Source organism: Balaenoptera physalus (genome assembly GCF_965194825.1).
Source record: "Balaenoptera physalus genome assembly, chromosome: 5".
NCBI lineage: Eukaryota > Metazoa > Chordata > Mammalia > Artiodactyla > Balaenopteridae > Balaenoptera > Balaenoptera physalus.
The window spans coordinates 108,836,556-108,908,644 of NC_138884.1; positions in this window are offsets into that span (position 1 = coordinate 108,836,556).

A 72,089-nucleotide genomic window follows, 5' to 3' on the forward strand; every position below is an offset into this window, starting at 1 on the left:
GGAGTATAGTTGCTTTACAATGTTGTATTAGTTTCTGCTATATAACAAAGTGAGTCAGCTATATGTATACATATATCCCCATATCTCCTCCCTCTTGCGTCTCCCTCCCACCCTCCCTATCCCACCCCTCTAGGTGGTCACAAAGCACCGAGCTGATCTCCCTGTGCTATGCGGCTGCTTCCCACTAGCTATCTATTTTATACTTGGTAATGTATATATGTCAATGCTTTTGTACCCACAAGGTAGCTGTCTCCCCTGGCTCACTCTTAGCCCTCTCCTTGAACTCCTATTGTGATTTCAGGAGCAATGCTCTTGCAGCACTGAGCAAGGTGCAGTCCACTGTACCACATAATCCCTGAACAAGACTGGCACATAGGATTTTTGCATTTATTGCATTCTTTTGGCACAGTAGCAGACCCAGACCAGTGCAAGGAATGTGAAATCACCCTCCAAACAAGCAAGATGGGATAGGGAACTTAGAATTTTCTGTCCTGTCCATTGAGGACATAAAAGGGAAGGAATCCAATAAAACAACATAAAATAGCCTACTGGGGTGCTGAAAATAGTAAGTGGACATATAAAAGGGCCTATCATAATCCATCCAGATCTCAGATGTCAGTGGCCTCAAGAGGCAAAACCAAGACTTGCCAAGGAGATTCCCTAAAGTTAGTGCTAGTCACTTGTTTGCTTATGCTGATTACCTCAGTTCTAACTTTATCTCTGGGTTTGAATTTTCCAAGATGTTCTTACAGTTACAAAGCAACAGAAATGAGATGCAAACCAGTCTCTTAAATTTTGGTACTGTATTCATAGTTCTGTATTAAGTTCCAATCCCAATTTTACTTTTTTGCATTTTTCTCTTCTACTTCCTTACACTTTATATGCTTTATATATCCTGGTCTTCACTTTATGGCTGTTAGTAAACATCTCTGAGATTTCAATCTGCCAACTGGTCATCTTTACTTGGATGTCGTAATCCGCTTGAACCTCCTTCTTCTCTGTTTCTCATCACAGGGAATGTGTTCTCTGTGTTTGTCAATTACTAAAGACGGACATCGGTCATCACCCTTATCTCATTCTTTGCCCCTTTACCCTCACATCCAATCAATTACCAAACCACGTTGAAACTATTACCTTCCAAACCACTCAGAATTCAATCCACTCCTTTCTTCATTGCCGCCACCATGTTGGTACCATTACCTCTCACACAAGTGGCTTTTAAATCCTAACTGTCTTTTATCTCTCCTGTCTTTCTCCCTTTCAAGGTATTCAGTGTATTCTCTACACTGTAGCCAGGATGTCATTTCTGAAGTTTGTGTGTGATCATGGCTGACTAAAGCCGTTGAATGGTTTCTAATTGCTCTTAGATCAAGTTGAAACATATTCTACAGCTGTCTGCATCTTCTGGCCCCTACTTGTTTCTCCAGCCTTACTTCTTCCCTCCCAACCACACCTCCCCCCTCAATGCCTGCCTTTCACACAGACTCAGAAACATAACTGGGTTCTAACATAGTAAGAGAGAGCCTATAAAAACTACAAATTTTGATTACTTTCTTTACTTGTTTCAATATATGAAAAGTAACTACTCTTTGAGAAAGCGTTCATTCCTGCTACTATCCCAGGTATAACACCACACAGATGATTCTCTCTTTGGAAAACATGACTTCCCAGCCCCTACACACATCCCAACACTTCTTTTCCTGTTAATTCTGTAGTGTATCAGTCAAGACTCTTTAGTTTGTAAGTGATAGGAATCCCTCTAAAAGTGTGGTATAAAAATAAAAGTCATTGCTATCTATTGGAGTTATATCCTACCCCTCTTCTCAAGTAGTTGCCTACCAGCCATCCCTCTACCACACGGATGGGCTCATGGAGCTGGGTTTTCTACATATGATGTCCTCCATTTGCCCTGGGCCATAGTAGATTAATCCAAGGTGAACATCTAACCCAGTGAACCAAGAACTACCTCTTCCTATCAGAAAATTGGAATCAGAGCCAAAATGCCTTTCCATTTGTCTGGACCCAAAGATATAATATCTCCTATGGTGAGAAGGCTACATCTTCCAGCATGCGTAGCAGGAGTAGAGAAAGACAATCTAGAGAAATAGAAAAAAGAAGAAATTAGACATACTGAAAAAAATAAAAACAACAGTAATAAGAAAGAGTAGAGATTCCTATATTCTCCTAGTCCAACTTTCCCATCTTTCTTGAGAACTGGAAGCATTTTTTACTTGAGTTCCACAAGATATCCATATTCCTCCTTCCCTGCTTAAGTTTGCTCAATTAGATTTCTATCACATAAAAGCAAGAGTCCATAATAATATATTGTTTGCCTTCTATGTAACAGGTAATACATATATATGTATATATGTGCATATACAATATATGCATTACATATACGTGCAGGTGCATACAGCATCTCATATAATTATAATCATAACTCTGAAGTGTTAATGTTATGATTCTTATCTTACCAATGAAAAATATGTGACTTCTTAGAGAAGTTTTATAATATATACAAAATCCCACAGATAAAAATTATGGAACCAATTTTGAAATCAAAATACTTTTTATTCTCAAGTGCATGTTTTTCTTATTTTTCTGTTTCCTGATCTCATTCGTTTGGATTTTTTTTTTAACATCTTCATTGGAGTATATTTACTTTACAATGTTGTGTTAGTTTCTGCTGTATAAAAAGTGAATCAGCTATATGTATACATATATCCCCATATGCCCTCCCTCTTGCATCTCCCTCCCATCCTCCCTATCCCGCCTCTCTAGGTGGTCACAAAGTACCGAGCTGAACTCCCCGTGCGATGCAGCTGCTTACCACTAGTGGTCTATGTTACATTTGGTAGTGTATATATGTCAATGCCATTCTCTCACTTCATCCCAGCTTACCCTTCCCCTCATTGTGTCCTCAAGTCCATTCTCTAGGTCTGCACTTTTATTCCTGTCCTGCCCTTAAAATCATTTTTTTTTAGATTCCATATATATGTATTAGCATATAGTATTTGTTTTTCTCTTTCTGACTTACTTCACTCTGTATGACAGACTTTATGTCCATCCACCTCAGTATGAATAACTCAATTTCGATTCCTTTTATGGCTGAGTAATATTCCATTGTATATATGTGCCACATCTTCTTTATCCATTCATCTGTCAATGGACACTTAGGTTGCTTGCATGTCCTAGGTATAGCAAATACTGCTGCAATGAACATTGTGGTACATGACTCTTTTTGAATTATGGTTTCTGCAGGTATATGCCCAGTAGTGGGATTGCTGGGTCATATGGTAGCTCTGTTTTTAGTTTTTTAAGGAATCTCCATACTGTTCTCCATAGTGGCTGTATATTTACATTCCACAAACAGTGCAAGAGAGTTACTTTTTCTCCACACTCTCTCTAGAATTTAATGTTTGTAGATTTTTGGATGATGGCCATTCTGGCCATTGTGAGGTAATACCTCATTGTAGTTTTGATTTGCATTTCGCTAATGATTAGTGATGATGAGCAACCTTTCATGTGTTTGGTGGCAATCTGTATATCTTCTATGAAGAAATGTCTATATAGGTCTTCTGCCTATTTTTGGATTGGGTTGTTTGTTTTTTGATACTGGCTGCATAAGCTGCTTGTATATTTTGGAGATTAATCCTTTGTCAGTTGCTTCATTTGCAAATATTTTCTCCCATTCGGAGGGTTGTCTTTTCATCTTGTTTAGGGTTTCCTTTGCTGTACAAAAGCTTTTAAGTTTCATTAAGTCCCATTTGTTTATTTTTCTTTTTATATCCATTTCTCTAAGAAGAGGGTCAAAAAGTATCTTGCTGTGATTTATGTCAAAGACTGTTCTTCCTATGTTTTCCCCTAAGAGTTTGATAGTGTCTGGCCTTGCATTAGGATCTTTCATTCATTTTGAGTTTATTTTTGTGTATGGTGTTAGGGAGTGTTCTATTTTCATTCTTTTACATGTAGCTGTCCAGTTTTCCCAGCACCACTTATTGAATAGGCTGTCTTTTCTCCACTGTATATTCTTGCCTCCTTTATCAAAGATAAGGTGACCATATGTGCGTGAGTTTATCTCTGGGCTTTCTATCCTGTTCCATTGATCTATATTTCTGTTTTTGTTCCAGTACCATACTGTCTTGATTACTGTAGCTTTATAGTATAGCCTGAAGTCAGGGAGCCTGATTCCTCCAGCTCCGTTTTCCTTTCTCAAGATTACTTTGGCTATTTGGCCTCTTCTGTGTTTCCATAAAAATTGTGAAATTTTTTGTTCTAATTCTGTGAAAAATGCCAGTGGTTGTTTGAAAGGGGTTGCATTGAATCTGTAGACTGCTTTGGAGAGTATAGTCATTTTCAAAATGTTGATTCTTCCAATCCAAGAACATGGTATATCTCTCTAACTCTTTGTATCATCTTTATTCTCTTTCATCATTGTCTTAGAGTTTTCTGCATACAGGTCTTTTGTCTCCTTAGGTAGGTTTATTCCTAGGTTTTTTGTTTTTTTTTGTTTTTTTGGCAGTGGTAAATGCGAGTGTTTCCTTAATTTTTCTTTCACATTTTTCAACATTATGTATAGGAATGCAAGAGATTTCTGTCCAATAATTTTGTATCCTGCTACTTTACCAAATTCATTGATTAGCTCTACTAGTTTTCTGGTAGCATCTTTAGGATTCTCTTTGTATAGTATCATGTCATCTGCCAACAGTGACTGTGTTACTACTTCTTTTCTGATACGGATTCCTTTTAATTCTTTTTCATCTTTGATTGCTGTGGCTAAAACTTCCAAAACTATGTTGAATAATAGTGGTGAGAGTGGACAGCCTTGTCTTGTTCCTGATCTTATTGGAAATGGTTTCAATTTTTCACCATTGAGAATGATGTTTGCTGTGGGTTTGTCGTATATGCCCTTTATTATGTTGAGATAAGTTCCCTCTATGCTTACTTTCTTGAGGGTTTTTGTCATAAATGGTATTGAATTTTGTCAAAAGCTTTTTCTGCATCTACTGAGATTATCATATTTTTTTTTCTTCAGTTTGTTAATATGGTGTATCACATTGTTTGGTTTCTGTATATTGAAGGATCCTTGTATTCCTGGGATAAACCCCACTTGATCATGGTGTATGATCCTTTAATGTACTGTTAGATTCTATTTGCTAGTATTTGGTTAACGATTTTTGAATCTATGTTCATCAGTTACATTGGGCTGTAGTTTTCTTTTTTTGTTACATCTTTTTTTGCTTTCTGTATCAGGGTGATAGGGGCCTCATAAAATGAGTTTGGGAGCGTTCCTTGCTCTGCTATATTTTAGAAGAGTTTGAGAAAGATAGGTGTTAGCTTTTCTCTAAAGGTTTGATAGAATTTGTCTGTGAAATCATCTGGTCCTGGGCTTTTGTTTGTTGGAAGATTTTTAATCACAGTCTCAAATCAGTTCTTGTGATTCGTCTATTTACATTTTCTGTTTCTTCCTGGTTCAGTCTCAGAAAGTTGTGCTTTTCTAAGAATTTGTCCATTTCTTCCAGGTAGTCCATTTTATTGGCACATAGTTGCTTGTAGTAATCTCTCCTGATTCTTTGTATTTCTGCCATGTCAGTGGTTACTTCTCCTTTTTCATTTCTAATTCTGCTGATTTAATTCTTCTCCCTTTTTTTCTTGATGAATCTGGCTAGTGGTTTATCAATTTTGTTTATCTTCTCAAAGAACCAACTCTTAGTTTTATTGATCTTTGCTACTGTTTCCTTCATTTCTTTTTCATTTATTTCTGATCTGATCTTTATGATTTCTTTCCTTCTGCTAACACTGGGTTTTTTTTGTTCTTCTTTCTCTAATTGCTTTATATGTAAGGTTATGTTGTATATTTGTGATTTTTCTTGTTTCTTGTGGTAGAATTTTATTACTATAAACTTCCCTCTTACAAGCTCTTTTGCCACATCCTATAGGTTTTGGGTCATGATGCTTTCATTGTCATTTGTTTCTAGGTATTCTTTGATTTCCTCTTTGATTTCTTCAGTGATCTCTTGATTATTTAGTAGCATACTGTTTAGCCTCCATGTGTGTTTTTTTTTTTTTTTACAGTTTTATTTTTCCTGTAGTTGATATCTAGTCTCATAGCCTTGTGGTCAGAAAAGAGAGTTGATATGGCTTTAATTTTCTTAAATTTACCAAGGCTTGATTTGTGACCCAAGATATGATCTATCCTGAAGACTGTTTCATGAGCACTTGGGAAGAAACTGTATTTTGTTGTTTTTGGATGGAATATCCTATAAATATCACTTAAGCCCATCTTCTTTAATGTATCATTTAAAGCTTGTGTTTCCTTATTTATTTTCATTTTGAAAAATCTGTCCATTGGTGAAAGTGGGGTGTTAAAATCCCCTACTATGATTGTGTTACTGTCAATTTCCTCTTTTATGGCTGTTAGCATTTGCCTTATGCATTGAGGAGCTACTATGTTGGGTGCATAAATATTTACAATTGTTATTTCTTCTTCTTGGATTGATCCCTTGATCATTATGTAGTGTCCTTCTTTGTCTCTTGTCATAGTCTTTGTTTTAAAGTCTATTTTGTCTGTTTTGAGAATTGCTACTCCAGCTTTATTTTGATTTCCATTTGCATGGAATATCTTTTTCCATTCCCTCACTTTCAGTCTGTATGTGTCCCAGGTCTGAAGTAGGTCTCTTGTAGACAGCATATATACATGTCTTGTTTTTGTATCCATTCAGCCAGTCTATGTCTTTTGGTGGGAACATTTAATCCATTTAAATTTAAGGTAATTATCGACATGTGTGTTCCTATTACCATTTTCTTAATTGTTTTGGGTTTATTATTGTAGGTCTTTTCCTTCTCTTTTGTTTCCTGCCTAGAGAAGTTCCTTTAGCATTTGTTGTAAAGCTGGTTTGGTGTTGCTGAATTCTCTTTGCTTTTGCTTCTCTGTGAAGTTTTTAATTTCTCTGTTTAATCTGAATGAGATCCTTGCTGGGCAGAGTAATCTTGGTTGTAGGATTTTCCCTTTCATCCCTTTAAATATGTCTTATCACTCCCTTCTGGGTGATTTTCTGCTGAAAGATCAGCTGTTAACCTTATGGGGATTCCCTTGTATATTATTTGTTGTTTTGCAGAGATTCTGCTGAAAGATCAGCTGTTAACCTTACAGGGATTCCCTTGTATATTATTTGTTGTTTTTCCCTTTCTGCTTTTAATATTTTTTCTTTTTATTTAATTTTTGATAATTTGATTAATATGTCTCTTGGTGTGTTTCTACTTGGATTTTTTCTGTATGGGAGTCTCTGTGCTTCCTGGAATTGACTGACTATTTTCTTTCCCATATTAGGGAAGTTTTCAACTATAATCTCTTCAAATTTTTTTCAGTCCCTTTCTTTTTCTCTTCTTCTGGGACCCATATAATTCGAATGTTGGTGCATTTAATGTTGTCCTAGAGGTCTCTGAGACTGTCCTCAATTCTTTTCATTCTTCTTTCTTTATTCTGTTCTTCAGTAGTTGTTTCCACTATTTTATCTTCCAGGTTACTTATTCGTTCTTCTGCCTCTGTTATTCTGCAATTGATTCCTTCAAGAGAATTTTTAATTTCATTTATTGTGTTGTTCATCATTGTTTGTTTTGCTCTTTCGTTCTTCTAGGTCCTTGTTAAACGTTTCTTGTAATTTCTCTATTCTATTTCCAAATTTTTGCATCATCTTTACTATCATTACTCTGATTTCTTTTACAGGTAGACTGCCTATTTCCTCTTCATTTGTTTGGTCTGCTGATATTTTAAGCTTGCTCCTTCATCTGCTGTGTTTTTCTCTGTCTTTTCATTTTGCTTAACTTACTGTGTTTTGGGTCTCCTTTTCACAGGCTACATGTTTGTAGTTCCCATTGTTTTAGTGTCTGCCCCTAGTGGGTAAGGTTGATTCAGTGGGTTATGTAGGTTTCCTGGTGGAGGGGACTAGTGCCTGTGTTCTCAGGGATGAGGCTGGATCTTCTTTCTGGTGGGCTGGCCTGTGTCTGGTGGTGTGTTTTGAGTATCTGTGACCTTATTATGATTTTAGGCAGCTTCTCTGCTAATGGATGGGGTTGTGTTCCTGTCTTGCTAGTTGTTTGGCATAGGGTGTCCAGCACTGTAGCTTGCTGGTTGTTGAGTGGAGCTGGGTCTTAGCTTTGAGATGGAGATCTCTGGGAGAACTTTTGTCTTTTGATATTATGTGGAGCTGGGAGGTCTCTGTTGGACCAATGTCCTGAACTCAGCTTTCCCACTTCATAGGCACAGGCCTGACAACTGGCCAGAGTACCAAGACCCTGTCAGCCACATGGCTCAGAAGAAAAGGGAGAGAAAATAAAGAAAGAAAAAATATAAAATGAAAAGAAATAAAGTTATTAAAATAAAAAATAAATATTAAAAATAAAAAAATTAAAAAGTCATTTTAAAAAAAGAAAAAAGAAGGAAAGAAAGAAGAAAGCAACCAAATCAAAAAACAAATCCACCAATGATAACAAGCTCTAAAAACTATATTAAAAACAAAAACAAACAAACAAAAAATAAACGGGCAGACTGAACCCTAGGACAAATGGTAAAAGTAAAGCTATACAGACAACATCACGCAAAGAAGCATACACCTACACACTCACAAAAAGAGAAAAAGGAAAAATATATATATATATATATTAAAAAAAGGAACATTGCAACCAAACCAATAAATCTACAAATGATAATATACTCTAAATACTAAACTGAGATAAACGTAAAACCAGAAGCCAATTAGACACAGAAAGCAAACCCCAAGTCTACAGTTCCTCCCAAAGTCCACCGACTCAATTTTGGGATGATTCATTCTCTATTCAGGTATTCCACAGATGCAGGTTACATCAAGTTGATTGTGGAAGTTTAATCCCGTGTTCATGAGGCTGCTGGGAGAAATTTGCCTTTCTCTTCTTTGTTCACACAGCTCCTGGGGTTCAGTTTTGGATTGGCCCTGCCTCTGCATGTAGGTCACCTGAGGACGTCTGATCCAGTCCAGACAGGACAGGGTTAAAGGAGCAGCTGATTAGAAGGCTCTGGTTCACTCAGGCCGGGGGGAGGGAAGGGTACGGAATGCAGGGCGAGCCTGCATCAGCAGAGGCCAGCATGATGTTGCAACAGCATGAGGTGCACTGTGTGTTATCCCAGGGAAGTTGTCCCTGGATCATTGGACCCTGGCAGTGGTGGGCTGCACAGGCTCCTGGGAGAGGAGGTGTGGATAGTGACCTGTGCTTGCACACAGGATTCTTGCTGGCTATAGCAGCAGCCTTAGCATCTCATGCCCATCTCTGGTGTCCATGCTGATAGCCACGGCTCACGCCTGTCTCTGGAGTTTGTTTAGGTGGTGCTCTGAATCCCCTCTCCTCGTACACCCCAAAACAATGGTCTCTTGCCTCTTTAGCAGGTCCAGACTTTTTCCCAGACTCCCTCCCAGCTAGCTGTGGCACACTAGCCCCCTTCAGGCTGTGTTCACGTAGCCAAACCCAGTCCTCTCCCTGGAATCCGACCTCCGAAGCCCGAGCCTCAGCTCCCAGCCCCCGCCCATCCCAGCGTGTGAGTAGACAAGCCTCTCAGGCTGGTGAGTGCTGGTCAGCACGGATCCTCTGTGAGGGAATCTCTCCGCTTTGCCCTCTGCACCCCTGTTGCTGCCCTTTCCTCCGTGGCTCCGAAGCTTTCCCCCACCCCACCATCCCCTGTCTCTGCCAGTGAAGGATATTCCTAGTGTGTGGAAACTTTTCCTCCTTCACAGCTCCCTCCCAGATGTGCAGGTCCCGTCCCTATTCTTTTGTCTCTGTTTTCTCTTTTTTCTTTTGCCCTATCCATGTTCGTGTGGGGTTTCTTGCCTTTTGGGAAGTCTGAGGTCTTCTGCCAGCGTTCAGTGTGTGTTCTGTAGGAGTTGTTCCACATGTAGATGTATTTCTGATGTATTTGTCGAGAGGAAGGTGATCTCCATGTCTTACTCCTTTGCCATCTTGAAGGTCTCCCTCTCATAACATTTTTTTGATTTTTTGATACTACTGTTCACAGACAATTCTCTATGGAGCTCTTACATTTCCCCATGTCTTGTGTCAGCCACTCTTCTGGATTAGCTTTTTAAGGAAGTTTGTATAGCAGCAACCTCAGAAGATAATGGTAGTGTCTTCCTCCAGAGCAGATTTGTTTCCTGGTCAATATGATAAAGATGTCTCCCAATGGGGCAAATATTGGGTATATTTTCTAGCAGTCTCATTTAAAAAACTGGGGTTTTCTAAGCTTGGAGTTCCTCAGCTGTGATACAGGCTCATTCAATGCATAGCATCTATGTGGTCCTCTCGGTATCACCCCATGGACTTTGGGGACAAGGTAAACCAATGTGAATATGAATCTCACATTGCCTACTATGCCATGAATAATAAAAGCCTTTACCTTTGATCCAGAAGTCCTTTGTCTCCCACTAGCATCTATGTGTCTCAAATTCACTTGTTATCGTGCAAATGAAAAAATCTCAGATTCTTCACTGTTCTTGACTAATAAAATCATTATGAGCTGAAAATTATGGAAAACACAACTTCATCAATGTTTATATGAACTTATAAGTTTTAGAGTCAATATTTGATCCCAGAACTCCCTGACTTCCAAACCATCAAAGAAAGTATAAAGGAGTTAAAGGAGAGGCACAGAATTTTAATTATTAAAATAGACCTCTCCTATCTGTCAGTTGTATGCTGCTATACAGTAGGTGCATGATAAGAATGGCTGGCATTGTAAAATATCTCAGAGACTGGCACAGGGATTGGAGAGTAGCAAGTAGTGTAGACAAATGATCTTAGAAGTTAAGAGAATTTTGAGTCAGAGAGCCCTAGGTTCAAATCTGACACTCTGCGTGACACTGAACAATTTATTTAACCTGTTTGAGAAGTAATTTAATTATCTCTATAGCAAGAATAATAGATCCTATCTCACAAGAGTGTTGTAAGCATTAAACGAGGTGATGTATAGAGCATTTAGCATGGAGCTGCACACACAGAAAGTACTCATTAAATGATAGATATTAGTGTTCCTAATAAGTCCTCAATAAAATTTGCATGACTGATTGATTTATCTACATCAGTTTGCCTGCACCTTAACTACCAGATCATTTACTGCTAGTATCTCTCTAATAGTTAACAACACAATCGGGTTTATAAATAAAGAGCACTACTTGAACCATTGAGGCTTTAAGATCTAAAATGGCCCCTTATTTTAAGTGTGGTGGATACTAATATTTCCTTTCTTGTAACAAAAATATCTTCAGGCTGCAATTTTGAGATAGCATTAAGGCTGAGCACTCTCTTTATGCTTTTCTACAATGGTATGAGAAATTACAAGGCTGGGGGTTTTCCTGGTTATCCATTTGTCTCCTTCCCATCTTGTAAGTGGAACAAGTACTGCTGTTGCCAAGCAACTGTGTAGTAGTGGGAATGATGGTGCATGTGAAATGTGGCACTCTGGGAGTGACGAGCTTAGTTCTAGTTCAGCTTAGTTCTTAGTTCAGCTGATCCAAGGGCGCTGAAACGGAACACTGAAGAGTGTACTTTTTCTTGACAGCTGGACAGTCATATCATTAATGTAAATCCTCCAATAATTAAGAGTTGCTTCCACTGAGCAATTCCATCACCAGCTTTCTGTGAACTGTGGAAAATCCTAAGAAGCACAGGGCATAGTAGCTCTTGAAAGTCACCATTTGCCATCTTAGTACCTTGGCCAAAACATACACCATAAATACAGCAACCTCCTTTGGCAAATAATCAGAACTCAGGATAGAGGGGTTGGGAATCTTTATCCCAAGCATGTAACCATACTGTGAAATTAAGAATAGAATGGTTCTTTTATTAAAGTAATAAAGAGAAGACCTTGAAAAAGGGAGTGAGAAGTACAAGGGGAGAATAAGCGAGAACACACAATTTGGTAACTGGTAAACATCTGTTTTGTGTCATTAAAGAGAAGAAAAAAACGAAGGTTGAGAATGCCTCTGTTACATTAGTAACTGAGGCCTCCCTAATTAGCTGTAGTCAAATGTCACTCATATGGGATAATGTGTTCAAACTTTTGCAGTGTGCTAAGCAATACTTTGTAGCAGTTAAACACAGGGTCAGGAACCAGACTGCCTTGGTTTTGATCCCGACTCTCCAGCTTACTGACTGAGTGAATTTTGGAAAGTCACTTAACCTCTCTGTGCCCTACATTTTTGTGTATAAAATGTGTATAATTATAATACCTATCTCATAGAACTGTGAAGATTAAGTGAGTTAATACACATGAACAATTAAAACTGAAGTGAGAATGTAGTAAATATTAAATAAATGCCAGCAATTATTAATAGTATTTTCACACATTTTTATTAAGAAAAGGGACTCATTTTATTTCTCTTTCTATTTTTTTTATCAAAAACTTTATCCAGCCATTAGTTGGTGCATGATAAATTTTTGTTGAATAAGTGAATAAGAGGGCTTTATAAAAATTCAATTACTTCATTTTAATTCAATACATTCTTAAAGCTGGCTAAAGAAAACACAGTTCAAAATCAGAATAGAAATAATATCAGGAGTTTACAGAGTAGCTTCACATACCTTTTCCCTTGCCTAATTCCTCAACTTAAAATACATTTTTAAGGAATGTTAAATTCAATATTGGACGCTAATATTGACACCTCTCCCACATTTTATCCTTCACAGGTGGATATTTCTGTCCCCTGGAGGCAGCAAGAGTGTTCTGGAGCTCAGTTTGAAGTTTTCAAATGTTGTGCCCTTGTCTTGAATTGAGCTTTAATGGAGAAGTCGTCTAGCCTCAATGGGAAGTGAGAAATAGCTCTGATAAGCTATGGCAACCCTGTGCCCTAGGAAAAGACTAGGGCTCCATTTGAGTTCTACCCTGGTCTCTAACTTGAACAAACAGCTTTATCTCTTGATGAACTGGTTTCTTCATCTTTAAAATGTAGGTCATAATTTCAGCTCTTCATATTTCATCAAATGAGATCATGCATATCAAAATGTAATCTTACTTGAGAGGTCCTTGAGAAAATTTTAGTCTTAGAAAATGTCTCATTTTGAAACCCACTTTTTAAAATCAAGCAAGTTATAGGGTTCCAGATTTGTTAGTGACATAAATGCTTTTCCCTCTTTCTTCTGGTATCTCTGAGATTGCTTTTCATTTTTCATATAAGGAGTGAAGTTTTTTCGGCAACAAGCACAGCAGAAATAGCTGTTGTTCCAGCAATCAGAAAAGCAAACATATGATAAAAATAAGATGAATGTTCAGAGAAACAGAGGTACAATCAACTTGATTATTCAAGACTTTAACAACTTTTTAGAAAATAAAAGTCATGACGGAGTCCCCAAAACATATGTAATTATATTAATAAAATCAAAATGATTCAATAAGTATTTCCTATTTTGAGCCAAGTATGCAAGGTTCTGAGATAAGACAAATACATATAAAGTTCTTAAAAACACACCTTCTATATTTCAGCAGATTGCAAAAATATCCCCAATTCTTTACCCATTGCTATCTATATTCATGCTTTTGGCCATGCAAATTTGTAATACCCTCTCACTCTGACTTAAGTTTAGGAATAAGAGATATATCGCATATATCCAGAGAAGACTCTAATTCAAAAAGGTACATGCACCCCAATGTTCATAGCAACACTATTTACAATAGCAAAGACATGGAAGCAACCTAAGTGTGTCCATCAACAGATGAATGGTTTTATATATATATATAATATATATATATATATAATATATATATAATATACATATATATCTGAATCACTGAAACTAACACAACATTGTAAATCAATTATATTTCAATAAAACTTGTTTTAAAAAAGGGATAAGTAGTTAATAGTATCTGGTTTCTTGTAGATAACATATCTATAATGTACCCGTATATTAACTATAATGTGGTATTAATTTTCTGTAACTGCATAACAAATTAACACAGATTTGGTGACTTAAGACAATACCCTCTTATTAGCACACAGTTCTGTAAGTCAGAAGTTCCTCATAACATGGCTGGGTTCTCCGCTCAAGGTATTACCGGGATGAAATCAGAGTCAGGCTGAGTTCTTATCTGAAGTCTCTTGGGGAAAATCGACTCCCAAGTTCATTCTTGTTGTTGGCAGAATTCAGAATCTTCCAGGTGGCCTGAAGTCCCTGTATCTAGGCTGTCTGTCAGGTAGGTGCCACCCTTAACTTCTAGGCTGCTCTCCGGTCCTTGCCATATCACCTTTTCCATCTCTTCAGTGGAGAATGTCACCTATATTCAACTCCTTTCATGCTTCGAATCTCTGCAACTTTCTTTTCTGTGAGCAGCCAGAGAAAACCTTCCGTTTTTAAAGGTTTTTAAAGGATTAAGTCAGACCCACCCAGATAATATATTAAGGTCAACAGTGTTATATAATTTAACCTAATATCAGAAGTAAAATCCATCATATTCACAGTCCTGTGGATTATGCAGGGCATGTTATGGCTGGATCATAAAATCTTGGGGAATATCTTCTAATTATGCCTACCAGAAGTACCAAGTGGATGTTATCAAATTTATTGTACAGAAAGTTCTTTAGAGAAATAAAGTGGAAGAAAAAAGAACCCAGTGAAAGCTTAAAATTAATCTGACAATACATGATATTAACAGGCATCCCAAGGCAAATTTCCTCCTTTTCTCCTTTCTGGAAGGCTAAGGCTTTCAAGAATTGAGTGAAAGGGTCACAAAATAACTTTCTGGAGTGCTGGAAATATTCTAGATCTTGACCTGGATGTTGGTTGCATGAATGTACTTGTCAAAACTCATTGAATTGCATGCTTAATATCTGTATACTTTACTGTATAAAAATTATAATTTAACAGAGAAAAAAGTACCTCTTAGCTTTGAAAAAAAGCCAAGCACACATTGAAAGATGTGTGGTGATAGAATAGCTCTGAATCATAAAAGTCAGGGAAATGAGACACAAAATTGGGTCCCAGGGGAAGCAACCAAAGATACTCTCTCCTTTCATCACTTTGAAGGTGCTGTACACCTTCAATATTCACTTTGGGGAATCTACAACTTTGATTTCCAATTAAATACAGACCATATGTAATTTTATGTCATTTCCAATGACTTATTCAATGTCTCTTGTGATAACTCTTCTATAAGGGTGCCTCTCTCATATTTCAGATACTCCCAAAGGAGTTTAGGAGTTGTACAAAAGAGAGGGGACCTTCAATTTCCTTATCCATTATTCCACACACTTAATACCTGGATAACAGTATTACCTTAGCAATGGCAAGAATGTTAAAAGAAACCAGCAACATTCTGGTAAGAAATCACTCTGACAAAATTGTACTGACTCACTATTATTTAATGTTGCTACTAAAATCACCCTACTCATGGATAAACCCCAAACGTGGAAATGGAGTTATGGTGAGATGTTAGCACCTACATGATCATTTTTGTTCCATAAGAGACTTCTAGAGAGATTAAAACAATAAATCCTTTTAAAGAAGTAAAATATCTGTGTTCCTGTGATCAGGTGGGGAGATTTCCAGGTCTTCTCAGGTATTTAAGAAAAAGGCCGATCTCACAAGAAGAATCTTGAAACCAGTGAAGATTTAGTACACATAAAGGAAACATAGGAAAGACTTCTGACTATTGCCTTGGTCCTTAAGGACATGAAATTTCTGCCCCATTGCTCATTTTAAAAGAATCAACATCATTTAGCTCTGAATGAGAGGCAACCACCCCTAATTTGCCAAGCATGCATGAAGAAGCTCAGGAGAGGAAAGAAGGCTTGGAGAGGGTAAGTTTTACAACAGCTACTGTGGGTAAAGGGAAAGGGGCTCCAATTAAAAGGAGTAGGTGGGAGAACTATGCTTCCAGTTTAAAATGGAAATGATTGATAAAACCTGCCTTTCCCTAGGCCTTGCCTGCTTCCTAATCCCAAAGAGCGTTGATATGATTAACAAAATGGACCCAAGCATTAATATGGATCCAAGCATCCCAGTTCCATTTACACAGACAACAGGGTTCTCACATCTTTCCCTGGAGAAAAATTTCCTCCAGTTTACTTCTTACCTTCTCCCTCTTTGATCACTTCTGATTCTTCTACAGTGGGGTCCCTGGTTATTGTGTTAATATTTTCTTAATATTACTGTAGAACAAAAATTGAGCACACATGGTTAATGCCAGTGTGATCATAGATTTGAAAATGTGTCTGATAGTGCAAATACTGTCAGGTCAGAATCAAATAAGTAAAAAAAAAAAACAAGCAGAAAACCCATCCAGGGGCCTGTCTTAAGTTCAAGATTAACTTTATCCCTTTAGTATGCCATTTATCTTCAAAATAGCTTTGAGGTTTGAAACTGTTAAAAGACTTGATTTTATCTTTCTCTATTTCTTTTTTCTCTATTTTTTTTTCATTTTCCATCATCTTGCCCTTTAAGAACTTAAGAGGAATGGTGAAAAGACAAGAAGCAGTGACTTATAGGACATAAATCTTTTCTTCAGTGCAAGCACCAGAATGCTGAAAAATAAGATGCTGCTAATGAACTGGATGAAATTAAGATTCTTAAATCACCTCTTGAACCAAGAATTTAATTGAGGTTTTTTTAACCACCTTAGCCCAGAAATGCAGAAAAGTACCACTTTTATAGCTAAAAACATGTGGCATCTATGTTTTGACAGAGCTGGGTGGAAATCCTGGCCCCAATACTATCTGTAGGTATTATACTGGATAAATTAGTTAACCTCACTGAGCTTCAGTTCCTCATCTCCAAGTTAATAGTATGTACTTCACAAGGGCTTGTGAGTTGTAAAAGTATATAAGATTTTGGAACAGCTGTATTTTTCCACGATAGAAAGTTGTGATCACATAAGTTGCAAGGATAAGGCAAGACTGTGTTTAAATAAGTTTCCCTAAAACTTCCCTAAATATCTAACTGTTGTGGAAAACTGGGTTCAGTTCTCCCCTGGGCCATCACTTGAAACACACTTTAGAACTGCCTCACCAGAAGGTGGGAAGTCTGTAACATTTACCCACTGGCTCCCATTGCCGTTATTTGAAGGTTGTTCCTGGGGCATTCCTATGGCTATGCACTTCTGGGTTGTGCCTTCTTTCCCACAGAAGAAAACTATCAGGCAGACAAGAGAGAAAAAAAAAAAAAAAAAATGAAGGCTTGAGGTGGGAAGCTGAGAGCAGGCTGGAAACTATCTTTGATGTGTAAACTCAGTTGAGCCAAGGGTATATAGGGCAGACAATCAACAGCATTTAACGTGGTGGTAGGGTGGCAATTAAGCTAGGTTGGAAAGCAGAAAACTGGGGACAAATCTCAACATTGTACTTAACTAAATATGAGTCATTTATTAATTCATTCAGTCATTCATTTAACAGACAGTAATTGAGCACCTACTAATTTCCAGGTAATATTCTAGGCAATGAGGACAGAGTAATGAACAAAACAAATAAAATTTCTGCCTTTACGTTTCCTTGAGTGTTTTGAATGCTCAAGTCCTATACATACTAATTTGCAAAAAAAGGGGTGGTTTAAGTTAGAATAGGGGTTACCTGTCTAGTGTATAGTGTATATATATATATATATATATATATATATATATATATATATATATACACACACACACACATAGCCATACACTGTAGTACATGTATATGCTAGATATATATACATATTTCTTTTCTTTCTGTATGGTTTTCCACCACTGTATATACAGTTGCATTTATCTAATGTGTTTTATTTTAAATTATTAGGAATTGATTAATTAAATATCACTTCATTATGTAACTATATAAAATATTACTTAGCTTCAAGATCAAAGCTATTTAGAAGAAGCCTAACTCCTCATAGAGTGTCCTCCACCCTATTCCTCTCTCTCCCATGTAATCCCAGACATTCTAATATCCCTTGTTTCTTGTAATGACAAGATGCTTTATCAAAAATGTGGATAAACTTTTTTTTCAATTTACAGTTTATCCTTCCATTTCTCCATTGTTTTAAATAAACTGTTATAAAGTGACTTTAAAATACACTTTTCTAAAATGAAAGTTAGTGTCTGTGTGCATCTTTTTCCAGTTCATACTTTTTCTTAAATAATATATCCTGGAGATCATAATAGGAAGGATAATTTAATATAACACAGTTAAATCAATGACTAGAAATATATAATGCCTTTTTTATGATTGTATATAACTGCTATGGGCTGACTTGAGTCCTCCAAAAATTAAAGGATCGCAGCCCTAACTCCCAGTGTAGATTTGGAGATAGGACTTTCGGGGATAATTGGGTTTAAATGAGGTCAGGAGGGTGCGGTCCTCATGATGGGATTAATGCCCTCATAAGAAGAGATTCTGAGCACTCTCTCTCTCCTTGCCATATGAGGACCCAGAAAGAAGGTAGCTATCTCCAAGCTAGAAAGAGAGTTCTCATAGAAACCAGCTATGCTGGCACCTTGGTCTTAGACTTCTAGCTTCTAGAACTGAGTCCACGGTATTTTGATATGATAGCCCAAGCTGACTAAGACAATAATTGAGTAGAATCTTCAATAACCCCCTTACACTTGTAGCAAGAACCCTGAGTAGTAATTTCAAGCATTGCCATAGCTCTAACTCTAGAACCTCCTCCTAGCATGCCTCTTTCCTGGCCAAAAATGTTCCTTAAATATCATCTGCCCACTGAATTAAATGCAAACTATTCCTCTCCAGTTGTCCTAATATGGCCCCAACCTGTCTCTTCAGCCTTATTCATATTGTCCTCTTTACATGTTCCACACTCTACTTGCCTCCTCTCAATCCATACTTCCCAATCTCCATGTGTATTACTTTGCTAAGGCTATCATTAGAAACTAGCACAGACTGGGTGGCTTAAACTACAGAAATGTACTCTCTCAGTTCTGAAGGCTAGAAGTCCATAATCAAGGTGTCAGCAGGGTTGGTTTCTTCTGAGGGCTGTGAGGGAATCATGTGTTACAGTCCTCTATACATGGCTTGTAGATGGCCATCTTCTCCTTGTGTCTCTTCACATTGTCTTTCCTCTGTGCATTGTCTCTTTGCTCAAACTTCCCCTTTTTATAAGGACACAAGTCATATTTGACTTCCACACAAGTGCCCTCACTTTAACTTGATTACCTTTGTAAAGACCCCATCTCCAAATAAGGACACATTCTGAGGTCCTGGGTATTAAAGGATTGAACATTTGTATTAGGGGAAGGAGGGACACAGGTCAACCCATAACATTATGTTTTTATTTGTGTCCTCTTCACTGTTCTAAAAACTTCTCCAGTTTTCTTTCATGACTTTGAAATCACATCATTTGTAATGCAACTTTCTTCATAGACCCTTTTTTCTCTTGCTATTCCCTGCTTCCCAAAAATATATACTATCTTCTTTCAAATATCCTCTATACTTAGTTTTTATTTTTCTCATGGTCCTTACTTCCTACCTCATATCGTATGTTGTACGTCCTTTCCTTTCTCCCCTTAATAGACAGTGGATGATCCTCTAGATTGTCTAACGTGATCCCACATAGTATCAAACGCAGGTTTTAGTATTTAGGAATTGAAATAGGGGGATGTTTGTGTGCACAGCTATTCATTTTGAACAAAAATTGGAGCAACTCATCTGGATTGCAATGGTTTTAACTCATTTGTATCTATGTCTTTAGTACTGGGCACAGTGTCTGGCACAGAAGCATGACTTATAAAAGTGAATGAATGATTCTTCTAAAATGGTATGTGCCAGGGAAGGGAGGGAAACAGGTGATAAGAAAAGTCGACAGAGCTAAGTGCTCACTACATAAGTCCTGCCATCACCTCATTGCCGTGACCCTCAAGACTGATGAATTGGATTGTCAGTCTTGGATTAAATGAGCTCCTCTCAGAAGAGGCATACATAGGGACCACTGTGGCTGGCAGAACATTGCAAGAAATGAGAACTTTGCCTCTATAGCAGGTTCTTTTAAGTTTCACATTGACACATATAAAGTCACAGAATAAAATGACCAGAAGAACATGATTTTATAGCAGGATATATTGGCCTGTCTATGAGACACCCGTTGGAAATAATAGTATGTATGAATAAAAAGAAAGGTAAAGAGAAATAGATTCCATTAGCCACAGTGATTTTGGCAAGTTGGGAGGGAAAAGGCAAGGAAGACACAACTCCTCCATTCTCTGGGCCTACTGTGGGTCCTTGCTTCTGCCCAGTACTGTATATTCACTTTGTGGTTTCAAACTGGGCTTATGGTGGTTTTGTGATGGTGGATGCTGAGAGGCAGGGGGACTAAGCAGTGTTTTAATATAGGTTTTATTATTATTCAGGTATGTTAAGGTCAACAGATTGGGAGATGAATATCATCAAAAAGAGTTTTTCAGTATGGAGGTTCCTTAAAAAACTAAAAATAGAGCTACCATATGATCCAGCAATCTACCCCTGGGCATATACCTAGAGAAAACCATAATTTGAAAAGACATATGCACCCCATTATTCACTGCAGCACTATTTACAATAACCAGGACATTTAAGCAACCTAAATGCCCATTGACAGAGGAATGAATAAAGAAGATGTAGTACATATATACAATGGAATATTAGTCATAAAAAGGAACGAAATAATGCCATTTGCAGTGACATGGATGGACCTAGAGATTGTCATACAGGGTGAAGTAAGTCAGAAAGAGAAAGACAAACATTGTATAATATTGCTTATATGTGGAATCTAGAAAAATGGTACAGAAAAAATTATTTGCAAAGTAGAAATAGAGTCACAGATGTAGAAAACAAACCTATGGTTACCAAGGGCAGGGAGAGGGGGTGGGATGAATTGGGAGATTGAGACTGACATATATACACTACTATATATAAAATAGATAACTAATGAAAACCTACTCTATAACACAAGGAACTCTACTCAGTGCTCTGTGGTGACCTAGATGGGAAGGGAATCTAAAAAAGAGGGGATATATGTATATGTATAAGTGATTCATTTTGTGGTACAGCAGAAACTAACACAATATTGTAAATCAACTATACTCCAATATCAATTAATAAAAAAAGGATAACAGTAACAACAAAAACCAAAAAAAAAAAAAAACCCACAGAGTTTTTATACTCACAAATCCCAAGAAGAGAGGAGCATGCCATGCCAGGGAGGGGGGCCCATGAAGAAGCGCTGAGTTTGGTCAGGAGGCAGCAGAGAAGGAGAAACTGTGGACAAGAGCCTTTACTGTGATCCCTTAGCAAGGAATGGGTGAGTCAAGGCAGACAAGTTTAGAACTGACCAGTTTGAATAATTTCAGCAGGCTCTGGAGCATAGGGGTTGTGTCTCCTCTGGTGCCTGACCAGTTGTCTGGTACCTGGAGTGATTAAAGCAGGTGACTAGTGACCCAAAGTATGAGAGCCCAATAAAGGAGATGGTTGGTGGGTGGACTCTAGATTGGTTGGTTTGCATTTGAAAAGTGCACTTGTGGGGCCAGTTGTTAACTATCTCTAGGAATTGACTAGCCCTGGGAGAGACAGTCCTTCGAGAGTCAACAAAGCCCCAGATGTCAAAGCATCAGAATACATAAAATAAAAGAAATGGTTAATACAAGCGGTCAGGCCACCTCCACCTCTTTCAAATGCAGCATCTAAAATAGGAATTTTATTTACTTGCATTGTTTCCCTAAATCCGCATAGTTACCTTTCAACATACGTCTTTCATATTCCCTTTTTACAAATGAGAAATGCAAGGCTTACAGAGACCAAATGATTTTCCCAAGTTCACACAGCCAAAATGGTAGGTAAGTTACTTCACTTTTTCAAGTCTAAGGATAAATTTGTTTTCCATTTTATACTATTATAGTCACTGTTTGCTTACACTTCCCCTGGGGCTTTTAATATCAAACCTGTGTGAAACATATGGAGCAAAGTTTTGGGAACCATGACTTGACATCTAATGGCTACCTTAAGATCTCTATGTTATCCTTAGCAGTGCTAAAGGGACTGAGGCTTCTGGAACCTGGGTCAGTAGTTCTACGTCTTATTGTTTGTTTTTGGTTTTGGGTTTTTTTTGGTTCTATTTTGTTTGTTTTTTAATTTATTTTTTATTGAAGTATAGTTGAATTACAATGTTGTGTTAATTACTGCTGTACAGCAAAGTGACTCAGTTATACGTATATATACATTCTTTTTCATATTCTTTTCCATTATGGTTTACCACAGGATATTGAATATAATTCTCTGTGCTATACAGTAGGAACTTGTTGTTTATCCATTCTATAAATACCAGTTTACATCTGCTAATCCCAAACTCCACTCCTACCCTCTCCCACCCTCCGCCTTTTGGCAACGACCAGTCTGTTCTCTATGTCCCTGATTTTGTTTCTGTTTCATAGATAGGTTCATTTGTGTCATATTTTAGATTCCACATATAAGTGATATGATATGGTATCTGTCTGTTTGGTTAGGTTTTTAATTCCAGCCTCAAAGACTTTAAGTAAGGACCTTTTAATGATCTTGAACATAACTGTTACCCCTTTCTTTTCTACCATCTGTTGGTCACTGAATCAGCAGTTACATTCAGACAAGCAGCTTTCATAGCTTCACTAACCTTTGCTTTTACTTCCATCAGTAATAATTATGAAGGTGAGTTTCAGCAATCTTGCAAATGAGGTCAGTTTTCTCCCCACCCTAACCTCCTACAAGTATAAAATACAGACAAGGTGAGGCAAAGGAAACAATGAAAGTCTCTGAATGGCCCTTGGATAACCCATAATGAAATTACACATATCTGAGTGTATACATTTTTTCTTTAACCACCATTTCCAGGGGGACACAGAGACTTTCAAACAAACTGCAAAACATGGTAGGATGAATTTGTGTTCAGCAGCCCAAGCCATTGCCTTTCTAAAATTGATCCCTATCGCTATTTATAAGGTCTGACTAAAAAGTGTCATAAACACAGAAAAGAAGCAAGGCAGGATGACAAATGGAAGGACTTCTAGATGCCTCCACATACAACATTTTCACACTGTTATAAAATTTTAATTTCTTTAAGGGAGGACCACCATGTTTCAAATTTGTGCAGGTGTTACACAGCCACAGGACACTTAACTTAACAAGAGATCAAAGGCAAGGGGACTGTAGATATTGTTGGCAAAGGGCAAAGTCTTTAGTGTCAAAGAGTCTTAGGTTCCAGTTCAAACTCTTACACCTTCTAGCCATGTGACCTCAAGCACGCATTATCAGTGAATGTCAGTTGACTCAGCTGTCAAACAGGGATCAGAGTTGGTTCGAGAATTTAATGAATGTATGGATGTAAGAAATTTAGTTCAGTTCTTATCAAACTCTCAATAAAATATAGTTGTTAATAATGATGTCTATAGGGCTTTCTATCGGGGATCAGTAAGAATGATTTTTGTTTATCTATTTTTTATATTCCGTTTCATTTTTAAAAAACCCCAGTGTTGTTCAGGATTATCATGAATTTCAGAGCTGGAAGAATTTTCACTACCCTTTTGTTCAATCTCTTCATACTGCACAAATACAAACTAGGGTGCATGATCCAAAGGTCATTTAGTCACCAAGAAAGTACAGCTAAGACAATGATGTAAATATTGATTTGGTAGACACAAATTCTGAAATACAGCATACAATCTGAAAGCTGATCATTCCTGAAGCCAATACCTTAGAGCAGAGAGATACAGTGACTTAAAAACTCTGAATAGTGTCATAACCATATACTGCACATTTTACTTACAGAAATGCTCTTCTATTAATTAAGACAGTATTATGATTTGAACATGCTTTTACAGTATGTGGGACATATATGGTAACACCATTATTATTGCCATTTCCAGAAAAAAATTGTTTTGTTCATTCACACTGTGGCTCTTCTGGGTCTGCAAAGTTGTGGCTGAAACATACTTTTTCAGGGGAAAGGATCCTTTGTTAGCTCTGCAATTGGCAAAACACGAAAGAGAAATTTCTTCATTGTTGGTTAACCAAGCTCTTCCATACTAACCCTTTCGAATGCTGAAACTTGAACTATGCAAACTATTTCTTACGGGTAAAGCCCACACTGGTCCCTTTCTATACTCTCTAGTCAAACTCTACAATAAATAAAACTCCAGTTTTCTATAGCCTAAGAAAATATTCAATAGCGTTACATAGGAAGGAAAATGAAATCCCTGTTTCAACATGGACCCCAATGAGGATATGACTGTTTCCCAAAATGGACTTAAAACTTCCACACCTTCACAGGATCAAGGAAGAGACCAGAGAGCCAGAGCGGTGAACAATCAAGAGAGATACCATTTTCAGAAGAGTAAATAAAATAAGAAACTCATATTTACTGGGAGCAATTGGGAAAGGAATGGTTGGAGAGAACATTTCAGTAATAGAACAATTGGAATATTCTGCACAAAAATTCTAAAGATTAAGTGTCCTTATACAAAAATGCATAGGAAAAAAAAATTGAACCCTTTTTCCCTCCTCCCAAGGAGAAGTAGAACATGACATCATAAAGAAAACATCTTAGTAAAGGGTTTTCAGCTGTTTCTAATGATCTAGAAATGAAATGTTTCTATTGGTTAACACTTATGATTATATATTGATTACGTATTGATTATTAACTAATCAAATACCAAAAGTTATAACACTTTTTTCCAGAGTACCTACTTTTTAAATAAAAACCTTTATATTTGGGTTTCATAAGTCCCAAGGTAAAGAGCTCAAGATTTCCTTATCGACAGTTATCTAAAGTGAGTAACTCTCTAAGTTAATCTTTAATATTCAAACCAGAATAAAGGTGTATAAATATCCCATCTAGGGCTCCCCTGGTGGCACAGTGGTTGAGAATCTGCCTGCCAGTGCAGGGGACACGGGTTCGAGCCCTGGTCTGGGAAGATCCCACATGCCGCGGAGCAAGTAGGCCCGTGAGCCACAACTACTGAGCGTGCGCGTCTGGAGCCTGTGCTCCGTAACAAGAGAGGCCGCGACAGTGAGAGGCCCATGCACCGCGATGAAGAGTGGCCCCCACTTGCTGCAACTAGAGAAAGCCCTCGCACAGAAATGAAGACCCAACACAGCCAAAAATAAATAAATAAATAAATAAATTTATAAAGAAAAATAAAAATATCCCATCCAGCCACAATTTCTTTTTAAAGGTTTTATTTCTGCTGAATACTATTTCAACAAAAATGAACCCGAATAGTTGCTGACATAAGCACGCCAAGAATATGGGGTTTTTTTTGCATAGAAGTTCTCATTTAAAATCTGGATAGGGGCAAGTCTTGATGAAGAATTTGTGATTTAGTGGGGCTGAGACCAGATGCTGACAATGAACTCACATTGAGCAAGGAGAGACCCGGTCATGTCACTGGCCAATCTGCTCCAATATGGTCTTCAGGTTAACTTTGTTTCTCCATAACACTTTCAGCAAGACAATTTGCATGACTCTGGTGAGTTGCAAGGGAGGTAGCTGAAACAAGACTTTTATCCAAAATAGTCCTAAACCCATGTGGTCTGTGTCTGCGTAGCTGGTGTGATAAATTAAGGATATGCAAATTATGATCTCCTGAATGAACAGGCACAAGCCACCCCAGTAGGGTTGGCAGAGAGTTCCCTCAGGACCCAAGCTCCTATTTCGGGGAAATGAAAACCCTGGGGCCACTTGGATAAAAGGTACAGTTTCAATACACTCATGTACAGGAAGTAAAGTCACAAGAGTTATTACTTCCAGGTACCAGAAATGGGGAGTGGAGGGGTACAGTGAGCCAGAGGAAGGGCAGTCCTCTGCCCCAGGTCAAGAGCAAGCAAGCAGCAGATAGAAAGCAGGGTACAAAGTATCTATTACTTACAGGGTGGTTGGGGCAAAGGTCACTAACTTTTCACAGGCTCAAGTCTAAGTGGTTGTTTTAAAAGGTGCCCTGGGAATCCCAAAACAGGAACTTTGGGCAGGAATACTAAGCTTAGGTCCTTATCTAAATGCCACACTCTGGGTGTGAGCAGGGTTGTCACACATTTAAATGCCGAGGCAGCAACTCAAAATTGCTGTTTTCTCATCACAACCGGTAGAGATCGACAAATCAATGACCAGGAATTATATCATCTGTTGATCTTTATGGTAAAAATAGGAAGTTGTAGAGAAATACCTAAAGAAATACAGAAAACAGAAGTCTTGAGTGGTGGAGATGCTGATAAATAACATACTAGGAAGAAGTAGCAGGTAACAAGTAGCAGAAATGGGGTAACTAAGTTATGTTTATTAGACTATTAGAACCTCAGTTGTATTCTGAATAGTCATGCCCAGTTCTCTGTGGCACTTGTACAGTTGTTGAAACTAAATTCTTGTCTCTCTTAATTCCTTGTGCAGTCTTATCAAAACAAACCACCAAAATAGGAACCACTATAATTTTATGGAGTCCCAATGTTTCCTTCTGTCAAAATCTCCAGCCTCACTTACTCCCATTCCATCCCAGACACACCTGCTCTGGCCCAGACCACACACAGTGTTTCCTTCTACCTTATTCTTATTCCTGATCATCCTTCATATTTCAATTCATTTCCTCCAGGAAGCCTTCTATGATCTGTTGAACTATAATGCATGTTCATCGGTATTAGGCAGGCTTCAACCAGAGGAGCAGAATTGAATATATATAATATGTATACACACATGTATGCATGCACATAGACATATACATGTGCATATATATACATATGTGTATTGTACATGTCATATACATAATCATATATATGGGAGTTGTGCATATATGCATACATGCACACACATACACACACACACACACACACACACAGAATTGGTTTCCATCATTGTAGGGAGAGGCTAAGCAAGTCTAGGCAGGCAGTTAAGAAAGGAAGATAAGCCCACATGATGCATGGAGTATCTGATTATCAAGAAGACCCCAGTCTCTTTTTAAAAGGCTTCTACCTGAGGAAGTCACACCCACCCACAATAATCTCTATTTTGATTAACTAAAAATCATCAACTAATTCAGAACTTTAGATTACATTGATAAAATCCTTACACAGAAGCAATAAGATTAGTATTTGATTGAATAGCTGGGAAAAGCTACAAAATGGCTACAGCCTTCCTTTCTACTCTCTCATTCTCCTGAGAGTGTATTCATTATAGCCCAACCTAACTGGAAATACACAACAAAAGAGGAATTCTGGGGAATGTAGTACAGCCTAGCCAAGCTGATATATCACAAAGCCATCACATTATAGCCCTCAGTACTTTGCCTTCATTGTACTTCTCAGAGGATCCAGTTACTCATGTAATTGTGTCAGCCTTCCCCAGGAAACCATGTACTCTGAAGGCAAGTGCCATGTGTGCTTCATATATCAAAATATTCCCCATCACTGGCACAGTACCTGCATAGATATTATGAAGAATGAATGAATAAACAGATGAATGGATAAATGCTTGTTATGTGAGTGTAGCTTGCTCCTATTTTGCTAAACCAATGAGAACCTAACAAATCTAACAACCACCACAGGGGCCTTGGAGGTCATCCATGTGGTGAGGGAACTAATCTCCAATGTGACGAGTGGGTGCATCAGTGCAAAGCTATATCTATTTTAGTTTGTTCCTTTGTCATCTCGTCTTCCATACCAGCAAGTTTCTTTCCAGCTTGCAAAAGACAAGAGTTTAGAAGGAGAAATGGTTTCAACAACTTTAATTAATTCAAATAATATTTACAGAGCCTCCAGTTCATGCCAGAACTGTGTGAGGCACCTGAGAAACAAAGATGGTATAGGGCAAGATCCCTGGCTCACAGCACAGTAAAGAACTGCAAGCAGGCCAGATTGCACATTACAGGGCTACAGGAACATGCTGGATATCTAGTCAGGGTATCATGGAGGGGAGATGAAGTTATAAACTTTCTGTGCTGAAGAGTCAGAGAAAATGATACAGGTGACATCGTAAAAATGTTTCACTCCTATTTGGTGGACAAGAGTGGCAGAAGGTACTTCAGATAGAGAGAGTAGCATGAATCCATAGCTCATTAAGAGAATTGGGAAAGGATTTCATTATGGCTTCATATAGGATGTATAGGAGCAGTTGAGATAGGATCTGAATAAACAAGAGCTGTAGTCAAGTCATAGAAGCTTCCCAGGAGTTCTCCCATATCACAATGACCATAAGAATCTCTGATCCTAACTGTCCTTTTGTCATGTCCGCTTACAGCTTTCCCAAAACTTCACAGAATCTCCTTTAACTCCAGGCTAGGTCTTCATTTTTCCCTTCAAATAATTCAAAGATATCATGCTCAATCTCCCTCCTAATGTCAGGTGCCCCGCAGATCACTCTTTTGCCGCTACAGGATCAGTTTCCTGAAAGCCCAGGGCAGAGTCAGGAGAATGTGCTCAATTTTTATTAAATAGGTAAGTATTGAATCAATGAATAAACATCAACTATGCGTTAAAGCAATTAAAGTAGCTCTTGATGTTAAAATGTCCCCTGTCGTCCTAAGCTGATGCCTTTAGCTAATCCAAGGGTTTTTAACCTCTACTTCATTAACATTTTGGGTCAAATGATTCTTTATTGTGGATACTACCCTGTATGTTGTAGGGTGTTTATCAGCATATCTGGCTTCTACCCACTAAGTCACTAACATCCCACTAACCAAATTGTGAAAACCAAAACTGTCTCCTTACTTTGCTGAATATTCCCTCTGGAACAAAATTGTCTGTGGTTGAAAACTATAGACCCAATTCCATATTTTGACTAGCACATTTTCTATATACCAATGTATACCAGAGACTTTTCTTACAAGTGCAATAGGTTTTCATGGAGCTTCTAATATTTTCACAGTTATAGATGGTATTAATTAAATGCAATTTGCCAGGTAACTGGTGAAGGCGTTGCTGCTATAAAGCACCATTTTACACACAAGAAATTTAGGCTCATAGAGTTTAAGTAGTTTTCCTAAGGGATAGAACCAGTTTGGAGTGGATTCAGAATTTGTATCCAAGCTGTCTGATTCCAAAGACAGTATTTTAGCCACCCTGAAACACCACCTCCCAGGCAAAGAAAAGGCTAGACTCCTAGAAGGTAGTTTTGTGTGGATGCTGGAGAACCTATTAAAGCCTAGTCTAACCAATTCAGTTTAGGAAACAGAATCCCCAAGATATTCAATGATTTGCCTATTTGACTACTGAGTGTTGAGATAAAAATAGTGGAGATCAACCCAGAGACACATATGCTGAAATGACTTATTTGACAGCCAAGCCAAGCCAGGCTGAGTTGTGTCCATTCTTTCCAGAGGGCTCTGCACATCCCTCATCCTAAGACATCATACAATATATTACCAATGTATCCTGCCTTACATATCCATTCTATTAGACTGGGAGTTCTTCAGAGCAGAAAAATTTTTACTTTTTTTTTTTTTTTTTGCCAAGAGCAAGCATTTTTTTCATGCACATAGAACTCAATCAAAGCTGACTGACTGAATGAATGGATGGATGAATGGATGGATGGATGAACAAATTAATCCTGTATATATAAAGAATTGTAAACCTACAGGATGAGAGTTTTAAGTGGCTCTTGGCAGCCCAGGTACAAATGAAAACCTGCCAAGTTAACCACTTACAGAAAGTGTTTTTCTGTTATCTGGACAGGAAGCCACCGGGAGCAAAGTACACAGACTTAAAGCAGCAAATAAAATAAGACAAAATTGGCCAGGAATCAATAAAAATTGTCCATCTTTTCTTTTCAGTTTTATAATCCAGGCCGTGGCTGCCCCAAACCACCCAACTCAATTCCACTACCCCCCTCAATTAGGACTATTACCTGCCTTGTTAAATATTCAGGGGCAATGCCCCTCCGGAAAGGATGCAAGCACCTTTAGCACCACAAATCGATCCACAGTGTCTCTATATGAGCATCCTGTTGAAAGAGATTGCAAAACACAGCTCTGGGTTTGACAAGTTTCCCAGACTTGGAGCTCAGCAGCTAGAGGCAATCAGGCAGCCTCCTCTGTCCCCACAGCCCACAGCTCTGGACGTGGAGAATTACCACTTTATTCCCCAGATGAATTACCCTCTTGGAAGATTTTCTGATGCATCCTTCTCTTTGCAATTTCTATTTTGCCTTAGATGATGATTTTTATTGGGTCCAGAGTCACACTCAGTCTTGAGATGGCAGCTAAAGTTCAGGAGGGAAATGACTTGCCCAAGATCCTTGGGAGAGATAGTTGAAGACCTGGGATTGAGCTTAGAAAATGTTGATGGACTAAATGCATTGGTTGAGCTGAGAAGCCAATGGGTTGGATCTTGCACCAGACCCAAAGGAAGGTTCCTGATAGACATTGATCCAACAGACTGGAACCAAGTTGGAGAATCCATTAACTAACAGTGGTGGTTATTCAGGGGGGCTGGAATTAGATTCATTCATTTATTTGTGCATCCACCAAATATTACTGTGCTAGATAATATGCAAGTTTCTAGGGATAAATGATGAAGCAGGCAGACAAAAAAAGGAATAAGCTAACAAAAAATAAAGGTAATATATATTATTATATAACACATCATGTGTAACTATGTTATATGTGATATTATATAACACATATTTTCTTAGTCTGCTTGATCTGCCACAACAAAATAATGTAGACTGGGTGGCTTAAACAACAGAAACTCATTTTCTCACAGTTCTGGAGGCTGAAAGTCCAAGACTGGGTGACAGCATGGTTGGGTCTGGTTAGGGATCTCTTCCCGGTTTGCAGGTGGCTGTCTTCTCACTGCATCTTCACATGGTAAAGAGAGAGCAAGCACTCTAGTGTGTCTCCTCATAATGCCACTAATCCCATCATGAAAGTACCATTTCATGGACATACCTAAATCTACTTATCTCTCAGAGACCGCATCTCCAAATGCCATCGTGTTGGGGGTTAAGGCTTCAAAATGTGAATTTGGAGCAACATAATTCAGTCTATAGCACATATAACTGGATATGATATAATGTATGATATATGATAAATGATATGATATGATATAATATAGAAAACACAGAATAAGAACTGAAGGAGAAAGAAAAAGGCAAGAGAAAAGTCCTTGCAGGAAGTAACATCTAAAGCCAAGTGTGTTCTCAAGTTCAAAGGATGGACACAGAGCCAAAGATTAAAAAGCAAAGATGCAAAAGGTCCTGAGTAAATATAAGAATGATAAGAAGGGAGAAAGGCAGGGAAGTCCAGTTGTTGGTCTCATAGCCTACGGAGTCAGGCAAACCTCATGCACTGGCCAGATATGACCATGAACAAAACCATCTGAATTCTCTAAATCTTGATTTCCACAATTGTAGATTGTAGAGAATAATAGTAGCTAATTTATAAAGTAGCTGTACAAGTTGTTTGAGGTTATTTACATAAAGAGCTTAGACCTGAAGCTAGCATACTGTGTTTGATAAATGGGAGCTGTGATGATGGAACTATTGAAAATATTCCATCAGGATGTCCATACCCTAACCCCTGATAACTGCTAAGTAAGTGGTCCCTATTAATATCATCTCTTGTCTGGATTGTTGTGGTAGCAGCCTCTTACTTGCTCTCTCTGCTTCTACTCCTGCTCCTTGGGGTTCTTTGTGTAGCGACAAGAGTGACTCATTCAATAAATAAATCATGTCACCTTCCAATGAATTACATCTCACTCAGAGCAAAAGTCTTCACATTGACTTGGACCCCTTACCTCTCAGACCTTAGTCCCCACTACCCCCACCTTACTTACACCGCTTCTGCCACCCTGTCCTCCATGCTTGTCTTTTGATATGTTAGATACCCTAGTACATAGTGTCTTTTTACTAGCAGTTCCTCTGCCCAAAATGTGTTTGCCCCAGGTATATTCATGACCTATTCATTCAGCTCCACTCGGGTTAAGTATAACATTAGCAGAAAGACCTTCCTTGCAAAACTGACCTAAATAGCAAATTCCACCAAGCATATCCCATTACCCTGGCCCTTAGTTATTTTCATTATTATCTGGCATAGTGTAGATTTATACTGATAATTGTCCATTGTCAACTATCTCAGTAGAATGTAAGTTCCATGAGGGCAGGGATTTGGTTTGTTCACCTGCAACAAGAAATGTGCTGGGCACATGGAAAGAGTTTCATAAATATTTTTTCAGTGAGAGATGAATAAAAGAGTCCTGGTCAAGGTGTCATCTCTGATTGACTATTGATCATATGGGACAGGGTGGCACCTCTGGCTGGAAGGCGCACAGACTGTAGGCCTGAATGAGACTCATGACCCAGAGCCCCTGATTGCCAGACTAGTGTCTTTTCTAGGAGCAGCCTGGAAAATCTGACTGAATAGTTCTCAGTGGCAAAAAGCAAGTAATCTTCATTGTTTAGCAATTCCAAGCAGTACCATAATGACCTGGTAAATCATCCTAATAATTTGAAGGTCTCTAAAATACAGTGATCTGAGACACTGATGACTCAAGCAGCCTCCAAGGGTATGTTGTTAGTGATGGGTTTGGAATGGGTTCTTTGCACGTACTTTAATGTTCTGTGTAGATTAGGGTACAAGGGAATAAGGGATAGTTCTTCTGCCTTTTATGCAGCAGAATCCAATTGATTCACAAGCAAGGTAGGGATGTAAATCCTGCAGAGTGTGTGTGTGTTTGTGTGTGTGTGTGTGTGTGTGTGTGTGTGTGTGTTTGGGTAAGGTAGCTTCTCTGGCATTATTTTAACCAGAAACCACAGTTAGGTGGAGTCATGAAGATATTTTGATATTCATATCAAATATTACTGAGGCCACTTCTCAAAAACAATTTGGCTTTCCACAGTTTTTCTTCCTTCTTTCCTTCTTGACTGCACTCAGGATGAAATTGAAGATGAACACTTGCTTCATCTTGAGTATAGTCACTATCTAACCTGTACCTGTGTAGCAGTACCCTTAGATGTAGACAACTAGGGCTCTCTCCTGGGCCCGATGCTTAGAAGGTGTTACATATTACACACACATTAGAAAGTGCATTTATTAAAAAATAAAACATCACCGTCACCTCTTCTTCTAGACATCCAGCTCTCGGCTCTGACACACCATGATCCCTCACCCTGAACCTCCACTCCTGGAAACATTCAAGTGCCTGGAAAATGCTTCTCCACATCTCTTGTCCTGGGTCCTCAAAACAAAAGATAAGTGCATCTGAATACAATGAAGATGTGCAGGTGTGCTACTGCCAACTCAGAGATGGATGCTGCAGAATTTGAGCAGCAAGAGCAACCTAAGCAAGAGAACAGAAAAATTGATTAACTTGTGAAATCTTTCCTTGCAGAAAGTACAAATGCTATAGATTTGAGCATGACAAAGTAGTAGAAAGCATCCATTTTCTTGCCTTGTGCTCATATTCGATCTCATGGTTCCAGAGGTAGACATGAGTTGGTGAGGTAGTCACATCAGTTCTTCAAGACAGCTAAGAAACATTTTCCTATATTAAGAAATTTATTTTGCTCTGAAAGTTTTACATGTTTGTACTGTAGATGTAACAGGCATGAAGCATGATACTGATTCTTTACAATGGTAACTAGATGGACATTATATACTAGAATAGTAAATAGCATTATTGCTAAAAAGGAAAAAAAAGAGTAAGATTTATTTAAACTGACAGTCAAAATATTTCAGTTTTATTTAAATAATTTAAATTTAGTTTTTGATATTTTGATATACAATATAATTTGAAATTTTATTTTACTTTTAATAACAATAATTTTAATAACATTTGAGTATTTTAGGAGAAAACTTTGAAAAATAAAAATAATGTTCATCTTTTGATTTTTTACATTTATTTTAATAACATTTTGATGAAAATTAATTAAAACTTTATAGACACTGAATTCAATTGTGTTTTACTTTTCAACCCTTTAAACTGTTTTGAATGAGTACAAATTGAGTTTGTAATGCAATCCAAAAGAATGAAAATATAACTCAGAGAAGAAAACAGCTAAAAAGTAAAATTTTTCAAAAAGAGAGTCTGCTTAGAACTAGAAATAATAAAAATGAATAAACTTCTTTTGATAGGAATCACATAAAATTAATGACTATTGAATTCCAAATTCTTGAGGTAAAGAAGATTTAATTATTAATCCAAACAATGAAAATGAGCAAAGAAATTACTGACATCAAATCTACAACTGAACAAGTCAGATGAAATCAATGCAACATTAGGATGTTTACTAAATTAAGACATAATTACTGATCAAAAAGAGAAGTCATAGGCCTCCATTTTTACCTTTGCTTTGGACCCTGGGAGTCAACCTCCCCCCAGAAGACACTGTAAAACAGGGTGCTGCATCCTCAACTTTCACTGCCTAACTGTTCCTAAATACAAGTCCATCAAAACTTCCTTTTCATAGTAATCATTACAGTGAAAAGGACAGAATACTATGAGAATGGCAAATATGGGGGAGCCACAAGTGGTCAGACCAAGTTCCTACTTGCCATGGTCAGTTCTTATCCTGTGAATAAAATTTACTTTGGGCTTCTCCCTTCCATTTTATTCATTTTGTTTAAGTCACACATGCACTGAATGCATGTAACATACAAGGTCTTTGCCAAGAGCCTTATATGCTCTACCTTATTTGATGTTCAAACAACCTTATAGAAGAGTTAATTTTACTTTCTTCACTCACAGATAAGGAAACAGGGTAGTTAGTGCCTTACCCCTCGTGATCCATATAGCTAGAATGCTGCTGGAATTTGAACCCAGGTAGTCTTGTTCAAGACCCCACAGATAACCTAAGCCGTCTCCCATTAAATTAAATGAACTTTGTGCTGAAGGCGGGGGAGTGTGCCCATACTTAGGCCATGTTTACTCCTCAAAGATCTACTTTTACTATAATAAACATCAGTGTCTATTCCCTTCCCATAGTGTGTGAGCTTCTTGAAGCATGGGCTACATCTCATTCATCTTTGCACCCCCTGTGCCTAAATCAGAGTTTGTGTATTTCAGGTGTTGATTTAGTATTTGATAAATGAATGAAGACAGTGCAATGAGTGACACTTATCTCAAGTGAATGAAGATTTCTAAGGATCTCCAGAGCATGTGATATCTGATTGGGAAACTCATCTCCCTCTGTGTTCCTTCCATACTGCAGGTAGAGGCATGGGTCCCCTTATAAGTATCAGGTAGAAGGATCCTCCCTTCTTTCCACCTCTCACTCAGTCCTCTCTGTAGGAGGAAGACTTATGTATCTTACTGCCAAGATTGGGATGGAGGATGCCTGTTGCAGCCCCTACGGGGCTCTCTTTTTGCCTAGTGAACTTGCAGAACAGAGGCTTTCTTTTCTCTAGCTCTTCATCCACATGGGATGTACACCTGATTAAGGGCCCAGGTATACCTTCTAAAGGCAGATCAGGAAGCTCACTTCTGTGACCATTTTCAACCTTTCTGGGTTCATAGAGGTGAGTAGATCATGATCTCCATATAGCAAGCTGGGCAAACATGTGATCTGCAAGCTCTACATGTGGGACCCAAAGCTGAAACTTAGGGGAAAGTAGCTGAAAGCCTGATTTGAATTGCAGGTCAAAGCCACATACTCTAATCGACCTTAACTGACAATGAAGCTGATATTTTTCTCCCTATGTACATGTCTCAGTTGATTCTGAGCTTCCAAGAGGAAAGAGGTTGTGCAAAATTCATTTCTTTAGAATGTTCTTCTAAGCAAAAATTATTCATTTTGGTAAAGTCTTACAATTTTAGCCATAAAGATTGATTGCAGTAGATCTCCATTCTCACTTTATTTGGCCCACTTCTCAGAGAGGCTTTCTTTATTCCTGTGTTAGCTTGGGCTCCCACTTCTCACCCGTAACCTCTAGAATAATACTCACCACAGTGAGTGTCATTATGAATGTCACTTGTTTTTTGTAGGCTTCACAACCCTCTAACTCAAAGCTCCTTAAAAGTAGGGATATGAAGATTTTATCTATCTTACTCTTCCCTGTATTCCCTGTTGCTAGCTTCAAGCCTAACATTTAGAGAGCACTTAACAAATAAATATAAACAAATATTAGTAAATGAGAAAATTATAAGCTAATTTAATATGTAATTCTAGTGCCCTTGAATTTGAACTATCTTTAAATGTTTAGAAAAATTATTTTTAAATGCATCAAGAGTTTAATCTGATATTTTAAAAGGTTGCTGAATCAAGCAAGCTAGTGAGAGGCTAAGTGCCAGAGAGGGAAGTGGCTTAATCTGGGAGTGTGAGGGCTCAGATGCTAGTGCCAGCTCTGTCTCCAGCTTGTAGTGTAAACTTGAGAACACGAGCTCTCTGGATGCATGATTCTGAGACTACATCTTGCGTTTTAATAGCATCCTTGGATTTTCATAAAAGCATGTGATGCTTGATTAGAAGAGAAAGTACGGAGAATGTACGAGGCTCTCCTTCCACTGAATGAGGAAGCTGAAACTGAAGAGATGGAGTGGGATGTCTAACCACACAAGAGTAGAACTGGGGCCAGCAAATGGGAGTCCTTTTCTACCAGGTCTGTGTGTCTCTCTGTGTTTCCCAGGAAGCTATCTACTCATGTGCCAGGATTTAATACGTACTAAAGATTGACTAGAAATCTGAAAGTCTGCTGTCTAGTGAAGGGGAAGATTAATCAAGCAACAATTACAAATAAAATTGAAAAATTTGATGATGGTGTGTGCTCAGGACCCAGAAGTTAGGAAACCACGCAGAAGAATCTTCTAAATTCACCTAGGGAGGAAGGATTTCAGACTATTTATTCTAGGTTTCCATACTTGGGGAAGGATGATGGATAAGTAATGGGGGTAGGTGATAGTGGCTGGGGGGAAGATCATTACAAGGAAAAAGATCATGTGGAAAAAAATCCCTTCACTCCACTTCCCACTTCACTTTCTACTCTCCATTTTTTCTACTTACTACAGCCTACTTTCTGCTTCCCTGCAGCCTCTTGCCTGTACACATGCTCATTCCTCAGTTACCTCACCAAACTTGTGTCCCCTTGCCTGCGCTCAGTAAAGCCAATCTACTGACTCTGGGTTTTGATGAAGGAAACTGCAGTGTTTATTGAAGGGCATCAAGTAAAGAGTCCAGGTAGCTAGTGCTTAAAAGATCCAAACTCCCCAAAGGTTTTCAGGGAAAGGTTTTTAAAGACAGGGTGGGGAAGGGTGTTGTGAGGTATGTGATAAGCTCATGGACATTCTTCTGATTGGTTGGTGGTGAGGTAATCGGGCATCAACATCATCAACCTTCTGGTTCCAACTGGTCTGAGGTCTAAGTGCTTGTGGGCAGCATACAGTTAACTTCTTCCACCTGGTGGGGGTTTCAGTATCTGCAAAACGGCTCAAAGGACATGGCTCAGAATATTATGTATAGCCCTTGAGGAGGAAATGTAAGTCCTTGACTTTGTTTTATGGCTAAACTATTATTATTTTGTCTTGCTTGACTGTTTTCCTTTCTTTCTACATTTCTCCCTTCTCTGATTAAATTTACTCTTTGGAAATAGGGAAAGGCCTAGGAGGCTAAAGGTTTTCTACAGACGAGAGTCAAGTGGAGAATGGGGGAAGGTTATCTTCCAGGAAAGCCCCTTAGGGTCCTGCTCAGTTATACCTCCACCTAAAATGTTTCTATCCTTATTGTCACATAGCTGCTTCCTCATTCTCCACAGTTGACCTTAAATGTAATTTACATAAGGAGACTTTCTCTCCCTGTCCCTAGTCTAAACTAGCATGCCCCATTATCTCTCCCATAGCCTAATACATTTTCATTAACCTATTAATACAATTTTGAATAATGGATTAACTTGTGGGTTTAAGTTTTCATGTCCATCTCTGCCATTGGGCTGTAAGCTCTTGAAAGCATATAGCATCTCTGTCTTGTTCTCCACTGTACACCCAGTGCCTTATGTAGTATTTGCACTTAATCAACCCTCACTAAAACCTTTTGCATGAATGAATTTATCATTGGATTAACCATTTTTATCATCACCCGTCCTGCACGTGTAATGTGAATGAATGAATTCAGCATCAATTGACATTTACTAAATACCTGCTATACGCTAGACACTGTTGTAAAGATTTTACAGTTTACTTCATTTATTCCTCTTAGTCTACTTAGGAGCTTCCTAAGGTAACTTGCTCAAGTTTGCATAAGTGGCAGGGCTGAAATTAAAATCAGGTGGACTGACTGGAAGTCAGTGCTCTTAGGTTAGATGTCACGCTACTTCTCGTGAATGTATGAGTGAATCAATGAATGAATGAAGTGTAAACAGCCGTTCAAGGAGCTGTCAGATGTTTAGTATGACTGAAGTGCAGTGTGAGTGATAAGGCACAGCCTGTGTGGTTAGGGAGATGGCTGGAGACAGTGAGATGGGGGAGAGGGTTCAAAGCATGGAGGACCTTGGGTACTAAGTACAGCATCCTCACCTGTTTCCAGGTGCATGGAAGACTCTGCAGCTGGACTGATAAAACAAGATTTCATTTAAGAGAGATCACTGGCTTTCCTTTCAAAATGATGATTTAATCTCAGATCTGAGTCAAGAATGCTAATTTCAACCCCTACACTGTATCTCCATCCCATTCCTTCATACCAACTGCTTCTTCTATGCTGAACTGCTCAAATTAGCCACGTTGGTGGACTGCCTATTTGTTCTGAGAAAGCCTTGCACCTCCTAATGTTTCTCCATTCTTCTTTGGCTCTGCTTTGCAATCAATTGAGTACCCCTATAATTAGAGACCCTCTATATCTCATCCTAGTGTCTCAGGCCCAAATCCTCTTGAAACATTTTAGGGTTCCTGGATATTATATGCAAGGTTATTGGCATAGGACTTACTTAGTAGACTGTGAGGCAGGGAGTTGAGTTGATCCATAGATAATAGTATACATGAGGCTAAGAAGGGAGAAGGATCTGGAATGAGGAGACTAGTACTAGTTGTAAGGTTATTGAAATAATTCAAGTTGAGTTTAAAATGATCTATATTCTGTTGGTATTTATGGGACAGAAAAAAGTTAAGAGATGCAAAATTGGATGCAATATAACTTGGAGAATGATAATAGAAAGACAAGACAGTTCAAGAAATCAGAGAAGCCTTTGAAGTTTTGAGTCTAAGGGTCTAAAAATATTTCAGGACCATATAAGGAAATAAGAAAGAAAAAGAAATAGAAAGAATGGTGAGATTCCTTTGGACATATTGAGTTTGAGACAGTGACTGAGTATCCAGGGATATATATCTAGCCTGAAGCTGGTAATGAGGTCTATGGATTGGGGAAGAACTTGGAAATTAAGACACAACTCCAAGAGCCATTCTTGTTGATGTGATAATTGAAATTGCAGCTTGAAAGTGAAGTCACCAAGAGAGAGCAAGTAGAAGTAGAAGAAAGCCAAGGAAAAGTGCCATAGTGATAATCACCACACATGAATACCACATTAAGTGCAGGAGGTGGGAGCCACAGAGATAGATAAACCTCAGCTTGGTTTGAATCTGGGCTGCAACACTTTCTGGTTGTGTCACTTTGGCAAGTTACTTAACTTCTCACAGTCTCAGCTTTCTTTTTAGTAAAATCAAGACAGTAATGTCCATCTCCTAGGGTCTTGGTGAGCAGTCATTGAACAAACACAGCAAGGACCTGACACAGTGGACAGCCCATAGTGGATCTCAGAAAAGACTAGCACCCTTGCCTCAATACAGAGGAGGTATGGCTACTATTATTGGTGCTTGAAAATCATCACACTTGCCTGCTACATGTATTTTCTCTTTAAATCATTAATACAATAACGTATGTAGGATTTATGTGGTTGCTTCCATCATTTATTTGAGGAAATGTAGGTTCAGAAGGAAGTAATTTGTCAAAGGAAGCTCAAAGTAATTAATTAGTAGGTGTAACAAACAACCCTCAAATCTCAGCAGCTTAACACAGCAAAATAGTATTCCTTGTACAAGTTATTACCAACTTTGGTTGAGCAGCGACTCTGGGCGACTGTTTTCCAGGAAGAGACTCAGGGATTCAGGCTCCTCCCATCATGTGTTCCATGTTTTTTTTTAAATCTTTATTTTTTATTATTTTTTTTTACCATCTTTATTGGAGTATAATTGCTTTACAATGGTGTGTTAGTTTCTGCTTTATAACAAAGTGAATCAGTTATACATATACATATATACCCATATCTCTTCCCTCTTGTGTCTTGCTCCCTCCCACCTTCCCTATCCCACCCCTCTAGGTGGACACAAAGCACCAAGCTGATCTCCCTGTGCTATGCAGCTGCTTCCCACTGGCTATCTATTTTACATTTGGTAGTGTATATAAGTCCATGTTACTCTCTCACTTTGTTCCAGGTTACTGTTCCCCCTCCCCGTGTCCTCATGCCCATTCTCTAGTAGATCTGTGTCTTTATTCCCGTCATGCCCCTAGGTTCTTCATAACCAATTTTTCTTTTTTTTCCATATATATGTGTTAGCACACATATATTTGTTTTTGTTTTTCTCTTTCTGAATTACTTCACTCTGTATGATAGATTCTAGGTCCATCCACCTCACTACAAAAAACTCAGTTTCGTTTCTTTTTATGGCTGAGTAATATTCCACTGTATATATGTGCCACCACTTTTTTATCCATTCATCGGTCAATGGACACTTATGTTAATTCCATGTCCTGGCTATTGCAAATAGAGCTGCAATGAACATTTTGGTACATGACTCTTTTTGAATTATGGTTTTCTCAGGGTGTATGCCCAGTAGTGGGATTGTTGGGTCGTATGGTAGTTCTATTTTTAGTGCTTTAAGGAACCTCCATACTGTTCTCCATAGTGGCTGTATCAATTTACATTCCCACCAACAGGGAAAGAGGGTACCCTTTTCTCCACACCCTCTCCAGCATTTATTGTTTGTAGATTTTTTGATGATGGCCATTCTGACCGGTGTGAGATGATATCTCATTGTAGATTTGATTTGCATTTCTCTAATGATTAATGATGTTGAGTGTTCTTTCATGTGTTTGTTGGCAATCTGTAAATCTTCTGAGGAGAAATGTCTATTTAGGTCTTCTGCACATTTTTGAATTGGGTTGTTTGTTTTTTTGATATTAAGCTGCATGAGCTCCTTGTAAATTTTAGAGATTAATCCTTTGTCAGTTGCTTCATTTGCAAAAATTTTCTCCCATTCTGAGGGTTGTCTTTTTGTCTTGTATATGGTTTCCTTTGCTGTGCAAAAGCTTTTAAGTTTCATTAGGTCCCATTTGTTTATTTTTGTTTTTATTTCCATTTCTCTAGGAGCTGGGTCAAAAAGGATCTTGCTGTAATTTATTTCATAGAGTGTTCTGCCTATATTTTTCTCTAAGAGTTTTACAGTGTCTGGCCTTACATTTAGGTCTTTAATCCATTTTGAGTTTATTTTTGTGTATGGTGTTAGGGAGTGTTCTAATTTCATTCTTTTACATGTAGCTGTCCAGTTTTCCCAGCACCACTTATTGAAAAGGCTGTCTTTTCTCCATTGTATATTATTGTCTCCTTTATCAAAGATAAGGTGACCATATGTGTGTGGGTTTATCTCTGGGCTTTCTATCCTGTTCCATTGATCTATATTTCCATTTTTCTGCCAGTACCATACTGTCTTGATTACTGTCACTTTGTAGTATAGTCTGAAGTCAGGGAGCATGATTCCTCCAGCTCCACTTTTCTTTCTCAAGATTGCTTTGGCTCTTCGGGTCTTTCGTGTATCCATACAAATTGTGAATTTTTTTGTTCTGGTTCTGTGAAAAATGCCAGTGGGAGTTTGATAGGGATTGCATTGAATCTGTAGATTGCTTTGGGTAGTATAGTCATTTTCATAATGTTGATTCTTCCAATCCAAGAACATGGTATATCTCTCCATCTATTTGTATCATCATTAATTTCTTTCATCAGTGTCTTATAATTTTCTGCATACAGGTGTTTTTTCTCCTTAGGTAGGTTTATTCCTAGGTATTCTATTCTTTTTGTTGCAATGGTAAATGTGAGTGTTTTCTTAATTTCACATTCATATTTTTCATCATTAGTGTATAGGAATGCAAGAGAGTTCTGTGCATTAATTTTGTATCCTGCTACTTTACCACATTCACTGATTAGCTCTAGTAGTTTTCCGGTAGCATCTTCAGGATTCTCTACGTATAGTATCATGTCATCTGCAAACAGTGACATCTTTACTTCTTTTCTGAATTGGATTCTTTTTATTTCTTTTTCTTCTCTGATTGCTGTGGCTAAAACTTCCAAAACTATGTTGAATAATAGTGGTGAGAGTGGGCAACCTTGTCTTGTTTCTGATATTATTGGAAATGGTTTCAGTTTTTCACCATTGAGGACAATGTTGGCTGTGGGTTTGTCATATATGGCCTTTATTATGTTGAGGTACGTTCCCTCTATGCCTACTTTCTGGAGGGTTTTTATCATAAATTGGTGTTGAATTTTGTCAAAAGCTTTCTCTGCATCTATTGAGATGATCATATGGTTTTTCTTCAATTTGTTAATATGGTGTATCACGTTGATTGATTTGCATATATTGAAGAATCCTTGCTTTCCTGGGATAAACCCCACTTGATCATAGTGTATGATCCTTTTAATGTGCTGTTGGATTCTGTTTGCTACTGTCTCTTTCATTTCTTTTTTATTTATTTCTGATCTGATCTTTATGATTTCTTTACTTCTACTAACTTTGGGGTTTTTTTGGTTCTTTTTTCTCTAATTGCCTTAGGTGTAAGGTTAGGTTGTTTATTTGAGATGTTTCTTGTTTCTTAAGGTAGGCTTGTATAGCTATAAACTTCCCTCTTAGAACTGCTTTTCCTGTATCCCATAGGTTTGGGTTCATCGTGTTTTGATTGTCATTTGTTTCTATGTATTTTTTTATTTCCTCTTTGATTTCTTCAGTGATCTCTTTGATATTAAGTAGTGTATTATTTAGCCTCCATATGTTTGTATTTTTTACAGATTTTTTCTTGTAGTTGATATCTAGTCTCATAGCGTTGTTGTCAGAAAAGATACTTGATACGATTTAAATTTTCTTAAATTTACCAAGGCTTGATTTGTGACCCAAGATATGACTTATACTGGAGAATATTCCATGAGCACTTGAGAAGAAAGTGTATCCTGTTGTTTTTGGTTGGAATATCCTATAAATATCAATTAAGTCCATCTTGTTTAAGGTATCATTTAAAGCTTGTGTTTCCTTATTTATTTTCATTTTGGATGATCTGTTCTTTGGTGAAAGTGGGGTGTTAAAGTCCCCTACTATGATTGTGTTACTGTCGATTTCCCCTTTTATGGCTTTTAGTATTTGCCTTATGTATTGAGGTGCTCCTATGTTGGGTACATAAATATTTACAATTGGTATATCTTCTTCTTGGATTGATCCCTTGATCATTATGTAGTGTCCTTCCTTGTCTCTTGTAAGAGTCTTTGTTTTAAAGTCTATTTTGTCTTATATGAGAATTGCTACTCCAGCTTACTTTTCATTTCCATTTGCATGCAAATATCTTTTTCCATCCCCTCAGTTTCAGTCTGTATGTGTCTCTAGGTCTGAAGTAGGTCTCTTGTAGACAGCATATATACAGGTCTTGTTTTTCTATACATTCAGCCAGTCTATGTCTTTTGGTTGGAGTATTTAATCCATTTACATTTAAGGTAATTATCGATATGTATGCTCCTATTACCATTTTCTTAATTGTTTTGGGTTTGTTATTGTAGGTCTTTTCCTTCTCTTGTGTTTTTTGCCTAGAGAAGTTCCTTTAGCATTTGTGTAAAGCTGGTTTGGGTGTTGAATTCTCTTAGCTTCTGCTTGTCTGTAAAGGTTTCAATTTCTCCATCAAATCTGAATGAGATCCTTGTTGGGTTGAGTAATTTTGGTTGTAGGTTTTTCCCTTTCATCACTTTAAATATGTCCTGCCACTCCCTTCTGGCTTGCAGAGTTTCTGCTGAAATATCAGCTGTTAACCATATGGGGATTCCCTTTTATGTTATTTGTTGTTTTTCCCTTGCTGCTTTTAAAATTTTTTCTTTGTATTTAATTTTTGATAGCTTGACTAATATGTCTCTTGGCATGTTTCTCCTTGGATTTATACTGTATGGGACTCTCTGCACTTCCTGGACTTGATTATTTCCATTCTCTTATTAGGAAGTTTTCAACTATAATCTCTTCAAATATTTTCTCAGTCTTTTTTTTTTCTCTTCTTCTTCTGGCACCCCTATAATTCACATGTTTTTGCATTGAAAGTTGTACCAGAGGTCTCTGAAACTGTCCTCAGTTCTTTTCATTTTTTTTTCTTTATTCTGCTCTGCAGTAGTTATTTCCACTCTTTTATCTACCAGGTCACTTATCCATTCTTCTGCTTCTGTTATTCTGGTATTGATCCCTTCTAGAGAATTTTTAATTTCATTTATTGTGTTGTTCATCATTGTTTGTTTGTTCTTTAGTTCTTCTAGATCCTTGTTAAACGTTTCTTGTATTTTCTCCATTCTATTTCCAAGATTTGGATCATCTTTACTATCATTATTCTGAATTATTTTTCAGGTAGACTGCCTATTTCCTCTTCATTTGTTAGGTCTGGTGTGTTTTTAACTTGCTCCATCATCGGCTGTATGTTTCTCTGACTTCTCATTTTGCTTAACTTTCTGTGTTTGGGGTCTCCTTTTCGCAGGCTGCAGGTTCGTATTTCCCGTTGTTTTTGATGTCCGCCACCAGTGGCTAAGGTTGGTTCAGTGGGTTGTGTAGGCTTCCTGGTGGCAGGGACTAGTGCCTGTGTTCTGATGGATGAGTCAGGATCTTATCTTTCTGGTGGGCAGGTCCACGTTTGGTGGTGTGTTTTCGGGTGTCTGTGACCTTAATATGATTTTAGGCAGCCTCTCTGCTAATGGGTGGGGTTGTGTTCCTGTCTTGCTAGTTGTTTGGCAGAATGTGTCCAGCACTGTACTTTGCTGGTCGCTGAGTGGAGCTGAGTCTTGGTGTTGAAATGGAGATCTCTGGGAGATCTTCACCATTTGATATTACATGGAGCTGGGAGTTCTGTGGTGGACCAATGTCCTGAACTTGGCTCTCCCACCTCAGAAGCACAGCCTTGATGCCTGGGTAGAGCACCAAGAACCTGTCATCCGCATGGCTCAGAATAAAAGGGAGAGAGAAAGAAAGAAAGAAAAAATGAAAAAGATAAAATAAAATTAAATACAATATAATGAAATAAAATAATATAAAGTTATTAAAATAAAAAATAATTATTAAAAAAATTTCAAAAGTAATGAAAAAAAGAAAGAAAGGAAGAAGAGAGCAACCAAACCAAAAAACAAATCCACCAATGGTAAGAAGCACTAAAAACTATACAAGAAAAAGAGAGAAAAAAAAGAGAGAGACAACCCTAGGACAAATGATAAAAGCAAATCTATACAGACAAAATCACACACAGAAGCATACACCTACACACTCACAAAAAGAGAAAAAGGGAAAAATATATGTATATCGTTGCTCCTAAAGTCCACGTCCTCAATTTGGGATGATTCATTGTCTATTCAGGTATTCTACAGGTGCAGGGTACATCAGGTTGATTGTGGAGATTTAATCCGCTGCTCCTGAGGCTGCTAGGAGAGATTTCCCTTTCTCTTCTTTGTTCGCACAGGTCTTGGGGTTCAGCTTTGGATTTGGCCCCACCTCTGCATGTAGGTATCCTGAGGGTGTCTGTTTTTGCTCAGACAGGATGGGGTTAAAGGAGTAGCTTATTAAGGGACTCTGGCTCACTCAGACCGGGGGGAGGGAAGGGTATGGAATGCGGAGCAAGCCTACGGCAGCAGAGGCCATCATGACATTGCACTAGCATGAGGCATGCTGTGTGCTCTCCCAGGGAAGTTGTCCCTGGATCACAGGACCCTGGCAGTGGGAGGGGAGTTGTGGATAGTGACCTGTGCTTGCACACAGGCTTCTTGGTGGCTGCAGCAGCAGCCTTAGTGTCTCATGCCCGTCTCTGGGGTCCACACTTAGAGCCGTGGCCCACACCCATCTCTGGAGCTCATTTAGGCAGTGCTCTGAATCACCTCTCTTCTCATACCACAAAACAAAGAGGCAAGAAAAAGTCTCTTGCCTCTTCGGCACTTCCAGACTTTTTCCAGGACTCCCTCCCGGCTAGCCGTGGTGCACTAGCCCCCTTCAGGCTGTTTTCATGCAGCCAACCCCAGTCCTCTCCCTGGGATCCAACTGAAGGTGGAGCCTCAACTACCAGCCCCCACCCCTGGCGGGTGAGCAGACAAGTCTCTCGGGCTGATGAGTGCTGGTCAGCACCGATCCTCTGTGCGGGAATCTCTCCACTTTGCCCTCCACACCCCTGTTGCTGCGCTCTCCTCCGTGGCTCCGAAGCTTCCCCCCTCCGCCACCCACAGTCTCCGCCTGCGAAGGGGCTTCCTAGTGTGTGGAAACCTTTCCTCCTTCACAGCTCCCTCCCACTGGTGCAGGCTCTGTCCTTATTCTTTTGTCTCTGTTTTTTCTTTTTCCTTTTGCCCTACCCAGGTACATGGGGAGTTTCTTGCCATTTGGGAGGTCTGAGGTCTTCTGCCAGCGTTCAGTAGGTGTTCTGTATGAGTTGTTCTACATGTAGATGTATTTCTGATGTATTTGTGGGGAGGAAGGTGATCTCCACGTCTTACTCTTCTGCCATCTTGAAGCTCCTCCCATGTGTTCCATCTTTAACACCTGTCTTATATGTTCATTCATGGAAGAGGAGGAGAGAGCAAGGAGGTTGCTCAAGTCAGGAGATTGTAGCTAGGACTGAAAGGAGCCTACATAAATTTCACATACAGTTTATTGGCCAGAACCTAGTCATATGTCAATCCCCAAGCTAATTTCAATTAAAACTTGCAAATACAGTCTCCTTGTCCAGGATAAAAAAAAAAAAAAAAAAATGGATTGGCGATCAAGACTTTGCTATGTCTTGTAACTCGTAAATGTAGGACTTGAAAGAAGTCATAACTATAGAGGTCGGACGGAGAAATAAAGACAGAAAAGGAAAGTTCTGACAAGTAAGAATAGACCTAATATAGTTTTCATGTTCTGAAAGCCAAAGGAAGAGAGAGTCTCTCTACTTATTAAATCCCTACTGTGTGCCATGCACCATGCTGGTTCAATGTTAACTCATAGAGAGGCAATAATCATGATGAGGATTTGGAAAAGTCCACTGGTTTCAGCATTTGGACATACAAGGGCTTTGTTTTGGGAGAGATGGGTAAGGAGCAGGGAAGTAGGAGAAAGATTTATATCAAGTTTTGTCATGCCAGAGTCATGAAACATAATCCTATCTCTCGAAAAGATTATTGTTGTTTACTTGGCTTTCACTGTCTTTGAGGAAGAACTCTATGAGACACTGAAGTCTCCTCAGAGAACATCAGTGATATATCCCCATGGTAAGGAAACATGACAGAACTAAAATGTAGGTTATGGGGGAACCTGTGGTATAACAGGGAGCTCAGCTCAGTGCTCTGTGATGACCTAGATGGGCAGGATGGGGGAAAGGGAGGGAGGTACAAGAGTGAGGGGATATATGTATATATATATAGCTTATTCACTTCATTGTACAGCAGAAACTAACACAGCATTGTAAAGCAATTATACTTCAATAATTTTCTTTTTTTTAAAAAGGTAGGTTATGGGGCAGGAAAGGTAAAGAAATTATTAAATACATATTTTATCTCTTTATACATTTATGTTTCTTCTCCCAGTTGGTGAGTAGCCTTTGAAGAAAAACAAAAACCATAAAAACAAAACAAAGATTAAAAATAAACAAACAAACATAAGCCAAAGATGTGGACCTGATGGAATCTCTGATTGGAATTGCCTTGAAACTAAAGAGCAGAGAGAACCCAGGTAGCCTTCAGATCTTGCCAGAGCCTCAAAGATACCTCCCCTGCTACCCACAAGACTTCAGGATCTCTAAAATAAACTGACGTAGTTAATCCCTCAGTCTCGTGACTGAATCTTTCCCACTGATCAGTTTCAAACTCTTATCCCCTGATGGCATTCCCAGTGTCTACCTCACTGTTTTGTTTTCTTTTTTTTTCCATTTTTTTAACTTTTTATTTTACATTGGAGTATAGTTGATTAACAATGTTGTGTTAGTTTCAGTTTTTACAACAAAATGATTCAGTTATACATATACATGTATCTATTCTTTTTTCAAATTCTTTTCCCATTTAGGTTGTTACATAATACTGAGCAGAGTTCCCTGTGTTATACAGTAGGTCCTTGTTGGTTATCTATTTTAAATACAGCAATGTGTACATGTCAATCCCAAACTCCCTAACCATCCCTCCCCCACCTACCCCCTGGTAACCATAAGTTCATTCTCTAAGTCTGTGAGTCTGTTCTACCTCATTGCTTTTTTAACCTCACTCTCCTTTTTTAACTTATGTGAGTTAATTATTCCTTTAGATTGTCTGCCTGACTTCTGAGTCAGCATGTCTCTAACATGCCACCTCTCAGAATACCTCCACAGTCTGATAAAAAGTAACGGGCTGCACCCATGACAAATCCAGAGTCTAAGATACTTAATTCCATATATAACTCAGGACTCTTTTCCTAACCCACCCCACCTGATGGGAGAAGCTCAAGCAGATATATCCCAGGAGAGACAGCAAGAGGAGGTTCTAGCTCAATATGCCTGGCTCTGCTCTGGGCTTCAAGAAAAATAAAGGAAACCTTAGAGCTCCCAGACTGTTTAGCCAACCTCCCTTATAAGGAAGTATATTAACTGGTTCATTCAGAGAACACACATGTATGTACCAGGAACTTCGCAGACAGTACACCAGTGAAGAAAACAGATCACATACCTGCGTCTCAGGAGCTCACAGTATAATGGAGCAGATGTGTAACTTCATGAGTAATTACAGCACATTTGCAACACTGGGGACAATAGGGGGTGATGAGGCAGCTCAAAGTAATGACCCAGCTTACAGTGAGGGAATGTGCTCAGGGAACATTTCCAAGGAGGTGAGACTAAAAGTCATGAGGCAAAAGCACTACTGAAAAATGGAATCACCTCAGACATAACTCTTAAATCTGGGGGAAAACCAGGCAAGCAAAGAAACAAAACAAAATGAAACAATAAAAAACAGTGGCAAGGGACTGGGTAACAAGCAAGGAAGAAGAAATCATAATAGCTGAAAATGAAACTAAAGGAAGATATAATGACTTCAGAAGCAGGAAATAGAGCCCGTGGAAGATTTTATTTAAGTAAAAATGAAACAACCTATATGTGAGATAAAGGTAAGTTCTCAATAAACAGAGAGATGTTGAGGGTGCCACAGTGAGGGGTCAGGAATGATGATCCCAAATCTGCCAATTGGATTGTTAGACAATTTCTTCTATGCAGAGCACTTGTCAGAAAGTGAGAGGTGAAGTGGAAGCATGGATTGTAATTCTAAGGCCTAGAGGATAATGAACATGCATACTCTTTGCTATCACTTTAGTGAAATGGAAGGGACATTATGTTCAGAGTCACATTGATTCCATGAATTTGAGAATTCTCTGAGTTTCTCTATCTTCTTTTGCAAAATGAGGGAACTGAAAGGAAGAATTCTATGGTTCACTTTTAGTGTGCCAACATGTATAGTCCATTTTCCCCCATAGATTTGCAATTCTCTCCCTAGGAAGAAATTCTTCTTCTTTACAAGCTCACATATAGAAACTATTGATTTTTGATAAGCTGTGAGACTTGAAAAACATGCATTTTAATCCAAGTTGCATGCCTAATCCAATATCATCCCATCAGGCATTCCATCAGGCTTAGGTTGGATCGGAAAGAAATTCTTGATCCCAAAACTCCCCAGTCTATTAAGAAAGCAAATTGCTTTTTGTTTATTCTATTGTAGTGATCATTTTCTTCCTAATTAACAAAGAAAATCCACCACAGAGTTTTAGAAAAACTCATTTTGGTGCTCGAGGGACTGAGTGAACCTGGCATTTTGTTCTGTTGGTTGTTGAAAGTGAAGTCTGTTGACTAGGAAAATGTTGACTTTGTTGCTCTGAGGGAAGGTGTGTGTATGTGTGTGTGCTCCCAGTTTGGTAGGTAAAAGTTTAAAACTGAAAATGATTACATTCTACAAGATATGGCATTTCACATTGAGCTCTATTTTACAACATTTTCAGGTGGAATTTCATGACTGTGAACAATTGACTATTGATTCATGTTTCTCAGAACTTAGCAAGCCACAGAGAAAAGTCTCAGCCAATTGCAAATATTTGGAAAAGGTTCTCAGACAATATGGCTTACAACCAAAAGTACTGGGAGTTTAAGCAAAATCTTAACAGTTCTCTCCTACTTTCTATCAATGAAATAACTTACTCCTACAAGCTGAGCCTCTCTGGGTCAAGTATACTCACTCTTCCTACTTTAAATGGCACAACAATATAAAATCTGCTCAGTGTGACCCTGGCATTTTCAATAATAAAGTACAGGCAAAAAAAAAAAAAAAAAAAAAAAAAGACATTGCCTTATAATAGGTGTAAAATGATGTGTGATTTGCTAATAAGGGTCACCATCTCCCTTCCAGTTTTCATATATTTACTGGATATGTGTTCTTCTTCTGTGAAATACATCTTTGTGTCTCTTGAATATTTTTCTCTTGGATTATTAGTGTTCTTATTGTATAATATTGATATTAATCTTTTGTTATTGTAAAAAATATTCCTGTTTTCTCTCAGTGTGTAATTTGGATATTCAATTTATTCTACAAGTCTTTTGACAAAAACCTTAATTTTCTTACTTTTAACAATATTCAACTCACTGAGTGGTTTCCCTCTCCTGATTGGACCCAAACAGATATGTAAGCATGCTAATGTAAAGGAAGACCTATTATCGTAAAGTAAATTAAATACAAATTGATCTACACAATCAAAAATTTCAAACAAAAAGTAACAACATGAAGAGGGAACTGAGATAGGGAGCTTATAATATCAATACTGATTGTAAAGCTTCCAATTAAGGGAGCATATTGTATTGATGCAGGTGGAGTACAGAATGGAATAGACTTGGGCTCCAGAAACAGATCCTTATTCATATTAAATTTAGTATATGACAGGAGTGATATGCCACATTAGTGCTGAATAAAAGGACTGTTGAATAGTTGGAGTTGGGGGAAAATGTGTATCCATTAAAAAAAAATCGTGACATATCATATGCTAAAATTCCATTTGTTTATACACATATCACTTCACCAAAACCCCTTATTTCCAATCTTATATTCTTATCCCTTCTAGTCCCCTGTCTCACCAACTAAGTTATATTTAATATTATGAATCAATATACATATATAAGCCATAATAACCTTCACTGCACAGGACAAAGAACTAATATAAAGCCTTTATTAGCTGTTATATATATAATTCCTACTTATAAACTAGAAAACCAGGGATGTAACCACAGGCTAGGTCTTCAGATGCTTTAGACACAATAGGAAATGTACTTGGGCCAAACTCCATTTTTCCTCGGCTTCTATAAGCTCCCAGTTTAACCAGAGAACCATGAGGACACTTCCAGGTTGTGTGAGCACAAGTATCATGAAAACTTTGTATCCAACAGTCTTAAAAATCTGAATATTTCCAGAGCACAGTTTCCCTGGAAGTTAAAAGAACTTTTATGAAATTATGAGAGGGGCATTTATTATATATTTGTGATGGAATTACAGGTTTTTGCTTAAAGGATTCTGGCTCTGCTTTTAATCAGTTGACTTCGGGTCTGGGAACCCACTTCAACCTGGAAATTCTACTAGTCAGCAAAATTATGAGCAACACAACTATTTTCCCCCCACAATTTTTCTGTTAAGAAAGATGCTGTGATGAGTCTACACTGTCTTATGGATAGTAGCTAATTGGTTGGCTAGCTACTTTCAGGTAATGGAAAAAAACAAAACTGGAAGATGGGTGACAAGATGGTCTGGGAAAGAAATATGTGGATAGATCTTTTGGCTTGCCTTTATGTAGTAAGTATTCTGTACTATATAAATGCAATAGGGGGCATCCACTGTGGAGGAGTTTTCAGTAAGAGAAGATAATCCATATTGTGGATGATAGTCCCTTTCCCAAGCTGTAGTGATGCTTTTTTCATTGTACAGAGTATCCTTAGCAGTAAGGAGTTATGCATGAATACCAAGACAAGAGTTTAGCTTCACCAAGACTGATTAGATACTTAAACAGCTTAATGCCTAGCTCAGTGACAAGAATGGATGCCAATACTGAAGACTAGATATTAACATCACCTAGTGGTCTAATGGCTAGTTGATTACATTGGATGCCCTCCATCATGGAGATGGTAGTAATTTGTATTTGGGGGAAATAGATATTTGAGAATCTTATTCTGGATAGGGACTTAATGCCTACCATGCTCTGTCAGCACCATCTCTTGTGGACTTACAGAATGCCATGCTCATCACCTTGGTGCCCCATATAACATATTTTCCAACTAAGAGACTATGGCAAATTAAATGAAACAAAGTTTTGCTTATGCAATTTATCTTATCATGTAATCCTTCATCCATAAACATCTAACCTAATAGAGTTTTAGTGCTCATGCCTAGCTTCCTCCCCTACTGCCAACGTTACTATTTAAAGCTTACTTATAGCATTAGCTGGAAGGGAACACAGGTATGAATGTTGTCTTACATGATGTAATAATGTGACTTAAACAGATAACCATCCTATGGTGTTATTTTCCTCAAAGTCAGGTAGAAACCTAGTAGTGGAAGCAGAAGAAACCATTCTCCCTATTATACCCTATAACTCACTTAGAGGACTTTTGAATCCTAATGATTGTATTCCTTAAGAAAATAATGTTTCCCTTAAAGAGAATAGCCAAGTTTCTATTAGTTAAAAGCCAAAAATATACCCTGGTCTTTTGTGTTCCCCATACTACTGAACTGACTGACAGAGAAGGTGATTGTTACAAGGGGCTTGATTATGTTTACTAAGAAGAAGTTAAGATGCTTCTACCCAATGGGAAAAGGAGGAATCTGATTGGAACCCAATGAGTCATTAGGGTTCCTTTAACACTCTTCTTGCCAATAGTCTTCGTCAATAAAATTGTGACAGCCCAACAAAGATAAAATATTTAGAAATAAATATTTGGGCCAACTTACAAGGAAGAAACTTCATCCAAGGGGTTGACAGAAGATAGGGAGAACCTGGACTCAGTGTTGGGAAAAGGAAGTTGTGATTATCAATAAGTCAATCAACGCGTAACTTAAGTTGTATTATTTTTTCTACACTCCTATTATACTACCTTTTTTGAAAACAGAGGCTGATGATTTATATACATTTGTGTTCCAGGTGGCAATGTTACAGAATTGGCATTGCTGCCACCAAAGCTAGGACTAGCGTGAAACAAGTGAGGACTGAACACAAAACCAAGAAGTTACTCACTCTCAGAGTCGTATAAATACAGGGTGCCATCTGTGCTGAATTATAGCTCCTGCTGTGTCTTTTCTAATTCACACTCTGTGCTTACTTCTATAGGAGTAGATTGATAACATTCTTTGTCTCTTCGTATTTATTTGAGCTCTTAAAGATGAGGAACTCTGTTTTGTTCAACCCAGTATTCTTAGTGTTTATCACAGTGTCTTGCCTATTATAGACACAAATTAAAATTTGTTTAATGAACTTATGTGGTCTTGGAAAGGTAAATACTTTTTGCTTTTTGTTTTATGTTTTTATACAGGTTATATTACACAAGTGCTCACAAACCAAGACAAATACTATTTTCCTTTTCTTGGAAAGGAAGTGGGGGCATTGTTGATAAAAAAGTGATAAGCAAAAAACTTGAAGCTAAAATATGAATAAAACATCATAGAAGGAATACATAATAAAAAATAGGCTTATAATGGAAAGTATTGATAGTAAGACTTAGGTTTGAGGACAAAATTTCTTATTTTCTAGTTCTGAGAGCTGAGACAAGTCATTTGATCTCACTGAGTGTCAGTTTCTTCTTATTTATAAAATAATGTATGTTACCTAGGATATTGATCTCACAGAGCTGTTATAAAAAATTTTAATTAAGGTTTAAGTATATGTAAAGATAATTGCAAGTTTTAAAAAATAAATAATAAATAAATAATATACAACTGTAAAGGATTCATATTTAGCAAATTCATTGCTTTTTTTAAACATAGTACTAATCACAGACTATCCAATGTGATAGAAAATTTTGCATATGTCAATCTTCTCTTTACAGTAAGCGTTCCTGTTCTCAGTGGAAATTGTATCTTTTATTTCTCTTCACATCTCTCTCCTTCCCTCCCTCCTCCTCCTCCCCTTCTTCTCCTACTCTTCCCCCCTCCCTCTTTCTCCTCTTCTCCTCCCGCCCTTCTCCTCCTCCAATCTGATTGGAACCCAATGAGTCATTAGGTTTCCTTTAACACTCTTCTTGCCAATAGTCCTGGTCAATAAAATTGTGACAACCCAATGAAGATAAAATATTTAGAAATAAATATTTGTTTTATGTTTTTATGCAGGTTATATTACACAAGTGCTCACAAACCAAGACCAGTACTGTTTTCCTATTCTTCTCCTCCTCCTCCCCTTTCTCCTTCTCCTCCTTCTTCTTCCTCTCCTTCTCCTTCTCCTTCAACTCCTTCTTCTCCTCCTCCTTCTCCTCCTCCTCCTCCTCCTCCTCCTCCTCCTCTTCCTTCTTCTTCTTCTTCTTCTTCTTCTTCTTCTTCTTCTTCTTCTTCTTCTTCTTCTTCTTCTTCTTCTTCTTCTTCTCTCTCTCCCTCTCTTTCTCATTCTCTCATTCACTCTCTCTCTGTCTTGCTAGTATCTTTCCTTAGAACTTCCCATGTTAAACAATTAATAATGTCTATTTTTTGAATTAACCTTTGTCAATGCCCACTTATTTAGCGTTTTCCTGCTAAGAATTGTACATATTTTTTATCTGACATGGCACAGCAAAATAAGTGTCTAAAATTATAGAATATAGACAACAACAAAAAAAACTAAACAAGAACAATTACGTTGGTAAGACATGGTATTAAACTATATTCTCTGGGGTCTCAATGAGGCAAGCTTGAGGGAGTACACACTTACAATCTGTGTTAGAGTAAAATAAGACTGAGTAAAGAGAAAAGAAGAATGGGACAAGTGAGGTTAGTTGGTCTAACACAAATAAAGGTTATGGTAGTAATGCAGTCATTGGTGCTGTCCATGGTACTGACAATTTTTTAACCTTGGAAAACAAGTAACTATTGTCCAGTTTTTCCTAGGATTTCTTAACCAGATAAGAGAAAAGATCATACATAGCAGACAAGAGAGGGACAAATCATAGATAAAAATGGATAGAGGTTTTGGTGATGCAAGATACTGATCATTTTATTAATTAGAAAAATTTAAGCAATTTTTAAAAAAAATAAAGATCATTATTTGAGCATCAGCATTCAGAAATCCAAAGTTATTGAGAAAAGAACCACAATATACCATTATCAGATTATCAAAGCAACTATAGGATTAGAAATATGTGAGCCAAGGAAATATAATCTGTCTTATTGTTGATATAACTAACTTGCCAGGATGCCAAGACAGAAGCTCTATTATCAATGGTAATAGTTTTTCTTTATTTTCTATCTTGATAAAAGCTGAATTTTTCTATCTTGTTGCAGAATGAATTAAATTGTGATGTATTTTGTAACATGTGTCACTGGTTTTGTACTTGTTTGATGGTTTTATCACATATTCTTGATTATTACAATTATTTTCAAATCTATAATTTCTTTATGTTTGAGTAGGGGTATGTCAGAAATCCTGGCTTTTCTTCCTCTACTTCCTGCCTGATGTTTGTGTGAGAGTAGTTAGCAATAAATGTTCTCTTATCTTCATGTGCCTGTGCAAATCAAGTCAAAAGTATGGTCATTCTCCAAGACCCAGTCAAAATATCATCTTAAAATATACCAGGGATAATGATTCCTTTTTTTATTTTATAATGCCACTGCACTACTATAGTTCTTGGATACCCTAGAGAATTACAGCATGCAATTATGAAATGTTATACAAGAAAGCATGGACCATAGAATTAAAAATATTTATGTTTAGAGTCAATATTCATTCACTAAGCAAATATTTGCTGAAGTCCTATTAGGACTAGGCAGTTTCCTAAGCATTGGAATAGTGAACAAAGTAGAAAAACGTCTTTGCTTTCATGGAGCCAAATTTCTAGTCTGTAGACAATAGTCATATACATGAAAAATAAAATAAAATAAAATACTTTCAGACAGTAAAAAAATATTACATAGAAAATCCTATATATGTTACCAGAAAACTACTGCTCATCAATGAATTTGGTAAAGTTTCAGGAAACAAAATTAAAACACAGAAGTCTCTTGATTCCTATACACTAACAATGAAAGATCAGAAAGAGAGATTAAGGAAACAACCCCATTTATCATCACATAAAAAAGAATGAAATACCGAGGAATAAACTTACCTCAGGAGGTAAAAGACCTCTACTCAGAAAATTATAAGATACTGATGAAAGAAATCAAAGATGACACAAACAGGTGGAGAGATATACCATGTTCTTGGATTGGAAGAATCAATATTGTGAAAATGACCATACTACCCAAAGTAATCTACAGATTCAATGCAATCTCTATGAAACTACCAATGGCATTTTTCACAGAATTAGAACAAAAAATTTTACAATTTGTGTGGAAACACAAAATACCCTGAATAGCCAAAGCAATCTTGAGAAAGAAAAACAGATGAATCAGGTTACCTGACTTCAAACTATACTACAAAACTACAGTAATCAAGACCATATAGTACTGGTGAAAAAATAGAACTATAGATCAATGGTAGAGGATAGAAAGCCCAGAGATAAACCCACACACATATGGTCACCTAATTTATGACAAAGGAGGCAAGAACATACAGTAGAGAAAAGACATCCTCTTCAATAAGTGGTGTTGGGAAAACTGGACAGCTACATGCAAAAGAATGAAATTAGAACACTACCTAACACCATACAGAAAAAAAAACTCAAAATGCATTAAAGACCTAAATGTAAGACTGGACACTATGAAACTCTTAGAGGAAAACATAGGAAGAACACTCTTTGACATAAACAACAGCAAGATCTTTTTTGATCCACCTCCTAGAGTAATGAAAATAAAAACAAAAATAAACAAATGGGACCTAATAAAACTTAAAACCTTTTGCACAGCAAAGGAAATCATAAACAAGACAGAAAAACAACCCTCAGAATGGGAGAAAATATTTGCAAATGAAGCAACTGACAAAGGATTAATCTCCAAAATATACAAACAGTTCATACAGCTCAATATCAAAAAAACAAACAACCAAATTAAAAAATGGGCGGAAGACCTAAATAGACATTTCTCCAAAGAAGACATGCAGATGGTCAAGAGACACAGGAAAAGATGCTCAACATCACTAATTATTAGAGAAATGCAAATCAAAACTACAATGAGGTATCACCTCACACCAGTCAGAATGGCCATCATCAAAAATCTACAAACAATAAAGTCTGGAGAGGGTGTGTAGAAAAGGGAATATTTTTGCACTGTTGGTGGGAATGTAAATTGATATAGCCACTATGGAGAACAGTATGGAGGTTCCTTGGAAAACTAAAAATAGAACTGCCATATGACCCAGCAATCCCACTACTATATATTCTGAGAAAACTATAATTCAAAAAGAGACATGTTCCACAAATGTTCATTGCAGCTCTATTTACAATAGTCAGGACACGGAAGCAACCTAAGTGTCCATCGATAGATGAACGAATGAAGAAGATGTGGCACATATATACAATGAGATATTACTAAGCCATAAAAAGAACAAAACTGGGTCTTTTATATAGAAGTGGATGGACTTGAAGTCTGTCATACAGAGTGAAGTAAGCCAGAAAGAGAAAAACAAATATTGTATATTAACACATATATGTGGAGTCTAGAAATATGGTACAGATGAACCTATTTGTAGGGCAGGAATAGAGACGTAGACGTAGAGAATGGACATGTGAACAAAGAGGGGGATGGGGAGGGTGGGACGAATTGGGAGATTAGGTTTGACATAAGTACACTACCATGTGTAAAATAGATAGCTAGTGGGAACCTGCTGTATAGCACAGGGAGCTCAGTTTGGTGCTCTGTGACGACCTAGATGGGTGGGATGGGGGGGTTGGGAGGGAAGTCCAAGAAGGAGAGGCTATAGGTATAAATATAGCTGATTCACTTCATTGTACAGCAGAAATTAACACAACATTGTAAAGCAATTTTACTACAATTAAAAAAATCCCTGATACAAATTGTTAAATAGATAAATAAATAAATAATTTAAGGCTGAATATACATGTAAATATATTTTTTAAATTGTGCCTGTGTGCATTTTATGTACAAAAAGACCTTGATTTCATGTACACAAAAATAGAATTGAACAGGAAAGCCAAACATTAAATAAAAAGTTAGAATGAAGAAATTTACAATAATGGATATATGTCTTTAAGTAATAAATAAAAATTTAAAACAAGGAATAATACATATAAAAATAAAGTCAAGTCAGGAAGGATTAGAGTGTGTGTGTGTTTGTGTGTGTGTGTAAACAGCTATTTATATATGTGATTGTGCATTCCAAGGAATTATCTATCTGAAATTGTCTGCAACTAAATGGTGCTGAAGAGATAACCTTAGCAGGTTACCTATATATATTTTAGTTTTCTCTCAGTCTTGAATATTGCTTTCCTAGATCTAAGAAAATTTATTTTCAAGTCATGAAGTTTTTTAAAAATTGCTTCTCCTGTGAGTCATTACCCTAGGATATCATTTCTCAGACGGGTCCTCTGCTTCGTTTTTCAATTCCTGGTTGCTATTACCTCTGTTTGTCAACAGCTAAGTGGTTAGTGCACAGATATATATTTTTGAGATTTCCTTGCATAAACTTTGAAGTTGTTGAAGACAAAGATTTTTTTTCCCTTTGTTTCTGAGATACGTGTGATAAGAACACAAGGTTTTCTCATTTGATTCTTGATTTTTTTTTGAAGTTGAACTACTTGAAGATTATTTTTTGTTTTCTATAACTTTTCTTCTCAATTTTGAACCGTTGGTTTAAAATCATATAAAACTATCATTTGGTAGTCTTTCATGTCAAAAGGTGACTATAAGGTCAGTACATTATGCTTTATTATGCTTCCCAGGATGGCAAAATCCAGGCTAAGCAAAGTTCCTCAATAATATCTGAAAGTCAGGATTATGTAGTGATTCCACCGACTGAAGTGGCTTTTGGCCCATGTGATTCCATCAGAGATAAAATTCTTAACTTACCATGTGTCACTAGCGTGCTTCCCACACACATTTGGAACACAAATTTTATCCTCATCCACAATCAAAATCAAATATCCACAAATAACACCTTCAAATTTGTTACTCTATTTCTGACTCCATTGTGTTAGAAATAGGCAGAGATGATCTTAAGGAAAATAAAAGGGTACTCTTCAGCTGTAAGGATTACTATTTTAGAGTTTAAGAAGCACTCTTACAAGAATGCACAAGAAAGGTTGATAATAAAGAGGATTGTGGGAAAGAATACCAACATTTGTACTGAGTGTATCCCGTGACTATTCCCATATCAGTCACGCTAGACTAAGATAGGTAGCAAGTAGAAATGACCCCCAAATCTCAATACTGAAAATAAAAAACATGCACTTCTTTCTTACTCATGCTGCCTGTTCACTGCAGGTCAGTAGGGAGAGTCAGTGCAGGTTCACTGCAGGCCAGTAGGGTGCATTTCTATTAGAATCACTCAGAAACCTGGCCTGGTGAAGCAGTCACTATCTCAATCATTACAAGTGAACATACCAGATAGAATGAAAGAACAGGAGGGTCTCACATTAGTAATTGAACACTTGTCCTTTATCACCATTGCTCACAATCCACTGGCAAGAATATTCATATAGCTCCACCTCACTACAAAAGCATCAGAAGTTCTATCCTTCCATGTGCCCAAAAAAAGAGAGCCAGAAATATCCAGAAAACAGAAACAGAGACTATCATCACTTCCATGCTTCACTTTTGTGTGCAATCCATTTTTACATATAAATAAATTCTCCTTTGATTTGTATTAAAGCTTCTGCATGGCAAGCACTGATTCCTCAAATGAAAGGAAGTGTTTTTTCTTTGTTAATATTTATATTTAGCAACAGAATATAAGACATCTTTTCTAAGACACTTGTCTTTATTTTCTATTTTAGCCGGAGTCTGATCCAATTGTCAGTGATATTAGCAGAAACAAACAAACAAACAAATACCCAAAGCTTTCATAATTATATAAAGCTAATCCCTTGATTTCACTGCTGCCCACTATCAATCTGAACAATGACATGCATTTAGAAAGAAAAGAGGAATTCAGTCTTTATCCTAAGAGCTGATACTGCAGTATTCCCTGAGCCCCAGAAAAACCTCCTCTTCCTCTGAATGCCATTCCCTGGGACTGGTTGTGTGACGTGGTAGGATAAACCCAGGTCTGAGTGTTAAAGGGGTCTGAATTTCATTCTTGGATGTATCATTTACTATCTATGAAATCTTGAGCAAAATGGTTTTTCTCTATAACTTTTCCTTCTCTCTGCATGATTGGAATAAATAAAATGCTTCATACATAGAAGACCTGCAGTAAAATTTTATATTGTTCCCTCAGCCCTTACTCCCTTAGCTTTCCTCCAACTCCCATAGCACTTTAACTACACTTTTTTTCTTTATTTTTAATTTTATGATAGTAATTTTTGCACATGGATACATGAAATTATATTGGACCAGAGTAAAATCTTCTACTTATGATAGCACTTACAATACTGTATCAGTTACTATATCAAATGGGACTCCATTTCACAAATGAGGCAACTGGGACCCCAAAGTAGGTGAATAATACCTGCTCTTGTCTACATTACCAAGTGGCTGGAATGACAAAATTCAAAAATATACGCTATATTTTGCCATATTTTTGCATATATATTTTTGCCATAGCACTCCTAAATGGTAATATACCATTTCCTTACAAATTATAAATTAAACTGCTTGCAGACAGGATCTATATCTGTTTTATGTTTTCCTTTGCAATATCAAGTCCAATGCCTGGCAATGGCAGGAGTTCAAGAAACGGTTGTTACCAACCAGCCTCTGAGAGTCTTTCCTTAGGCTCAGGAAGACCTATGAGATGAAGCAACATATAACATTTTTTACTGTCTGCACACTGACAGGGATTATAGACAGCTGGTGTGGTCAGGGAAAATCACAGTCTCTAGTCACATACACACCAGTGATCAAATTCTTGTTCTGCCTCTAAAATCTAAGAGTTCTTGAGTAACTTCAATCTGATTTCAGGTGTAGAAGAGTCAATAAAATGATACATATAAAATGCTTTGCACAACCCTTGGTGCATAGCAGGACCTCAGTAATGGTAGAATTTCTCCTCTATACCATTATTTTTAAGTGCTTAATATATGTGAAAGGTATAAATCTAAGGCATTAAAACAAGCCTTTCATAAATGATGACAGAGTTGCAATTACACAATGTATTACAATCAGTGGCTATTTCCCATCTTCCTGACCCAGGATATCTGTACTTTTGCATTTGCTGTGTAAGTATTGATAGTTCTTATATATTTAGCTCAGATGGTTGAGGAGAAAAGATTTATATAGTTGTCATAACTGAAATGCATTCATAGAGATTAAGGAAACTACTTCTAAAGCCACTTGAATTCCATCAACCAAGAAAACCTCAAACAGGAAAGTAAAATCCTCACTTTTGGGGCATCCACTTTGTACAGTAATGACTGTACACAGTAATGGACCTATTTCTGTGGAAACCAATTCTATAAAGAGAAATTCTGTATTAAACTGTTTCAGATCTTTCTAAAAGTCTATATCACCTAAATTTGTCCTTGGGTTTTTTTTCCACTTCATTGAGTCCTCTCCCTCTCTAAAGGAGACACAGAGTGGGAAAGACGTGCTAAAGATTTATCAGTTCATGTTTCTGCCTGTGGGTGGGTGTTGCACTGAAATCACCTATCCAAAATTCAAATTATCTAGGCTGATTATAAATGAAGTTATTTCCAGTTAGCTTTATTTCTGTGTTTGTTGATTTTGTTGGCTGACAATGAAAAGCAGTAAGTATTAAGATGAGATGTCTCAAGCATTAGATCAGAACAACTGATGAGTGGGTGACCTTGCCATGCAAAATTTCAGTGTGGGGACTGGAGAGCCCAGAGCAAATTTCCCTGGAGCCGTCCCTCCATTTGTGTCCAGGTGAGAGGAGGTTGTAATAAAGACCCAAGATTCAGATGTCCTAGGGGCAAGCACAAAGATTCTGGAGTCAGCGGGTCCCAAGTAAGTGTCAATCCTGATTTTACCCATTGCCATGTCTGTGACTTTGGAAAAGTCACCTAATCTCTGTGAGTAGTGAGGTATAACCTTGTTAAGGGAAGTGGCTTTGTCTAACTTGTTTATTACTGACTCCCCTAACCTCACACCTTTGCTGTTATATAATGATGCTGATTAGCTACTTTTTTTTTTAACTTATTTATTTATTTATTTTTGGCTGTGTTGGGTCTTCGTTTCTGTGCGAGGGCTTTTTCTAGTTGTGGCGAGTGGGGGCCACTCTTCATCGCGGTGTGTGGGCCTCTCACTGTCGTTGCCTCTCTTGTCGCGGAGCACAGGCTCCAGAGGCGCAGGATCAGTAGTTGTGGCTCACGGGCCTAGTTGCTCCGCGGCATGTGGGATCTTCCCAGACCAGGGCTCGAACCCGTGTCCCCTGAATTGGCAGGCAGATTCTCCACCACTGCACCACCAGGGAAGCCCTGATTAGCTACTTTATGATGTCGTAAATCAATGAGTAAGTGAACGTTATTTTTCCACCCTGTAATGTGGATCAATAGGCATCCCTTTCTTATAGGAAATAAGAGAGGAGAAGTATGCTGTGTGAGGCACCCTTAACAAAGGAAAAGAAAGAATAGCACAGCAATGTGCCCAATAAGGAGTATGCAACGTGAAGAAGGATAGCTCATGCAATTTGCTTTGGTGGTGAGATGCTACACAAACTTGCTTGACCAACTGATGGTTTGGGCAGAGAGTTGCACTATAAAGAGTATGCTTAGTGTTCTTCCACCTACTAATTAAACTTTAATTTTATCTTCTTTCAAGTGGAGGTGATAATGGCATCCTTCTTACAAGTTTGTTAGGATAATATTTTTTTTAAAAATTGAGGTGAAGTAACTTGAATAGAAACTACATATTCATGTAGTAAGTTTTCAATAAATATGAGTTATTATTATCATTATTATCATCCTAAGTTTCAAGAACTGTCCTGGCAGACAGCCTCACCCATCAGTACCCAATAGGAATTGCCTCTGCTAAAAAAGACTCCTGCCCAAGCTCACATGACCTTCCTGGGACTATCTGCACCCATGAGTATTCAATGTGAGGGTATAAACTAATCTTGGGTCCCTCACTCTCAACACTGGATGACTGAAGAGTCATCCCAGTCTCAGAAGCTCGACCGAGGCTTCTGATAAGACTGTGTTGCAAACTGACGTCTCCCTCTTCCAAATCCTGCTTCCTTCCTTTCCCTGACACAGGAGTGGACCTTAAGAGCACTGCCTGCTAGTCTCCACTTCAGTATGTTTCCCAGGGAACCCAATCTAAGGCATCATTATAATTCCATCACCTCCTGTAAGGTCTCTATCACCTCTACACAAGCCCCCAGCAGAAACCAGATTCAGAAAATGTAAGCTTCATCCAGGGCCTATGGAATAAGCCATTTATCCTAACTTTCCAATTTCTGGTCTATTTCCTGTATCTCTGGATGTTAAACATTCTCTTCCCTCTTGCTTCCAAACGATAATGTCACCCTTAAGACACAACTCTTGACCAAAGATGTTATAGTTTATTCAATTCTTCCTGTTCCCACAGTTACACAGCTTCTAGGAAAGCAAAAGTCAAAATAATAGAAAAAATGTTCATGAATGAAGTTAGTCACTAGAGATCTCCCTTTTAACATTAACACTCATCTTGATCTATTGTATCAATGTCTTTTGAATTAGACTCTCAAAGATTGTCAAGTGTTATAAATGCATTTGCTCTTTTGATATGGTATTCCCAACTTGAGGAATACAATACAAAGTAATTGCAAAGTAACTGCAAAATTTGCAAACAATTTTATTAAATTTGTGAAAGTGATGAGTGATTTTGAAGAAGGTCCCATTTCTCCTATAAAACCCCTGATAGATGAGAAAGTGGCAGAGTTAAAACAATTAACAATTGAGGAAAGGACAAACTGCAAAGATAACCTTAAAGTATTTCAAGAGAAAATAATTTGATTACCAAAAGATTAAAAAAAGATCTTAGTACGATGAGTAAAGTACTAAATATTGTTTTTAAAAAAAACAGTACTCTCTTTAAGGTCAAAGTACGAAAGGCAGGTGGGAACTGAAGACTATTTTATCCTGATCTCATATACTTGTGGTAAAAATCATGCACCCCCCTCCAAAACAATGAAATCCACTTGATCCTTTCTTTATTCATTCTAAGAATTAGATCAAGATTGCATTTCTAAACATAAGAAGAACTTATTTTCATAGTTGTTAGTTTCATTTATCATAATTATCTCAGTCAAACTTGCTTTTATTTTCTCCAGAATCTGTGTTCCCATTTTTATGGACAAATTTTAAGTGGCTTTATCTCATTATGAGATAATGAGAGGCACTCTGCTCCCGCTCCCCTGGGACTGACCCCTGATCTCCCTTGTATATCTCTAGTTCTACTGCACCTCTGACCCCTACAGTCAACCCTTGGTATCCACAGGGGATTAGTCTCTCCCTCATACTAAAATCCATGGATGCTCAAGTCCCTAATATAAAATGGCATATATTTGCAAATAACCTAAGCACATCCTCCCACGTACTTTAAATCATCTTTAGATTTTTTTTTTCTGAATATCTTCCATCCACCATTGGTTGAATCAGTGGATGCGGAGCCCACTGATATGGAGGGCCAACTATACATTACATTGATTATGGACTCCTTGCACAAACACCTTTCCATCCAAGCACACAGTATCCTAACAACCCCAGACCTTTACTGCTGGTGCTCCTCTCTGCATTTGAAACTGGGCACCAGGATCTAGATCTCTCCTTTTTTTCATAAATAAAAGACATCATTACTTTCATGAGTGTGAATAAAAAGTAATTGCAGATGCATAGCATAGAAATATATATACATATATAGGTATGTACGTATATATGCATATATGTATGTACATATTTATACATATTTATGTATTAAACATTGAAAAATCATTGGTATTTTTAGCCATTTAAGAATCTATGATAATATGCATTTTTATGGGTATGTGAAAATGTTAAGGATTATGAGTTTAATGTATATAATCAAAATGGTTTTAATTATCTAAAATCTTAGGCCTTACATAGCAAGACTAAATGATTAGAGTAACTGTGGGAACTTGGGGAGTTACCAGAGTTGGCTAAAAACTGTTCTGCCAGCAAGATCTTGCTTCCATGACAAACAACCAGAACATTCATTAAATTAAAATCATGTTTGAAGCAAAATCCTATTTGCATGACAAACAGCAGAGCATCAGTCAGAACAAACACCAGTGTTGAGGACTTGGTAAAAATTCTGCAGGAAGAAAAAGCATCAAAGGGAAATGGGTACCAAATTAAGGATGAAAAAGGGGAGGCCAGTGGCATAGGACTGTTGCATAGAATGAATCCTGTCCCAAGTTTCAGCCAAAAAATGTTCAAAAGAGGTTTTGGTTTGGTTTTTATCTTTGTAAAATGAGAACAAAATCCAACTGAAAAGAAAGAGAGAAGGGAAGGAGAGAATGAGAGAGGAAGAAAGGGGTTGGGAGGGGAGAGAGGGGTATTGAAAGAGAGAGACTGAGAGAGAGAGAGAGAGAGAGAAGGGATTCTTTCTTCCATGAGAAAGGAATGCAGGCATGGAGTCTGAAGGGAGATAATCATCCAGCCCAGGAGCCAGCAGCTAAAGGGTTTGGCAGGCTGCAGGAAGCAGGTGTGCTTGGCTGTAAAACAAGCATTGCCCACCAGGCCCTGGCTTTGTCCCAGACTCGTGTGTATCACACCGGCATGTGGAGCTGGTGATAAAGAGGGAAGGATGGGAGATGCAAGACTAGAATCATAGTAATAAACAGAACCCAACCATCTCACACATCCTCAAGCCCCCTCAGCATCTTTCCTACTCAGAGTTTTGGAAAGGAATCTTCCACCTGTTCCTCAGTCCAGCTTTAGGGACTGAGTTTGTTGTCATGGTGAGAATGTGAGCTCTGGATTCAGAAATGACCTCATCTAAAAATGGAGACAAGGGTAGATTTCTGTGCAAATTAAAAGATAATAGGTGTGAGTATGCTGGGTACACAGCACGTGCTGAGTAAATGGTCAGCCACTTCCCTCGGACATAAGCAGAGCCCATCTTCTCTCTCAGTCTAGTAACATCATGGTTACCAAATCTAGGTCTCATCTAATCTTGTGAAGAAGATCTTTGATATGCATTCCCTTCTTCTTTAATTATGAAGTAGCTTTTGTTATTGGGAGGCAGCATGAGAGCATGAAGTGAAGAATAATACAGGAGGTGCCCTGCACTGGGAGCCAAGAGAGCTGGAAATTACCCTGTTTTCTCCCCTAGGTACTAGCATGACCTTGGGAAGATCCCATTTCTATATTTCAGTATCCTCAACAGTATTAGGGTTCTCCAGAGAAACTGAACCAGTAGGAGATAGATAGATATATAGATAGATGATAGATAGATAGATAGATGATAGATAGATGATAAGTAAATAGATAGATATAGATAGATACAAACATATTTATATTTATATATATTTATATATATCTATCTAAAATAAGGAGTCAGCTCATGCAATTATGGATGCTGGGCAGTCCCAAGATCTGCCGTCATCAAGCTGGACACTGGTGACCCATGAGAGGCAATGCTTCAGTCCTAGTCTGAAGGCCTGAGAACCAGGAGAGTCAGTGGTGTACATTCCAGTCCAAAAGCCAGTAGGTTCAAGAACCAAGAAGAACGATGTTTCAGTTCAAGTCCAAAGGAAGAAAAAGCTGATGTCCCAACTCAAATCAGTCTGGCAGCAGGCGTGCCCTCTTATTCTGGGAGAAGTCAGGTTTTTGTTCTATTCAGGTTTTCAGCTGATTTCATAGGGCCCACTCACATTAGGGAGGACAATCTACTTTACTCAGACTACCTATTCAAATGTTAATCTCATCCAGAAACATTCTCACAGACATACTCAGAATAATATTTGAACAAATGTCCAGGCGCCATGTGGCCCAGTCAAGTTGACACATAAAAGTAACAATCACATCAACCATACTATGTGGAAGGAAAAAGGGAGGTGAAGGATGAGTAGAGCCCAGAAATGTAGAATTTAAGACCCAAGAAATGCACTGATATTTTAGCATCCTCCAGAAAACAAGATGAAACATTTAGATTCTGTAGAATAATTAGAAGGAGGCACAGAGGAAGCTGACATCTTATTGCATTATGAAAAAAAACTGGACATGGATTTCTTAGGAAACAAATTCTTAATGGTGAATAAGAATAGTAATATCATTATTATTTAGTGTGTGCCCACCATGACCCATGCATTTTACATGCGGCATCTTAGTTACTCCTCACTGTAACTGTTAGACCTGAGCTCCATTAGGTCCATATTGAGGAAGAGGCAGAGGCTCAGAGGGGTTGAGTAACATGCCCAAGGTCACTTAACTAGTTAGTGACAATGCTGAGATTTGCCTACCACCAAAGCTTCTTCTCCTTTTAGATTGTGGTTTTGTTCCCTGTAGCATGTATTATGTCCTGATGCCTAGGACATTGCCTGGCAAATGGCAGACACTCAACAAATATTTGTTGAATGAATAGTGAGTGACACCCAGATAAATCTTTTTTCTTCTGCCTTTGTTTTCACCAGGTCTCTCTCACTGGAACCTCATCGACCCTACCCACCTGTCCAGGTTTGCCCTGTTCCTGAGTCAGTCAATCCTGAATAGAGAAAGAAGATGATCCGTAACCTCAACCCCATCAGCTGATGAGGTCTCAAAAGTATTGAGTTTCTCCTATGATAGAAATGGACCCTGGAAACCCATAGAACCCCCAAATTTTAATGCTTCAAATCTATCTCCCCGTAGGACACTAGAAACAACATTCATGCTTGCTCTCTGATTTTCCTTTCCAAAGAAGCATACTGTACACTTTTAGGTACTCTGATACATGATACACAATAAAAATTCACCATCAACCAAATATGAGTTTGCATTCTGATCCTCCACTTTGGACTTTTATGAATTGGGGCAAAAAAATTAAACTTTTAGAGTCTTTCCCTATCTATAAATTTTGTATGCTTTTCCCTGGCACTTAAGGCTATTTTGGAGACTTAAGCACAGTGCCTGGTATATAGGACAGGAGGATGAAGGATGACCTACTAGCTATTGTCATTGCCCAGTCTCAACCTCCAGTTTCATCCTACAGGAAATGTTTCGTTCCTCCGGAGAGAAATTTCCGGTGTTAACATTATTCAAAATGCTACCTGAATCGAATATACTTTTTGGACTCTGCATTAGAATAACTGTCCTTGCCAGGGTCTGTTTTGCTAGTTGAGTTGGTTCTCCCTACCTCACACCCCTCTTCTTGGCTTCTTAGCATATTGGCTCAACAAAATACTCAGCTCTTGTGATTTCCCCACCCCCACTGCCTACACAGTCCACCAGCCTTCTGGAGTGGTCTTTACACAGGCATGTGTCACTTTCTCTATTAAAAAGTTCCCCTTTGTTTGAATTAACAGCCTAATCGTCCCAGTTCACCACTTCCAAAGTGACTCCAGTAAATAGAAACCAGAACATTTGGAAATCGCCTCCAGCCCTCTCCGTGCAAGTCTCACATAGAAATCTCTGGCAGCTGCATGCTTTCCTAATGACCTTCAATTGCTCAGAGAATGTATAATTCATTCTCCACCTATCTTCACTAATCCCACTTTCCTAAAGTAAATATTAACTGAACTTATCTGCTAAAACAAGCACCAATCAAGTCTCTTATCAAATGAACTCAGAGGCAGAACAGAAAGCTGAGAATCTGGTCCAGAGGAAATTGTATTTATTGGGAAGGCAGATCTAAAACTCCCTTTGGTGTGCAATTGCATTCAATCCAGTTCAACAAACCTTTATTTAACACTCTATATGCAGGTGGCAACAAGGCTAGAAAGGATAGAAAACTGGATTAGAGTTAGAACACCTCATACTAGAAGAATTGGATTTGAATTCCACCTTTACACTTGACCAGTTATGAACTTTGGGAAAATTACTGCTAGGCTCATTTGAGGTGGGATAATACATCATTACAATTACCAGAAACCCTCAACACCTCTCACCCACCTCCCTGACACACACAACTGTCAGTAAGGCTCCTGGGATTTTGCAGAAATATGACAGTGAGTATTTTGTATAATATTAGAAAAAAAAGTTGACATCTTGGTGCACGGATCATGGAAGTAAAAGTTGCAATGTCTCTAGCTCAATTCAAAGGAGAAAGTTATTCTTTTATTTTACAAAAATTTATCAATCTCAATGCCCATTAAAATATCTTTGCCAATCCAATTCTATTTTAGTCCATTCCAGTCCCAATATCCTCACAGCACGTTTGCTTGCTGCTATCATGGGCGATTACAAGAGTAAGTCTAGAAATGTGACTTATACCTTAAATTCAGAGGCATTTGTTACCAACCAAAGGAATGATCTGATGATCTCACTTTTTTGTTTGAGGTTTTGGATGGTACCATCTTGGGAAGCCTCCCTCCTTCTGGATTAGGCCACCTAGATCATCATCACACCAGGGATGTTATGTTGAGCATGAATACCTGACCCATCATCCAGTATCAATAAATAAGGAGTATCAAGATTACATAGATGACACATAGGAAATAGTTCCAGCTTTTTCTTGCTAAACACACAGCTTCAAAAGGCAATTTTAAAAACTTCTGTGAGAAAAGGTTACTGTCTAACTAGATAATGGATCCTTTCTGATAAACAAAAGAGGAAAGGAAAGCAAATCACAAAGTTGAAAAAAGTTTTAAGACAGCGCTGATGGACTTTTACCTCCAAACTTACTTTTGTTCCATATGCTTGGGTTTCCCCTTCTACCAGTCTCCCCAATAAAGCCCTCTCCTGCCTCCTTCCCAGGGATTTGATGATGGACTGAGAAAATGTTTGTAAAAGAGTCAGGTAGATTGTCAAGTCCTAAATTTGGCAGAGATTGTCACCACGATTAGCCACTGGAATAGGTGCTATAAGCAGTAAACAGATGAAAATCTCATGACCCCCAAGTATACATGAGTGCAGAGCCCAGTGAGAGCTGATTATAGGCTCTCCAACAAGAAAAATCCACTAAGAGTTATGTGAGAGGAATGATGATAGACCAAAAATAAAAATGTTTAGGAAAAAACCTGTGCTATTGAAAGAAAGTCAAAACCAAATGGGGCAATTATAGAGAAGAGGTTACAAATGCCTTAGAAACTTTCAAGGAAAACAATTTTTGCCCTCTGCAGGGACCTTCCAATGCATCCTCAGTAAAGCATCATTAAACCTGCATGGGCCTAATGAGGTAACTCAACATCATCCAGTTATTAAACAAAGAAAAGGTCTGCTCTAATTTGCCAGAGAGTTCTCCAACCCACACACCTTCCCTGAATTCAAATTAAGGAATTAAATATTCTGACTTTTTTGCACCAGCCTGTATTCATATCTTTAATTTACAGAGTTACAGACAGAAAAGGCAAGACAAGGGTACATTAATGAGTTTATTTCTCTCGTCAGCATCTACCCACCAGTACTTCCTTTCTAAAGGAAAATATGAACTAGCAACACATTTCATTGCTCTAAATACCCTTGGGGACAAGAGATATAGTAGAAAAATAATAGGAAAAATAAGACTAGAAAGAAAAAGACAAAAGTACATGGGTGCCTCTCAGATTATTTGTGTTCTTTTTTTCTCCATCATTCAATTTTTTCCTACATATTTTGATAACATGGAAATATATTATTTTTAATACACCCCCCAAAAGTTTTCAGTGGGCAACCAAACCATACATACTTGGCCATTTGGATCCTAAACTGATGAGGCTAATATGTGAAGAATTATTCCTGGCATCTCTGTAACGAAAAAGAAATAAAAGACAAGGACACACAGAGTTTTTTATCCAAGATTATTTTCCTCAGGTCGGGAGTTTTTATAAAGTCCAAGTCTCATGATGTAACTTCAGTGGAATTAAATGTGAGAACTTGTAGATACAGTGAATCCAGCCACAGGCCCTGTCTTCCTCCACTACCCTGCTCCTATCTCAAGGTACAGAAACTATTTCCCCTTAAGCCCTTGTCAGGATTGCAGATGGCTAACAGGGCTGGAAGTCTTCTGTCTATTAGCACAACACAGATAACCGTAGCTGCTACCCTGTCTGTCCACATGGATGAAATCAAAGTCTCCTCCAAATAACCAAAGAGCAGAAGCTGCCAATTTAGATTCTACCCACATGAGCCATTTATTTTGGTCACTTTTTCCCTATTAATTTATTTTGTTTTTGTTATTCTAAATCTTTGTTGGACCACACTTGTCCCACACGTTTCAAGTTGGTTCTCTGCTGCCTGAGTACACCATTCCTGTACGTAGTACACCATTCCTGTACTATGGATGGAAAGCCACAAAAATGGAAACTATTACCTTGAGACAAGGGGGCACTTGAAAAGCCCTTCACTTGAAAGTTTTACTTCTGCCCAAACATTTAGTCAAGGCAGACATGCTGAGAAGATGGCTTCCAGAAAGCATGACTTATGGAGACTAAAGCCACACTGGTGAGCTGCAGCTGTCTCACACTGGTTAGCAAGAGCCAATTGTATGCAGCTCTTCCCAATCCTCTAGTCAATGGCTTCTTGGTGGTAGTTTAAAATTAGCGGTGGAAGGGGAGCTGGATATTTACACCACTGAAATCAGCAAATGCTACAAATCTGAGTGTTTTCTTGTGTTT